This window comes from Chrysemys picta, chromosome 9 (genome assembly GCF_011386835.1).
Source record: "Chrysemys picta bellii isolate R12L10 chromosome 9, ASM1138683v2, whole genome shotgun sequence".
Taxonomy (NCBI): domain Eukaryota; kingdom Metazoa; phylum Chordata; order Testudines; family Emydidae; genus Chrysemys; species Chrysemys picta.
The window spans coordinates 8,615,944-8,674,420 of NC_088799.1; the positions used below are offsets into that span (position 1 = coordinate 8,615,944).

General features: G+C 45.4%; 1 long non-coding RNA gene across 8 annotated transcripts; it reads right to left on the reverse strand.

The window, feature by feature from the left end:
• Nucleotides 1–3,616: 3,616 nt before the first annotated feature.
• LOC135973633 (uncharacterized) lies at nt 3,617–50,247 on the reverse strand. 8 transcript variants are annotated; one of them, XR_010590565.1, is made up of 7 exons: nt 49,242–50,245; nt 26,725–27,332; nt 25,348–25,477; nt 25,153–25,227; nt 16,433–20,114; nt 14,402–14,462; nt 3,617–8,470 (listed from the first exon to the last, which is right to left on the reverse strand). It is a non-coding gene; the product is annotated as an uncharacterized LOC135973633 (long non-coding RNA). The 8 variants fall into 8 exon arrangements; XR_010590566.1 differs by lacking the exon at nt 3,617–8,470 and adding an exon at nt 11,578–12,872; XR_010590562.1 differs by having other exon boundaries at nt 14,402–20,114; nt 49,242–50,247.
• Nucleotides 50,248–58,477: the final 8,230 nt, after the last annotated feature.

Consider the following 58,477-nt stretch of genomic DNA (forward strand, 5'->3'; position numbering starts at 1 on the left):
GGACATTCATTGCAACCCCCCCAGCAGCAGCTTTCTGCCCCCTTCTCTGCCCCCACCATCCATCCTGCTCGGGGTGCTTTTATTGCCCCTCCAGTAGATTTGGTACGGGGTGGCTATTTTAGAGGCGAGAGTCTGCAAGCGTTTCTAATAAGCTCGGAGCCGATCCCCGGCCACTCCAAACTTCACAAGGACAGAGCCAGCACCTCTCCCTAAATCATGGGTCTCAGCTAAAGGAGAATCCCCCCAAGGCACTAGTGCCAACGCCAAGTGTTCAGGAACCAGCACTTAGAACCCAAAGCATCACTGGCTTAAAAATCATGCAATTCAAACAAAAACTTCTGGTCTGTCTTCTGACTGTTGAGGGGTGTGCGGGCAAAATGTACTCTTACCTGCACATACAAAAATGCATAGCTTCTCACTTAGCTGTCCAGAGGGAACTTATGTGCACCTCACTTTTAGGTTGGTGGCTGGGGGAATTATCATTCCATCCTTCTCCATCTCCCTCCCCACTAACCTGCTCGACTCCCTTCCCCATCTCTCTCCCTGCTCCTCTTAGTGTCCTGCTCCACCCCCATTCTCCCTCCATGCCCCCCCCACCATTTTCTTGCATTTAATTCCCCCATAGTTCCTTCTGTTTCACTTTACTGTATCCTACCTCTTACTATCTACCACCTCCAATTCCCCTGCACCCATCTCCTTCCTATCCCTCACATTCCCCTATACTCCCTCACTCTCCCTCCTGCACCTTTTCAGTCTCTTCTGCTCCACATATTGCCCAGGCTCCTCCTGCATCCCCCATTCTCCTGAACCCCCATTTCTCCTTCCTGCCAACTTTACTCCATCTTCTCTTCTGCCCCGCATCCCCCTGCCCCTTCTCATCATCTTTCCTGCCCCCTCTCCTTTCCCCAGTCCCCCTGCTGTCTTGGTTTCACTTTCCTGACCCTAGGAGGTACCCATCTTTCCTGAAGGCAGCCAGGGTTCTGTCTCATTGGAAACAATGGGAGATGGCAGCCATTTCTACTGAAGGCACAAGTAGGGTTAGCATATTTCAGGTTCCCAACAAGAGGACACTGCAGCAGGAGAGAAGTTGGGCGGGGAGCTGGAGAGGGTATCTGTGTCAGGAGTACTCACTGGAAGTGGGGGGACAGTGTCGCTCCCTGTCACAGTGGTAGAGCAACTGGCGCAAGCCCAGGATGCAGCAACAGCCGTCAGTCAGGGCCCCCCTGCAGGACTCCCTCCCCAGGGCCTACAACTGTGGCTGCAGGAGAATGGACCAATCAGCTGCGGATGCAGGTGGAAGCGGACCAATCATGGCTCTTTCTGACCTATAGCACCTGCTCTGCAAAAATCCAGGACATATCCTGTTATTTGAAAAATCCACCAGGACAAGAGGACAGAGGCTCAAAAAAGAGGCAATGTCCTGGAAAGCCCAGACATACGTGTAACCCACACACCATCTGGGTGTGGTGCATCTAGTGGCATCAAGACCTCTTAGAGAGAGAGATAAAATGAGTCTGCTAACAGCCAGTTGGCTTTTGGTTCATACATTTAGCTCCAAAGGTCCAAGGTTCAATCCTGCCCACCAACGACTAGGGTCTGTCAGTGTTAATATGCACAACCCCCTGAAAAAAGGCTGATGGGAAATGCCAGCAATCTTGACAGAGGACACCCTCTGGCTTTAGGTAATAGCTCATTGCAGACATTTTAAATGGGAAAAAGTGAGTGAGTTTGATGCTGGGAATTGGGAGATCAAGAGCAACTAAAAGCGAAACATAGTAGGAGAGTCATCATAAAATCATGATAGTTGACAACTCTGCAATTAGTTGTTAACACTATGGGGCCTATGACACACAGAGAAGCAGTGCTAATCCCATCAAGTAGCAGACAGTGGTACATACATGTTAGTTTATTACAACACTTCCCCTTCTACAGACCCTATTACCCAATGATATCAAACCATTTAACAACCATTCATTCACTTTGAGAAATTATTGTCATTGTTTATTTAGGGGAGCACCCAAAGGCTACAATCGTGAGCCTTTAGAGGCTCGTCTTTTGACCTACTGTGCCCCAAGGCGCGTTCCAAATCCTCTCCTCCGGTGGTGCAGCTACAGCCAGGAATTTCCTTGGCTGCAGCAGATAGGGAGGGATAAACCCTGCCCTATGTGATCTTGAACTTAACTTCGTTGTGTCTCAGTTTCCCTACCCGTAAAATGGAGATAATACTGACCGGCTTCACAGCTGTGCTGTGAGAATAGCTGCACAGCATTTTGGAAATAGGAAGTTCTATATACGTAGGGAGGGGGAAGGGTGCATTTTCTCTGGCTTGGTAACCTTTGTGAGAAGAAGCTACAATAGCTCCTCCAAGCAGAAGAGGGTCAATGAAGCAGGGAATGTTGGGAGGCAGCCAGCCCACATGGACTTTGCTTCAGCTTTGTGTGGTTGGGGCGTGAGGCAAATATTTTGAGATTATGCAGCATCTACCAGTGTACGTTTTCCTCTGGGTATTGAAACTGGATCGTGAAATATTGTAACAAAGGAGTGTTGTACCGTGATGGGGTAATGCTGCAACCGAAACAATGGGGTCAGTGCCAGACTGAGGGCTTGTTGCTTTTTTGCTGTTCTACTAGGCAAACTGGAAATTGTCCAGCTCAGCTCTCTCTCACTGTGCTGCCCTAGGCAACCATTTGCTCTTCTGTATGCTAAGTCCAGCCCTGGAATGGTTAAGTGATCAGCATTCCGGTTTACACAATCCTCTGGCTTTCATTAATCCATTAAACAGCAACCTCAGAAAGGAAGATGGGCTGTGCAGAGTTCAGGGAACACAATAGGACTGTAACTTATAGTGAATGGAAAGAGGAATCTTTATCTAGCTCCTTGACACAGACAGACCCTGCAATTCTCCCTGGCTCTCTACCTCACTGTAACATGAACTCGGCCTCTAAATCTGGCCTGATCGAAGCACTCATTAGTATTATCAGTTCCAAGCATTTAACAGTCATGAGTCAGACCCCAAAACCATGAGATTTAAAAAATAATAAGAATCCATTGGGGTTAGTTTTATTTGCCTTCTGGGCCTTTAGGGAGCGCTCAGGTCACATTCTCAAGCTTTTTCTGCATCCACAATGGCTAGTAACACTTTTTTTTTTTTTTAAGCCAGATTCTCACATAATCATATGCCGCCAGGCAATGGGGCTTTAAGAAACTCACCCAATACTACAGACTTGGTGACACCGAATCATGGAAAGGAACGCTGACAGCCTGACAGCCTTTGGGTATTCAAACTTGAAGCCTTAATGTGATCATGAGTATAGGCTTCATTGCATTGAACATAGGCTGGCTTCAGTTCCTTCAGGAATAAAAGGGCTTTGAACTCCATGTAGATGAAATCCCCTACCCACCTGGGTCATCAGTGAGGGCTGAACCATGCGAGCTTCAGCATAAAAAGCTGCAGCCTCTACCACTTAAGCTAAAGGAGTAGCTCCATTATGTTGTAGCAGTGGCGGGTTCTTATGTAGAGCGGCTAGCTACTAGAAGGGGATCCATAATACCCAGTGAACCAACTGGTTGCTGAGCCTCTTAAGTACAGACAGCCAAGCAACAGTACGGTCTGTTAGGTAAAGGTCAAGTTTCACATAATCGTGTTTTATTTGGAGGTTGCTAACGATCAGCCTGCATTCGCTAAACAATGGAAGAACAGTCAAACAGGGAAACTCAACCACAAATAAACATTATTACAACAGAAATAATTTCAAGAGGCAAATGTACTTTACTCCATTTCATTTCGGAGTCAAAGTAAAGCTGAAGATATCGTCAAAGGGCTAGCATTCCATCGTTCCTGGATTTTAGTATATGGAACATACAGGTACATATGAATATCTGTGCATCTCACTTCAAACTTAGAAATAAATACATTCACAGAACATAACAATAGCCATACTGGGTCAGACCAAAGGTCCATCTAGCCCAGTATCCTGTCTTCCAACATTGGCCAATGCCAGATGCCCCAGAGGAAATGAACAGAACAGGAATCATCAAGTGATCTATCCCGTCGCCCATTCCCAGCTTCTGGCAAACAGAGGCTGGGGACATCCCTGCCCATCCTAGCTAACAGCCATTGATGGACATATCCTCCATGAATTTATCTAGTTCTTTTTTTTGAACACTCTTATAGTCTTGGCCTTCACAACATCCTCTGGCAAGGAGCTCCACAGGTTGACTGTGCGTTGTTTGAAAAAAATACTTCCCTTTGTTTGGTTTAAACCTGCTGCCTATTAATTTCATTTGGTGGCCCCTAGTTCTTGCGTTATGAGAAGGAATAAATAACACTTCCTTATTTACTTTCTCCACACCAGTCATGATTTTATAAACCTCTATCATATCCCCCCTTAGTCGTCTCTTTTCCAAGCTGAAAAGTCCCAGTCTTATTCATCTCATACGCCAGGTGTTCCATACCCCTAATCGTTTTTGTTGCCCTTTTCTGAACCATTTCCAATATATCTTTTTTCAGATGGGGCAACCACATCTGCATGCAGTATTCAAGATGTGGGTGTACCATAGAGGCAATATGATATTTTCTGTCTTATTATCTATCCCTCTCTTAATGATTACCAACATTGTTTGCTTTTTTGACTGCTGCTGCATATTGAGTGGATGGTTTCAGAGAACTATCCATGACTCCAAGATCTCTTTCTTGAGTGGTAACAGCTAATTTAGACCCCATTGTTTTATATGGATAGTTGGGATTATGTTTTCCAATGTGCATTACTTTGAATTTATCAACATTGAATTTCATATGCCATTTTTTTGCCTAGGCACCCAGTTTTGAGAGATCCTTGTGTAGCTCTTCGCAGTCTGCCTAAGGCTTAACTACCTTGAGTAGTTTTGTAACATCTGCAAATTTTGCCACCTCACTATTTACCCCATTTTCCAGATCGTTTATAAATATGTTGAATAGGACTGGTCCCAGTACAGACCCCTGGCGGACACCGCTATTTACCTCTCTCCATTCTGAAAACTGACCATTTATTCCTACCCTTTGTTTCCTATCTTTTAACCAGTTACCAATCCATGAGAGAACCTTCCCTCTCATCCCATGACAGCTTACTTTGCTGAAAGGCCTTTGGTGAGGGACCTTGTCAAAGGCTTTCTGAAAATCTAAATACACTATCTCCACTGGATCTCCTTTGTCCACATGCTTGTTGACCCCATCAAAGAATTCTAGTAGATTGGTGAGGCATGATTTCTCTTTACATAAACCATGTTGACTATTCCCCAACAAATCATGTTCATCTATGTGTCTGACAATTTTGTTCTTTACTATACTTTCAACCAGTTTGCCCGGTACTGAAGTCAGGCTTACCGGCCTGTAATTGCCAGGGTCACCTCTGGAGCCCTTTTTAAAAATTGGTGTCACATTAGCTATCCTCCAGTCATTTGGTACAGAAACTGATTTAAATGATTGGTTACAGACTACAGTTAGTAGTCCTGCAATTTCACAATTGAGTTCCTCCAGAACTCTTGAGTGAATACCATCTGGTCCTGGTGACTTATTACTGTTTAGTTTATCAGTTTGTTCCAAAACCACCTCTAATGACACCTCAGTCTAGGACAGTTCCTCAGATTTGTCACCTAAAAAGAAAGGCTCATGATCATCATTGAACTGTAATGAGTAAAAAAGTTAAAGTACATTAAAAAATGAACTAAACAAGACTACAGCAAATGTAGGGGTGGTTCTCTTTGGTACGTATTTTAGGAAACAAAGCTTACAAATATTTTGATCTGTTCATGTATTCTAGTATGACACTCTTCCTGAAGAAATATACTTTCTAAACAGAAAGTTGTCCACAAGCTTTTTTTTTCCTTTTCTTTTTAATTAATGGCCTAGATTCTGCAAAATGACTTGTGACTTTGGGTGCCACCATTTTTGGTTCCCAGTTTGAGCTCACATAAAGGAGCCTTGTTTTCAGAGGTCAGATGTTCAGCAGTTTCTGAAAATCTAGTCTCTTTAAAGTGGCACAAGTTGGGTCCCCCAAAATCAAAATCTTGACCTCTATCTTGTACCTAATAATACAGTATTAAAACTTAGTACCCAAGTTCAAAGTACTCAAAAAGCTTTATTAACCCTCGTGACCAGTGATGTATTGAGGTCGGAATGCCATTCGGCACTTAAAGAAACAAAATGGCATCCTCCACGCAGCCATGTGGAGGGTGCCATTTTGTAGACCAAAATGGCATCCCTTGCATAGCATGAGCTCGCATGCACTATATGTATGAGGTCATAACGGGGTACCAGTATTTAAAAAAAAAAAATCAGGACTGCACCACTGCTCACAACACCTCTGCCAAGTATTATATTGGCTAACATTTTCAAAAGCACCTAAGCAATTTAGGTGCTTTGGAAAATTTCACCAGTTGTCTTCACAATCGGACTGATGCTTTAAGAGCCTTAATAGCTCTTAGACAAACACTGGTATTCTAGCTTTCATTCTGCTAAATGCAAACATTTACAGTTTTCTTAATTACAGTGTTTACAAATATTTCTGATGGAAGGCGAATCTCGTCAGAGAGGACGGATGGTCCAGTGGTTAGGTTATTAGCCTAAGGCTTGGGAGTCCAGGGAATGATAGCAAAGGGCTGTTGTGAGGATAAACGCATTGTAGATTGTGAGATGCTCAGATACTACTGGAATGGGGGTCATATAAGATAAGTAATAGAAAGATCTAGAAAGTTTTCAAGGCAAGACACTTTACTGTACATTACTGCATCTTTGAGTCACAGAAATTACATTGGGTCAAGTATAAGTTATACCCAGGATTATTCTGATCCACTGTCTTCCAATTTACTGGAATAGTTTTCATTACAACAGTATAGCTATATTCTCTCAACCCGCGTCCTATCAGGGAGAAGGTTAGGAGGAACGCTCCTCCTGGTTACAAATGGAGCTCTAATGGAACCAGTATATTATGTCTCTCACTTGATGGCAAAATGTTAAACTATTTACTGACACCATGCTGCTTTTAATTGTTATCAGAGTATGACGTTTATAATGAAAACTGAATAAGAAACAAATTGGAACCGGACACCACTGTTACTACTCTTCATTTTTAACACTGGCTTTGTTAGAACTTGAAACACTAGGCAAAAGCCTGTTCTAGCAGAAGGTTAGAATCTAATCCAAAAAGGTTATACCACTACTGTAGTTGCTTCTGGAATGCTGTGACAATCCCAATAACACAAAGAAGTGTATTACAGTGAAATGTTTATATTATTAACTAACTGGGGATTAAGGCGGTCATAAAAATCAAACTATTCATAAAATTGAACATCTCAAAATTACTGTAGGTACACCAAATGTCATGAAGTCATGGGAATGTGAAGGAATATCAACTTCATCAACATCCCTTTCATTATGTGATTTCCTCCCAGATTTATGAAAGAGTTTGATAGTACTTTTGTGTATAGGGCTCAAAAATCTAAGTGTTAGGAGAGTAGGAAGAAATAGGGAACTCAGGATGAACCGTTCAATGATCCTGGTCTTTATCAAAGACCCAGCAAGGCGTACACATAAGAAGAGTGCCAGGCTTTTGGCCTACAACCAACAGCTGGTATGTAATAGATTTAAACCTCAAATTTACATATGTACAAAGTCTGATACACATGTATTTTACTGCATCAGGTCAGTATGATGAATGAAGAAGGGCATTTCTGAGGGGGATAATTCAGTTCTTCAGTGAAAAAACTGGGACAGTTTAGCTGACAACTGGTATATCTATAAAGGTCCCCATTCTGTGTTCCTTGCTCTCTGCAATCTCCCGTTTCCTTCAGTGAGGCTACAGATTAACACAGAACACGCTAATAAGGAGCTAGAGGCTGTGTAAACCTGGGACCTGTTGTTTTTGTAGATGCGGTACTAAGTGATTATCCGCCACAACATTCATGTATTTCAAGAGATACGGCAGAAGATCAGTTTTCATTGTCAACCGATGTGCCAGTTCATTTGACATCCATGGGCTTTTTAAATGCAGGTCAGATTAGCACTTTGTCCAGACCAGAGGGAAGCAACATGTTAAATGTACAGGAACCTTTTTTCCACCCATGCTGTCCAAATGATGAACAGCAGCAGAAGCAGCAACAGCATTTCATTGTCGGAGCACCAAACCCTCTCAAAATAAGAACATTTGTATGATTAATACCCTTAGAATGAAGGCATGTCTATGAGGCCCTGTCTTGCAAACATTGAACTCATGCAAGTAACTCCACTGATATGAGTAATCCCATTGGATTACTCATGTGCATCAGAGTTTGCAGAGTTAGGCCCCAGGTGAATAACCTTATTATCTTGCAGCTTCAGCCTCTGGTGTTTGAAAGGTTCCCAGTGTGGCTGCCCATGACCAGTGACTGAGAGCACTTGAACAGTTTGGTAAGTGGTTGAGGGTTTAAGCTCATGGATTATCACAAATGCTTGCTCCTAAAAAGGGAAGAACAGGTGAGTTAACAGAATACACTCAGATGATTTTTCTTATTTAAAAAAAAACAAACCTCACTGAAGTGAAACGTCTACCATAGTATTTGCATTGCCGTAGTGCTTTGAAGCATTGGCTGTGGCCAGGCCCCCATTGTGCCAGATGCTGCACACAGGCAGGGACAGACACTATATCCTGCCCTAAATAACTTAAAATCTACATGGACAAAGGATGGGAGAGGAAACAGAAGTGACATGGCTTGCCCAGAGTCACATAACAGCTCTGTGGCAGGGCAAGGGATTGAACTCCCATCTTCTAGCTGAGTCCCCTGTCTGCTAGGCCACACTGCCGCTCTAGAATAGCACCTAGATTCACCACTGTTCAAGAAGTATTTTACTGCACTTTAAAACAGTATCTGCTCAGTGTCTCTCACCAACCCTTCCATGTTTTTATTATTTGGTTTAGCTAGATTTATATTCTGGCACTTGTGCATTGTAACAAACCGTCAGCGTATGCCTGAATCATCCCGCCCTATTTGCAGGGTCTGGGCCTTCCTAGGGAATGCTAAGTGAGGAGATCAGTAGAGAGTGGAGCAAATTCAGCTCTCGTTAGCCTTGTCTAGACTACGGGAAAAGGTCTTCTTTTAAAACACATTTTACATAACACTTTTAAAACATCACTTATGACCTAGCAGAAACAGGATTCAGCACCTTTAAAACCATGTTAGCTGGTCATGGCTGACTAAGGCAGAGCCTAGTCGATCATGACCACTTAACATGTTTTTAAAAGGTATTAAACCCTGTCTACATGAGTGTTAGTTAAAATCTGGTAGCTAACATGTTTAAAAAATACCCTTCTTTTCTCCCAGTTCACCAGTCCATTTAGAGCCTGATCCAACGCCCACTGAAGTCAGTGTGAAACTTTCGATCCACTTCAATGGATTTACACTGGTGTAAATCCAGATTAGCTACTGTGAAGGCAAGATTTACACCAGTCTAGCCAAGAGCAAAATTTTTGCCCAATAAACATTTTAAAGGTGATTGCAGTATCACCCATTTAGCAAATATCCCTTCCCTATTCTGTAGGAGGTTCTGCACGTTCCCCTAGCCAAAGACAAATGACCACAGGTAAAGGAAGGAAATTAAAGATCTGAGCTGAATGTCTGAGCAGAGTGTATTGACGATGATTTGTCTGCAGAGACACTGCACCAATGAGCCTGGTCTTATAGCTCCCAGCAATAAATACCATATTACAGAAAATTCCTAATGCGCCCTAATAGAATGTGCCATATGACATCCTTTAGTGGACTGAAACTGATTACCGTTACAGGAGGAAGTATTAGTCTCTGGGAGGCACGACAATCAGGGACAGCAGCTTTTTGACTGATGCTAGAGATTTCTGTCCAGCTAAACTGATGCCGTGCTCGGTGTCTCTGCAAAGCCTGCTGGCAAAATTCTCCTTCATGGAGCCATTTACACTCCTGAAAGCCATTAGCTTCTCGGGTTTCAACGTCATTTGCCTAGCCAGCTGGTGGGGCCCTGGTTTAAAAGAACAGGACAAATAGGGAAGCAGATATTGTCGTAAAACTGTCCATGTTGCACAGGACAGTCAGAAAAAACAATGTTATATAAATATACTTCTTGTAGCTAGAAATTACAAATCCAGACCTCTGTAATTCAGGATGAATTTAACTACTGATTACTATAGAACACACGTGATATGAATGAAAGGAAGCTTTTTTTTTTTTTTTTGGCTAAAATAATGATTATGTTTTATTTTTGGGAAAAGGAAGTCTCTTATGGACAGGGCACAGGACTAACTCAGGCGGCCCAGTTCAGTTCCTGGTTTAGCCAGAGACTTCCTGTGTGACCTTGTGCAAGTCACTTAAGCGATGCTGTGCTCAGTGAGATGGAGATATTCCTTCCCTACCTTACAGGGGTGTGGCGAGGATAAAATGCATTAATCCAGGGTGCTCAGACAGTACAGTGCTAAGGGCCAGATAAATACATGGATATATCAATCTACAGATGAGCTTTAGGTAATTTATAAATAAGAAAAGTGAACCCAATTGTTCCCTAAATAAAACTTGGGCCACCTCACTGAAACCCTTTGAAGTGCTGAGTGCCCCCAACTTCCATTGAACTCAATAGGCACTGAGGGCACTCAGCACCTTGCAGGATCAGGCCTCTAACTTTCCAGCTTGCAATGGGATTTGTTGAACCATTTGCAACACATTCACCCTCATCCCAATGTGAAAAAACTCCTAAAATGTCAAATCATGGATAGAATGTATATTAAAATCTAGGGCTATCAAGCGATTAAAAAAATGCATCACAATTAATCGCGCTGTTAAACAATAATAGAATACCATTTATTTAAATATTTTTGGATGTTTTCTACATATTCAAATATATTGATTTCAATTACAACACAGAATACAAAGTGTACAGTGCTCGCTTTATTTTTTATTACAAATATTTGCACTGTAAAAAACAAAAGGAATTTTAATTCATCTAATACAAGTACTGGAGTGCAATCTCTTTATCATCCGAGCCTGCTATAACATGAAATATATGGCAGAATGCAGGTAAAACAGAGCAGGAGACATACAATTCTCCCCCAAGGAGTTCAGTCACAAATTTAATAAACTCATTTTTTTAAACAAGTGTCATCAGCATGGAAGCATGTCCTCTGGAATGAGGGCTGAAGCATGAAGAGGCATATGAATCTTTAGCACATCTGGCACGTAAATATCTTGTGACACCAACTACAACAGTGCCATGCAAACACTTGTTCTCAACTTTCAGGTGACATTGTAATTAAGAAGTGGGCAGCATTATCTCCCGTAAATGAAAACAAACTTGTTTCTCTTAGCGATTGGCTGAATAAGAAGTAGGACTGAGTAGACTTGCAAGCTCTAAAGTTTTTACATAGTTTTGTTTTTGAGTGCAATTATGTAACAAAAAAAACTACATTTGTAAGTTGCACTTTAATGATGAAGAGATTGCACTACAGTACCTGTATTCGACTAATTGAAATTTATTTTGTTTTTTGCAGTGCAAATATTTGTAATAAAAAATATAAAGTGAGTACTGTACACTTTGTATTCTGTGTTGTAATTGAAATCGATATATTTGAAAATATAGAAAAACATCCAAAAATATTTAATACATTTCAATTGGCATTCCATTGTTTAACAGTACGATTAATCGCAATTAATTTTTTTGAATTAATCGCATGAATTAACTGCAACCAATCGACAGCCCTATTAAAAACAAAAGATAACAGCATCTAGCCCTCAGCACTGGGACAGAATACTGAACTTCCAACCACAGCTGGTTCCTTGCCTGCCCATTTTGATGCTATAACATTTTATAGAGATATTTTAAAATTGCTCTTATAATTTCCACTTTCCAGTGTTCTCTGATGTGACTGAGCCTGACTGCGGACAGGCACAGCTGCTGCCAAGAACTGTAGGGTCAAGTCCTGCCTGCTTCTAGTTTCTTCTTCCCATAGCTGTTCAAGATGAAATTGACACACAGGCATTCTGCCCACATGTAACAAATTCAATGTGTGTCTGGAATAGCTGGACACGGCTTATAGCCGGTAGGATGGAAACCTATGGGCGACATTTCATAGATCTCTTCATTCTAATTCACAGACAATTGAAGAAAATATGCATGAATCATCACAGCTTTTTTCATAGGGGCAATAGACTTTGTCAAACTAAAAGCTGTTTCAAAACCAGCCACATCGCCATTGCCCAGGGAAGCCATAAGCCCTGTGCATTAAATTCAGAAGTTAATGTCCTGATGGCCTAAGAAATATTCCAGCAATTCTTTTTGCTCCATCCAAAGGGAATAACTGATCACAATCTCTGCCTTGCTGCCAGGCTAGAAGGAAAAAGTTGCATGCATTAATTTGTAGAAGGCTGGAGTGCAGTGGGGAGCAGCCAGCACCATGTTGAAGAATGTGGCAAGAAAGCTTGTTAGAATTACTTTTCAGCTTCTATAATGTATTATTGTACCTTTTTAACAAGCTTGCTATCAATTGCTTTTATTATCTCTCCCAGCAGACAGACAGGGTTGCTGGAAAGCAGCCAAGCCCCATCTACACTAGCTTCACTGCTGTGTTTAAAAAAAAACACATTAAAAACAGGATTCCTAATCAGCCAGTTTAGAACAGTCTGGCCAGCTAGCATATGGATGGAGCAGAGCATGTTAAAACCCTTTCTCTAAAGCAGTGTTTTAGCCTGGCCCAGCACAGAGTTTTTCAAAGTATTGCTTGGCCCTCCCCATTCTAAATTAGAACACAAGGTAGTTGCAAACGATGCTCAAACACAACTCTGAAGTCAGCACAGATAGTACCTAGGAGAATGCAGTCCAAGGAACCTGCACTGGCAGCATTCTGTGGAGAGAAGAATAATGTTGCTGTTTGGAGATTATTCCTGTAGCAACAACACATTAAGATTTGCAAATGTAAACAAACTTGTTTGTCTGAGCGATTGGCTGAACAAGAAGTAGGACTGAGTGGACTGAGGTGAATTGAAAAATACTATTTCTTTGTTTATCATTTTTACAGTGCAAATATTTGTAATAAAAATATAAAGTGAGCACTGTGCACTTTGTATTCTGTGTGGTAACTGAAATTTATATAGATTTGAAGATGTAGAAAACATCCAAAAATATTTAAATAAATGGTATTCTATTATTGTTTAACAGTGTGATTAATCACAATTAGTTTTTTTAATATCTTGACAGCCCTAGTTTAGATCCAGGGTTCTGGTCCAGACCCATCTGTATTTTTATTTAATTTTGTTAATAAAAGAAATCTGAACTAACATTGGCCAAACCGGACAGTCTCTACGCAAAAGAATTAATGGACACAAATCTGACATCAGGACTCCTAATACTCAAAAACCAGTGGGAGAACACTTTAACCTGTCTGGTCATTCAATGACAGACCTGCGGGTGGCTATATTACAACAGAAAAACTTCAAAAACAGACTCCAACGAGAGACTGCTGAGCTGGAATTCATATGCAAACTAGACACAATAAACTCAGGATTGAATAAGGACTGGGAATGGCTGAGCCATTACAAACATTGAATCTATCTCCCCTTGTAAGTATTCTCACACTTCTTATCAAACTGTCTGTACTGGGCTATCTTGATTATCACTTCAAAAGTTTTTTTTCCCCTCTTACTTAATTGGCCTCTCAGAGTTGGTAAGACAACTCCCACCTGTTTATGCTCTCTGTATGTGTGTGTGTATATATATATATATATATATATATATATATATATATATCCCCTCAATATTTATTCCACTCTATATGCACCCGAAGAAGTGGGCTGTAGTCCACGAAAGCTTATGCTCTAATAAATTTGTTAGTCTAAGGTGCCACAAGTACTCCTGTTCTTTGAACTAACTTAGCAACACGTCTTCCGAAGCTCCATCCATCTTAGGAAGAGGTCTTAGGGGAAAAAAAACTTCCACTGAAAAGAAATGTTATTTCCCTCTACCCCTACTCTTGTTATTTGTCTTCTCTCTCTGGCTATTATCACATCACTTTGCCCCACGATAAAATTGTTAGCTCAGGGTCATTCCCTGACCTAGCAATACAAGGAATTGCTCCCTGCTCATAGGAGATTGTTAATAATCTGCCCGCAGCCTGGGACTGACTGTCTGCTCCCAAATTGGACTCTCTGGCGGTTAATAAAATCTGCTGCTTCTGTACTGACAGGAAGCCTCTCCAGTAGTTGAATCATGCAGTGCACTGAGACCAAATGAACAGAGACGCTCTGATATACAGCACAGCTCCTAAAATAGAAGTTAGGACTGCACCTGGCACCTACAGCATTCAGTGCTGACTCCTTCACATAAACAGTTCACAGTGATGCTTTTAAACACAGCATAGTGGAGTCCAGGACTTACCTGAACGGCTGCCTTTTCTTCTGCTGCATTTGAACAAGTAAGTGCTAGACTTTGTGGCTCTCTGGAATAAAAACCAAAAGCATGCTACTCTTGGTGGAACCACACCGCCGGTGAAGCAATGGGACATACAACTGCCCCTTTTTTAAATAGGCCATTGGCTTTAAGAATGCGCTGGTACCTTCAGATATAGGCCCACAAAATTCCCTCCTGCTGCAAAAGAAAAAACTCCATGGATGAAATTCTGGTCCGACTGAAATCAACAACACTCCCCTTGACTTCAATGCAACCAGGATTTTACCTCTTGGGGCAAACCTCATTCTCTAAAGCTGGTTGGGAATTTTCTACCAAAAGGTTTTTTAGACGGAAAATGCAGTTTTGACAACTGAAATTTTCCAGTGAAAAATTTAGGTATTGTCCACGTTTTTTGTTTTTTCCATTGGGAAAATTGCAACAAAATATTTAATTCTGGGTCAGGTAAAGCCAAACTGAAAGATTTTGGTTCATCAAATTGAAACATTTCATTTCTGGCCAGTTCAACATTAATCTGCATCTACCCGAGTCACCTCATGGGAGAGGTAATTCAGTTGTCTCATGCCTTCCTTCTCCTCTCCCATGATGCACCAGTCTCTTCTCTAGCTGAGCTACCACAATGCATTATGGGAGTTCCATCACCAATAGGAGCACTATTAGAGATCTAGTCCAGCCTCAGAGTCCAGTTCATGGAGAACTGTGGCTTGAAACACCAGAATTACAACTCCCATGAGGCATCGTGGCAGCTCAGGCAGTCACAGTTCAATGCTACGCTGAGCTGAAATGTAGCCTTTCGACATTTCCAAATCAAATTCTTTTGGAATTTTCTGTCCTTCAAAAAAAAAAATCCAGTATGTCAAATTTTTGTCACAGCTTGGGACGACAACAAATTTTGAAATAGCAGAATTTCCTACGAGATGGAAATTCCAATTTTCTTCCAGCTTTACTGTTCTCATTTACAATGAGTTAAACCCTACACAGCTCTATTGAAATTAATGGAGTTACTCTGGATTTATATGGTGTAACAAGGAGCAGAATTTGGCCCTCTGAATTTGATTTCTCAAAGAACTCAAATAAACTGATTTCTCAATGTATTTGATTTCTCAAATAAACGTTCCTCCTCCCCCTCCTCCCTCCCCCGCCTCCACGCCAGCCCCTCTGGTGAAGAGGCCAGCCGGAGGGCAGGAAGTAGATTAACCAAATAGCAAGTGTGAAAAATCAGGATGGGAACGGGGGGGTAATAGGTGCCTATATAAGACAAAACCCCAAATATTGGGACTGTCCCTATAAAATTGGGAAATTGAGACATCTAGTCACCCTAATGGGAAGACAGAGGATGTAAGCGGCCAGTAATGCAGAGCCTAAGGACCTATAAGGAGTCATGGCCCAGATTCTGTGGATCTTGGGTCCACAATGGGGGACTCAGCTGGAAGTGCTCTTCCGCTGGGCCCTACCAGCCCCCCCTCTGCACTAGCATGGCAAGGAGCCCTTAACCATTAGCTGGTCAAACAAAAATATTATTCCATAGCACAACACAGGAAACTTTCATTATAGACCCAAATGATTTCAAAAGCAACAAATATATTTTAAGCTGATGTTTACGGCCTCGACTTAACGATGCACATAAGCAAGCACTGAAGTCCCACTGAAGTTAAAGGGACTTCAGCATGGGCTTAAAGTTAAGTCTATGCTGAACTACTTTGCTGAATAGCGATGGACTTAAGCATGTGTTAAGTGCTTTGATGAATCAGGGCCCACTTACTGATCAGACTTATTTCACGGGATAAGATCGCAGTGGTACAACTTATTACTTGCTTAGCCAAGAATGCAGTTCTTACGTCAACGTTACAGGCTCTGTCCCTGCTGCCAGAAGCCGAATGACCTCTTTTAACCATCAAAGTATCCTCATTTTCAAACTTAAGATGAGACCACTTACTCCTCACGGAGTTACAATTTCATAATACACTGATTGTACACTATTTCATTCCTGTGGTACATTACCTTTTCCTTTCTTCCACTGCACTTCCACCTGCAACTGACAATCATAATAATAAGGGGATGCTGCTTCTAGTCTTAAGTGGCATACTTTATGGGATGTTGGCTATTCATTAGATACCTCCGCAGTGTGACTGAGTGGGTCAGACCTCAAATCTGAATGCAAAAACATGGAGATATCACATATTTATAGTAACAGTCTACTATAAAATTGCAACAGGAGATGTAAGAGCCTGATCCTGGAAGGTGCTGAGCGCCTCCTAGAAATACGGATTGATGTTAATGCCCATCAACTTCAGTGGGAGCTGAAAATGTTCAGCACCTCCCAGCAGGCAAATCAGCACTTTGTAGGACTGACCCCATAGTCATGGAACGTGGTGGTGCAAATTTTTATTCACATGGCTAGACTTCACTCATGCCAATAGTCCCATTGAATTCAGTGGGGCTATGCACATGGTTTGGGTTTACAGGGTCAGGCACTATAGCTATATTAACAGTCAAAGAGGTCTGAGTAAAACACAACATCAGACTTCTAACCTGACATAAATATCAGTAAATATAAACAATAATCTCCAGGAACATCATCCTGGAAAGGTTTCTTTTAAAATCTATTGATTCTGAACATATTATGTATGTATGTATAGTGACAAAGCTCCTCCTCTATCTTGGAGAGTCCTGCACTTATTGGCAGATCTTCTTGCCTCAGAGATTCACCATGTGGGTTGGGGAACAGCCCAGAGACCTTCCGCTCTGGAAGAACCCACAGTCCAGATCAATTGGGAGGTTTGGGGGGAACCCAGGCCCACCCTCTACTCCAGGTTCCAGCCCAGGGCCCTGTGGACTGCAGCTGTCTATTGTGCCTCCTGTAACAGCTGCATGACAGCTACAACTCCCTGGGCTACTTCCCCATGGCCTCCTCCAAACACCTTCCTTATTCTCACCACAGGACCTTCCTCCTGGTGTCTGATAATGCTTGTGCTCCTCAGTCCTCCAGCAGCACACCCTCTCAGCTCCTTGCACCTCTTGCTCCCAGCTCCTCACACTCACACCACAAACTGAAGTGAGCTCCTTTTAAAACCCAGATGCCCTGATTAGCCTGCCTTAATTGAATCTAGCAGCTTCTTCTTAGTTGACTCCAGGTGTCCTAATTAGCCTGCCTGCCTTAACTGGTTCTAGCAGGTTCCTGATTACTCTAGTGCAGCCCCTGCTCTGGTCACTCAGGGAACAGAAAACTACTCATCCAGTGACCAGTATATTTGCCCTCTACCAGACTCCTGTACCCCACTGGTCTGGGTCTGTCACATTATATATATATATACACACACACACACACACACACACACACACATATACTCGGCCCAATGTGTAGAGTCTAAATAAACCCATGATTTGGTTGTCATAAACTACAGTATGTAGAATAAGGTAAAAAGAAAATTTAAACTTGCCCTCAAAGATACCACAGAATCTGAACAGTCGCAGCTCAATGGCTGGATAAAGACCAACATTAGAACTAACTGAAAAACATCCTAGTGTAGATTGTATGATTGGGGGCTGGCAGGTAATGAGACACGGAGCCTTTTACTCAGGTCACTGGGTTCAGTTTGGCCCAGGTTGGCAGTGACTGAAGGCTGTTGCTTTCTGATGGCTATGTGAAATGAGTTGGGGGAGGGGGTGTCAGCCTAATTCCTACTGGACAGGTGGACGCATCACATGCATTTTCTGGTAGCCATAGTAGCAAAGCTAAAGACTAAGGGCCCAACCCTGTTCCCACTGAAGCCAATAATAGCTTTGCTGTTGCCTTCAATAGGAACAGGATTGGGCTATGGATGAACGGGCACGTGGAGACTGAGTTACCTTTTCATCCCTACAGGTCGTCACCCTCTGTCCCAGTGTCAGCCTGGAAAAACAGGGTGAGGAAATGTGCACTGCTACAGCCCATGCCTCTATCTGTCCTGTGAAATGACAGAGGACGCCAGTTTGTTGGTGGTGTGATTTCCTCCGAGATCTTTTCCACTTGGCTTATCCAGAACACCTCATTCTGCAAGGCCTGCAATGGGCAAGATGCTCAGGGTACGTAAAGCCGAGTGTGTGTCTGAGGTATTAAATATCAGCATGAATGAACAGCAACATGTTGATGACATCAGCATCCCATTCATTTAAACCCTGAAAAGAGGTGGAAAATACACAGAGAACAAGGAGATTGTGGAGATGCAGTTTTGCCTTTTATAATGCAGGGCACAGGAGTGATATTTGTGCTAAGCCAGCAGTGGTAACCTTCAAAGGGCACGATCAGCGGAGCTGCAGGAATAGCTGTGCAAATTCTGCTTTCCCAGTAATCTCTCATGAAGAAAGACGGTGCAGCAAAGGGCACATCTGCAATACACAGCCAGCATCCACACAGCATACGAGATCTGCACTCTGACAGATGGTCAGCCAGAGGATTTCTTCTTTTACGGCACACACAGGAACAGGCCAATCCGTCCTGCCAACTCTGTGGTGAATGCACAACCTCCAGCAGCAAAGGGCGGGGGCCTTGATCAGCGTGTGGTGAACAGAAACCAGTTACTTTGCAGGGCATAATGAGGTAGAAATTCTTTGACATGGTCCACTGATGCTCCTCAGACTGCCTTGTGTAAGTCCTAACAGCTGCTCCTTTCACATAGTCTGCTCTGGGTATCACCTACCCCCAGGGTGAACGTACCAACACTGTACTTCCTGCAGCTTCGAGCTCTGCACGCCACTTCAAAAAGTCTTTGGACTTCTAACATATAAAGGTCAGGGCTGTCATCCTTCACACTTAGTAACCCAGCTTTACCACTTGCACGAGAGCCCTCTAGTTTGTGCCTAGGTGAGATGAAGTGTAACTGTTTTGCTTAGATGTTTATGTTCTATTACTTTAATAATAACAATCTTTTTAGCATAACTATAATTTGTTCTGGACTGTTGATACTTAGGCAGGAACAAGTGGTGACTGGCCACCCTGGGAGACGAGAAAGGATGAAGTCAATGGCAAAACTCCCAACCAAGATTTTCACCCAAAGACTCTGCTCCTTTGGAGAGGAAGAGAAAACAAGGAGGGTTAACTGATCCCCAGGCACTTCAAATCACAAGGCTGTGGCTTGGGAAGGGCTGTAGTCAATCCACAGAGGGGCTACTGAGGATGGACAGTGCTCTGTGTTGGCACTGAAAGAGCCCTCAAATCTGATGGGTGCTGGAGCATAGCGATCCATTGTTACTGGTTTCAGCCAGGGATAATTGTGGTGGTGGCTGTGTGACATGCACCTTCATCTAACTGGAACTGGACAGAGAAGCACCGAATTCATTCCACACAGGCATGGAACGTTAGAATGTGGCAGCAGAGGAGTTGGGGCAGATAAGAGGACAGCAGTAAAGGAAGCAGAGAGAGCAAAACACGGAATTTCCCTACTAATTCAGGGTAGTCTGCAGGTCAGAGTCTTCATGGGAATCTTCACTCCGAGAGGGAGAAAATTCACAGACAATAAAATGACTGACAGAGCTGGAATCAAAATTCACTAAGGGCTGATGATGCACCGAGTGGGGGTGAATTTAACAGCAGCTGAGACTTTGCACTCTTCAGACATTTCTGTGCCCAGAAAGCTACAGCCTGTACCTCCACCAGGTACTCTGTGTTAGCCGAGAATCCCCTCAGTTCTATTTCAGACTTCACCTGGAACAAAGGATACCAAGTATTTAGGATCTTAAAATATCTATCTATATATAGTTGTCATTAAAAATGTGAAACATCTTCTAGGCTGCATGATTGGTTAGCACCTACCTTCCTGGTCATGCTCATGTGCGTAATTTTCTTATAGATCCACCTCTGAAAAACTGCTTTTTATTTCTATGGTGCCATAAGACACATGGCACTTTATATACCTGTACGAAGACAAGGAGTTTGCACTCTTACTAGGGTGTAATGACACCAGAGCACGAATAGGGATCGGGTAAGGAAGGGGAAAGCAAAGGGGTTTGATGGAGCAGTTTTGATGGCACATGTAGGTTTAGTTTTAAGTGTCTATTTCCCAGTAGAGTATCTGTGACTGTTTTTGCTCCCTGCACTAACAAACGTATATTAAAACTAGAGGCAAGCCAGATACAACCAAACTGGGGGAAAAGAACAAATAGTCAGAAGGAGATGGCACAAACAGGCATAGATGTACCCAAACGCAGAGCTAGAATGACTGCCACCAGTGGACTCTGGGAGACATCACCGGGGAAGGAATTCTTGGTTCAAGCAACCCAATCGACAGGAGGACTGACTGGGTCATCGGCCAGGAAATGATGCAAATACAAGCCACAGCAGATGTGATTCTTCACGAGTGCAGGCATGCACCTCACTTTACTGCGGCCGGAGGTGATGGTGCTGCTGGGACCCAATGGAGTCAAGGCAGGAAATCAAGCAGATGTGAATTTAAGTTCTGATAGGCTGTGAATCATCAGGGCAGGATGCCACAGAAAACCTGGGCTTCCCATCCATGGTAGCTCTGTAGCGGATTCCTTAGACCAGCTAAAAATATAATCCGTTTACCTGACAGATCAGGATGCTTTCAGCATCCAGAGAACCTGGACCAGTCCTTTTACTCCCTGAAATGAGAAGGCCCTGCCTCTCTCCCATTCAGATACAATCTCAGCATAAAGACAATCCAATGGATCTCAATTGAGCAGAAGGGATGTAAGGAACCAGTTTTACATTAATATTAAATGCATTTGCTTTCTCTTCTCCCACTGGAGATGGTTTCCTTTCTTGAACCCTAACTCTGTGCTACCCCTACTGATGCCTGTTTAGCATTCCTGAGACAAAACAAAGAAGGCAATACATGCAACAATATCACATATACTCTTTTGTCATTTTCCAGTTATCCTTCCTTGCTGCCATCATGGGTTTCCTTGGTACCCACAGGCTCCAGTAAATTTTGTAATGGTGGATTTCCAAGTTTCCTTCGGGAGGGGCATCCCAGTTAATGATGATACTGAGAGAACCATCGGGACAAGCAGTAAAGTTGCCCTGTCTGAGGTTCTTAGGGGCATCTGGAGGCAAAGGATCTGCAGGAAAATAGAACATGGGACATTCTGGGTTATTTTAAACACGTCATCCAAATATGAGAATAACCGCTGGAAAAGAAAGGAGGTCAACTGAAAAAAGCAACAGAGGGTCCTGTGGCACCTTTGAGACTAACTTCTGTTAGTCTCAAAGGTGCCACAGGACCCTCTGTTGCTTTTTACAGATTCAGACTAACACGGCTACCCCTCTGATACTTGAGGTCAACTGAGATATTTCACATGACAAAGAAAGAAGACCGGCATAGAGGTTAAGCCTGTGTTTAAGTCTTTACAGAATCATGGCCTAACTACCAGCATAAAACACATCAGTATTGTAAATCCTAACCATATTTTAGTAGTATTTGGATCTGCAACTTTGATCCACTGTCATAACTATAGATGGGCTTGGATCCAAATTGCAGCTCCAAATACTACAGAAATTTTGGAGCATTTAGACCCACATGTGAACTTTGCAGATGGGGACCACCTGTACTTAGAATTCCTCTCACACCTAGACTTTGTATGAGAAGAACAGCTGTTAGCTGTAACAAAAGAAACAAGGCAACAGATGCATAAGGCAGGGGCAAGGCATCTTAAGAAAAGATGGATGCAAACGACTTGTGATGATTGCTAGGAATGAGCGAAATGGGACAAAGATGAAAGAGTGATCTTGCATGAGGTGAAACGTATTAAACTGGGGTAACAGTGCTAATATGTTACCCAGTGAAAAAACCTGTATAATTAACAGCAGACAAAGTACGGAAAGGTGGTTTTCCATTGGAACGCCAGCTTGACTCATTAAGCAGCTGCTTTACTACCCTTTTTTTTCTCCTGTTCGCCTCTTCACCTCTAATTCTCCACAACCTGTCCAGGCTGCACGAACAGCACTGCATAGCTGAAAGGCACACTACAGACTCCAGTCATCTGTTTACAATGACAGAGCAATGGGGTGAACGGTTTGAAATTTTTTATTGTAAAATGATGGATGATCCACGGTGGATGGACTAAAGACTGTCTCTGGCCTTCTTTGCTTTAAAAGAGTTGTCGGAATCTCAGAAGGAAAAGTAGCAGATGAGCTTCCGCAAAGGAATGAAGAAATTGCCAAGGAATATCAGGCCAACAGTATCCTGCCTCTGAAAGCAACCAGGAATGGATGCTTCAGAGAAAGGTTCAAACCCCCAGTCATCAACAATTATGCGGTAACGTACTGGGACATGTGGGGGAAGCTTTTGCCTAATTCCAGGCAATTCATGGTTAATCTATGGCCTGATGCAGGAGGGAGTGGGCGGAAAAGAAAATAGACACCAGGAAGAGGACATTTGTATATTTCATCTTATGATGAACCAAAGCTTTTATCTCGTCACCTACTCCACAGGTGATGGGTTAGAGGTCCTGGAACAGATGAAAAAGATGAAAAAGAGGAAGTTTTAAGATTTTCTAACTGGAAGAGGAGAGTTACTTGTGGCACCAGACTGGGATCAAGGAGATCTGGGATCTATTCCAATGTCTGCCAGACTTCTTGGGTGACCTTACACAAGTCACATAAAGCCTGATCCAAACCCACTGGAGTCAATGCAAAGATTCCATCAGGCTTTGGAGCAGGTTCTTAATCTCTCTCTGCCTCATTTTCCCCACTTGTGAAATGGGGATAACAACAACGCCTGTTCATAGATGATGTCTTCAAGTAACTTTCTGAAATAATCATGTCTCTTTAAAGAGCCATTTGCAGGCTGTGCCAAGTCTGATTCCAAAGGTTGTGTTACTTGGTATAACATATCCCTTTTAGCCAAGGACCTATTTCTGGCTTCCCTAATAAGACGAGTATAGCAGGAGTCCAGCTATTGGGGGAATGCTTATGGGAAATGTCTTATGTTTAGTCTGCCTGTCCCTTTATCTGCTAATGATCGACATACTCCATCCCTACCTAAATGCCACTTTTAAAACAATGGCCCAATTTTACATTGAAACCATGGCCCCTTTGTCTTTATGCTCACTGATTAAGCAGCTGTCATGTAGGCTTCCATTCTCCAGCCTGCTATCAGCGCTGAAATTCCTTTCATCTGGGACTGAGCTATGCAATGGCAGCTCAGAGCAGTGACCTATGACTTGCTACAATTCTTATCTAAGGGCATTTGGATTAATTTATAAGCACAGGTAATCAGTGTAAGATGTTCCCTGCAAATTAGACTAATGGATTCATAATGGTTAAATTAACATCTACAATTGAGTTTTAAGGTCCCCTGCTATAATGACTGTGCAGAAAAGTATCTTAGGGTTTTGTTGTTGGTTTTAACTAAGATGCTTCTTTTGCATGTTAAAGGGCAGGGAGCTACCTACTGAAATAGACCTGATCCTGTGGATATCTTCTGGGCAAGCCATTCACCTTCTCACCAACTTTTAAGCTGCAAAGACTGGCTACATGAGGAGGTAGGCCAGCCTACCTAGGGGAATGATCAAAGCCAATAGTAATGCATAAGAACATGCAAAGACAATAATACTAATATTTTGCTCTTCTGTAGCACCTTGTGACAGAAGATCTCAAAGCACTTTCTCCAACGAGGAGTTTGTTTCTCAGAAACAGTCCAATATAAATGAAATAGATAATCCAGATACTGGCACCTAGCCTCTTTGCAGCTCTTGTAGGTACCTACGTCTTCCCTGAAGGTCTCTCTACCAACCAAGCTGGTTGTTGGCCTTGTATCCAAGAATGAAGTAATCTAAAGGCTCTCACCTGATTCCTGGCCTCGGCCCCATCAGGTGGGAGGCAGTTAATTAGTCATGGCTGGAGCTAAGCCCACCTTCCTTAAAAAGTGTTTGCACCCTGTGACAGGCATCTAAATAAGTGGCCTTTTTTCCATAAATGCTGAGCCCCCATTGAAGTCAATGGGACTGGGTGCATCAGTAAAAAAAAAAAAAAACATGTGTAATTAAGGTTGTGTCTGATCAGACTTACAATTAAGGACCATCACAAACCACACTACCTTCTGCTTCAAGTGCAAGGTACACTTCTTCAAACTTTCTTTCTCTAACACACACAAAGCAGCAGATATATATCTTAAAAATCCCGACCAAAACACTCCGCTGCAGACATTTCTCGCCCAGGCAGAGGATGACAGAACACATGCACAACAGATGCACGTTAACTAACACGCAACTTGAAGGTGCTGAGATACTGCAGTGATTAGTGTGGTATGAGAAACCAATAGAGAACAGAACACAACAGGCTCCCTACTCAGTTATCAGGCTCAAGAAGTACTGAACAAAGCCAATGCTGCCTATTCAGGGCCACCTCCAGGCACCAGCTTAACAAGCAGGTGCTTGGGGCGGCCAAAGGAAAGGGGCGGCACCTGCGGCAATTCGGGGGCGGCAGGTCCCTCACTCCCTCTAGGAGTGAAGGACCTGCCACTGAACTGCCGCCGCTGATCGCGGGTTTTTTTTTTTTTTTTTGCTTGGGGAGGCAGAAATGCTGGAGCCGGCCCGGTGTCTATTCTGAATGGAAATACTGCTTAGTTAAATTATCTCCAGGTGCTTCATAGCGTATGTTTCTGCAGCTACTCAGTTACTAATGGTGTAACGTTTGTCATTAGAATTTGCAAATATTACGCCTTGCAAAGCTTCACCACCTTTAGGGCTATGGGACTTCAGGCCCCAACTGTCACACTTACAGGGCTTGCTGCACCTCTGATCCCTCTCGGGTCTCTCTGAATGTCCCCCTCAGGCATCAAGCCTTGTGCCTTTACCTAAAACAAATAATGCTGGTTTGACAGAGAAAGAGTCCATCGGAGGAAGAAGGTCCAAACCTTCACATAAAACAGGTTCCTATGCTACAGACAGGGAGCGCTCAGTCTTTGGTTTCTCACCTCTAGAGGAGTGGAAATGTTTGCTTGGAGCAGCGAAACCACGTGTGCCGTGGACACTGATTGCGGCTACTCTGAACTGGTCTCATCTGTTTGGTCTTAGGCCTTCTAGCTGCACATTGTCCTCCATCGTCTAGAATTTCCAGAATAGAAGATAAAGGGTTAGTGCAGCAACTTCCACAATCCAGTCAGGTTTACAAACCCTACAATGGTGACTGTGTGAGCTTGTCTCCTTGTTCGAGTAAAGGAATGAAAGTGTCCTCTCCCAGGTGACCTGGGACTGTTCCAGGCGACCTGGGACTGTTCCAGGCCTAGGTTCAGCCACTTGTAAAGCGGTACATGTGTTGCACAGCTCACACAGTGGGAACTCCATTAGCATAATCCCACCCGCCTCCTTGGACCATCTAGGTGCACAGCAGAACACGTCCCCCACACTGCTCCTTAGGATGGTGCCCTGTGCACACCTCCCTGCACCTAACCACCTCTACTGGCTGGGGAGGAAGGGGTAGGTCATGGCTCTGTAATCCACTGGTGAGTGTGTGTTTCAGGGCCGCTCACTGTGCCAGATATGAGTCTGCTAGACCCCCAGCTAGGGAGCCTTGTCTCTTTAGCTCACGCAATAGCAGCTCATGCTTTCGGCTCTGGAGATCCTCGATGTATAGGCCAAGAGGGCGGCCGTCACAGCTCCATTTCTCTCCTGCCTCCTCTGGGTGGCCACTAGGAGGCACTGTGAATGTGCCTGGCCACTCCACAGGGGGAGCACCATGGAGAGGTTTCTGACACTCTCCCCCATATATGTACCCACGTCGCTGCCAGATACCAGCCAGGCCTTCATGCTTGAAAAACACAGAGGAAAGAGGTGGCATCAGAGCAAAATAACCATGATTACACTTCTTCTGTAGAACAAGCAGCAGGAATATGAGTTTGAGAGTTTGATTGACACAGATATTGCAGTTAGTAAAAAGGCAGGTTAATAGGCTCTGACAAGTAAATATCTGCTCAGCATCTTGGATTTCTGGGTCTTCCACAGTCCCAATTTTTTAGCATTCTTTGTCATTTCTCCTCTTACACAAATGTAGCAGGACAAAATGATGCCACCAGCAGCAGTTTACATCCACAGACAAAGCCAGAGGACTTAAAAAGGCCAATGGAAGAGTCACCCAAAATGAGTCAATTACATGGTCTACCCCATGATGTGTGTGTGTGTGTGTGTGTGTGTGTGTGTGTGTGTATTTTATATATATATAACCTCTTTCCCTGCAATATCTGAATGCCTTACAAACATCACTGAGCATACCCTCGCCACTCCCCTGTGCTGGGGAAGTGTTATTAGCTCCACTTTACAGAAGGGGAAACCGAGGCACAGAGACTGGGACTTACCCAAGGTCACACAGGAGGTCCACAGCAGAGCCAGGAAGTCACTCCAGATTTCCCAAGTCCGAGTCTAGTGCTTTAACCACAAGGCCAGCCAGTCTCTCTCTAGCCAGCCTTCCTTCTCCATTAGCTACTGTATGGATAAGGTTCGAATAGGCAGAAGTAACCATCTTGCTGCAGTGTCAGTGACTGGAGTAACCAGCTCAGTGACCCAGAGTTCTACAGTTGCTGGTGAAATGACCCTCCCTGAAGTTGTTAAAATAATGTGGGTATCACCTCGAGAACACTCTCATAAACAAGATGTTTCATAAATCCTTTTCCTCTATAAAAGAGTGGAGATAAATAGATACAGCAGGCACATGCCCTTTGGACTTCCATATGTTCTACTGCCTATGAAGATGCACTCTGCATAAATAACCATAAATATGGAACTAAGCAATCTCTCCATCTGCCATTCTGTAGCTTCGTCTTCCCTGGGCTGAATCCCGTAGCTCCACCTTTTCTGCAGGATATAAAATACAGGCTCCACAGACATGTTGCATTTGGATTCCATGATACTTCAAGGGTCCACTGGAGTCCTCGAGAAAGGCGAGGTCTAGGCTTTAATGGGACACCTGAAAATGACAAACAGGCAGAGAGAGTGCAGCTGCAGCAGCGTGTGTGGAGGTGGGGTAGTAATCAGGTGGGCTCCGAGGTGGATTATGGTGTTTTGGGGCCCTGGGCCAGAGCAAGTGGGGGCCCCTCCCTGCCTCTTTTGCCTGCAGTCCCCCCCCCCCAGTCCCTCCCCTGGTGCTCCTGCTGGGAAAATGGGGTCGGGGCGCAGGGGCTTGCTCTGCCCCCTCCCCCCAGCCCGGTGCTCCTGCCAGGAAGTGGAAGCAGGGAATGGGGGCTTCCCCCTGCTCTCCAGCAGGATCGCCAGGCAGGTGGGTGGAGTGGGGTCAGGGTGCGGGGCACCCATTTTTCCGGGGCCCCCCCAATTGGACGGGGCCCCTGGGCACAGGTCCTGGTGGCCCAGTGGCTAATCCGCTACTGGGTGGTTGTGTGAATTTTAGCTGAAATGCGCCTGATTGAGAGCCCAGGAGCCTGAATTCCTTTGTGTATGCACAAAACGGCGAAAGTTCCCACTGACAGTGTCTCAACCCTCACCGAAGGACCACCCAGGAGGCAAGAGGATAGTTGGGTCCCTGAGGTCAGTTCCTCCCTTGGCCTCTACGCAGAGGTGACACTTAGGGCTGGTCTACACTGTGGGGTCTACATGAATAGCGTAGCTGAAGTCGAAGTATCTTAGATCGATTTACCTGGGGTCCTCACGGCGCGGGATCGACGGCTGCGGCTCCCCCGTCGACTCCGCTACCGCCACTCACTCTGGTGGAGTTCCGGAGTCGACGGGGAGCACCTTCGGGGATCGATTTATCGCATCTAGACGAGACGCGATAAATCGATCCCCGATGGATCGGCGGGCAGTAATCAATCTGGCAGGTAGTGAAGATGTACCCTTAGCGTTAACTCTGGGAGTGTGTTTTGTGACACAGACACGAGAATGAAACAAGACAGGCCACTTCACACAGGCCACCTCAGAGCCAGGAGCGGGGCAGGCACTGCTGACCTGGGGTGCACTTGGACTGAGGATGTGTGGCAGGGTGCCACCCTGGAGCGTGCCAGGTCCTGCCCCAGCGTGGCCTGACAGGCCCACCACCCTCAATTCCCTCTTGCTTCTCCCAAATCACTTGTTCCCAGCCCAAAGTACTAAGTCAGTTTACCCTCCACAGGTCCAATTTATTATGTCTTTATAAACATACAGTTTCTTTTGGCTCATCAGGCCCACACCTTCCCTCTGGCTAAGAAATTCCACAGCCTCTGACCAAGGGTTGTGCCCTGCTGCCCCCCCAGCTAAGAGATTCCACCATCCTCCACCCTGGGGCTGTGCAATGGTTCAAACCAGCTTCCCCATCTCACCAGTAACCAGGCTGCACTCCAGCCCTCTTTCACAGATCCTCTCTTGCTTCTCAGAGGCTTGTGTTTTTACCTCACCCACCCCAGGAGGCCTGTCAGTCGCGTGACCACCTGGAGGTGAGCTGAGTGTCGCAGGTGGGGCTGGACCCATCTCCCCTTTAAGGGCCAGTCGCCTTGTGACAGGCGGATTGGTGAAGGGCTCAGTACTCCGTTCCCAGTAACTAAGCACACACCCAGCCACCCCGTTAGCAGATCACACAGCACCCATTCCCCGGCGTCGGTGTGAACATTTCCCAAGAAAACACAGGAAAATGTTATTCAACACAAGAAGATTAAGCCGTCTACATTTTTCACAGGCCGCCACGTTCTTTAGCTGTCAGAGCTGCCACGGAATAACAGCTATTGTTTCTGTAACAATAATGACCTCTGATTACTGCAGAGCACACTAATTCATCATGATGCAGAACGACAGGTTAGCCCAGAGCTGCAGAGAACTCGGCTGCTTTACCTTTGAACACATTTGCTGAGGCTGACAGGTGTATCCACACCAGTTTGAACAGCGCTTCTTTGTCCCCAGGCATTCTACATCAAGACCGCAGCTCTGCACTCAGGCAGCCACAAAGCCCCAAGCCCGGTGTGGTGCGGGGCATTTCTCCTGCTTCCCTGTCCGAAGAGACCTCAGGAACTCGCAGCTTGGTCCTGCTAGTGAAGTCAGGGGGCTGGACTCTATGACCTTTCGGGGTCCCTTCCAGTTCTATGAGATAGGTATATCTCCATATATTATATTTATATTACCTGGCCAGGCACTCGGGATGGTTCTGGGCACATGAGAACAAACGTTACTGAAAAACACGGAAGATGGGAACAGGAGTTTTCATAAGGGGTCAGCTAAGCTGTGTGGGCAGATGAGCTCTAAAGTGACCACTTACCCTATTCTGTCCTCCTCTGGTTCTGATACAGCCCCCATCACACTGCTAGCGGAGTGCCTGTCCAGTGCACCGGCACTCACATGAGGTGTGTGGACAATCGCGCCAAAGAAGGGAGCAGTCATAAGTCAAATATTTGGCCTCAGACGTATTTGCACTGATTCGGGGGCGTCAGGAGCCCACCTACACTAACATGTGGTGCTCTCTGTATTAAGTTCTGAAAACGAGCATTTGCAAAGGGAATTGTCGCGTGTGCTTTGCGCAGCTGCACATCATGCAGCTTATGGCCCAACGTCTGGCGGCCATCAGAAATCCTGCACGCAGCATGGGGGCACAGGATGGACCACTGTGCCCTAGTTTGGGTACTCTCTAGAATCCACAGAAGCTACCTTTACAGGCCTCACGAATAGCAGCCTTCATTTTCTGAGGGGGCAGAGAGGAATGATCCACCCCCCTCCCATCCTGACCCACCAATGACAGAACAGCAACTCCCCTCCTCACCCCTCCTCCCCCACAGGTTATTCTTGCTCCCAGCTGTAGCTGGTGCTTCCAGAGACTAAAGGTAGAAGATATTTGAATTGGGGAGTTTGAATGGGGTCTCCCCATGTCTACAAACTAGTGTGTTTTTGAAATAGCCCTGGATTCTGAAATCCCTGCCACGCAGAAGAAATCCTGCCTGAATTTTGAAACCTATCACAGATCTACAGCAACCTGAAAAGAAACCATACTTCGTGCTTCCTGTGACACTGGGCCTTCTGTGCATCCCCTGGCTCGGTACATGGCTGCGGGGACTGCACAAGGAGATACAGGTTGTGAAAAAATGTGCAGCCAGCTTTATATTTCTCTCTAGGCGTCCGTATACCAGCCATCATAGCATCTGAGCGCTGAGTAACTGGACTTCAACCTGCCGAACTGTCAGCTCAGGACCTGTCATTAGCACTCAATTCATTCAAACCAATTAAAAACAACCAAACAGAAAAACAGCCTGCTGAGAATTTACATGGCTGGCTGATTACAGGAGAAAATGGATGCCACAATTGATCATCTATAGGGTCCAGATCTTTGTTCATTTCTCATACACCCAGAACTCTCACTGACTTCAATGCAATTTGTAAATTGAAAACCTACTCCAACTGAAGTCAATGGAAGCTTTGCCACTGACTTTAACTGGCGCTGATAATATTATGTAATGCCAACAGACCCCAGTCGTCAAGGGGCAGGATCGAACCAGGGACCTCTAGAGCTTAGTGCATGAACCTCTACCGCATGAGCTAAAAGCCAATGACCTGTTAGCTAAGGCTGTAGAATTGCTCTCTAAATGGTCTTGGTGCCACTAGATGGGACAGAACATCCCACCCAAGAGGTGTGAGGGTTACAATTACATAGGCTCAATTCTCCATTGTCCAACAGCATGTGAAAGTCACACCAGTGCAAAACGCTAGTAGATCAGAACGGGAGCATTTTTCCACTCACTTGGCACTAGTGTAACTGACGACAAAGTTCAGGGCAATGAAAAAAAATCGGACCCTTTAACTTTTGGCCAGGTGAGATTTTCCCAGAACTAACTTGTTTGCACATGGAAGCAGGAATGCCATCAAACCAAATAATTCTAATTACAATACAAACACCAGCCCAGTGTGTGACATACATTTAAACGGAGTGAAAGCCAAAGCAAATATTTTAGAGTAACTTAAATTATTTACAATGAAAACATTGCTAGGATACTGCTCGGCACAGAGAAGAGCCTACTGCATAGTTTCAAGTCCGCATTTATTGACCTAATTCTGTTTATCACCAATGCATGACGTTTTCACTTAATCTTCCAATTTTCCATGAATTCAGAAAGTTTCTTGAATTTAAAAACAAAAAGAAGAAAAGCCCAAATGGGACCATTTCTTAAAATAATCCATTCAAGAATAAAATGTAGAGAAATGAATTTAAAATAAATGTGTGTTTCCGCAGGAAAAACTTTCCCAGACTTGAATTGTGCACTGAAAAAATAAAAGAACACCATAAATAAATGTCTTTCTCTTGTTTGTGTTGGCTTCATGACATAAAGACTGATAAATAGGTCGAGATAAAAGAGCAGCGGGAAGACGAGTCTTTTTTTTTTTTTGCTCTTTTAAGTATGAATAAAACTAGTGTATCAGGATTAACATCACTACATCCAGTTCTCCTCCTCCAATGGTTCTGAATTGCTTAGTGAAAGTGATAAAGGGTGTAACATTACAGATGGCATTCTCCTTTTTAAATCAACCCTGAGGTTATTCTGTTGATTTCAATTGAGTTACCCAAGGATAAATTCAACCCACGTCTATTTAAAAAAACCCAACAGATAGCACCTTTCAATCAACTTCGTGATACCGCTGCTGTTATTTACCAGCTCTAAGTGCAACCAGCCCAGAAAAGTTATTTAGCGGCTTCTGACACTGCACTTTGCCACTCCAGTTGTTACTCCCTACACAAGTCGTTCTAAATCATCCAGCTGACAGCTCAAGAGACCCAGTACCTTGACTACTGGTGCTGCTGATGCAATCAAGGCCCAAGCCAGCCTCCTACAAAGCTTTCCTTTAATCAGTGCTGACACGCACCTTAGATTTCACTTCAAAAAGAGCTACTTGGAGTCTGTGGCTTATCATCAAGAGGACAGAACATTATTTTGTCAGTGGGTCAGAGCTATGACCTCAGCAGTTTACATGATTCTCAGAACTTGACAGAAGTAACAAAGGGACCCGCTGTCACTATCAAATCCACATTTACTCCTTGAATTCTGAACCAAGGCCTTGGCTACACTTACCCGCTAGTTTGGCGGCTGGCAATCGAACTTCTGGGTTCGACTTATCGCGTCTAGTCTGGACACGATAAGTCGAACCCGGAAGTGCTCGCCGTCGACTGCGGTACTCCAGCTCGGCGAGAGGAGTACCGCGGAGTCGACGGGGGAGCCTGCCTGCCGAGTGTGGACCAAGGTAAGTTCGAACTAAGGTACTTCGACTTCAGCTACGTTATTCACGTAGCTGAAGTTGCGTACCTTAGTTCGAATTAGGGGGGTAGTGTAGACCAAGCCCAAGTGTCTGTGTGTAGAGGAATTGCATCTGTTCTGCTACAAGTGAGTAACAAGGGCAAAAATTCTACAGCGCTGGCCAGAGGGCATTCAACTTTCCATATACACCACTGTAACTGAGGCCCTGATTCAGCAAGGCTCTTAGGCTACGTCTTCACTACAGGGGAGGGGGGATCGATTTAAGATACGCAAATTCAGCTACGCTATTCGCGTAGCTGAATTCGACATATCCGAGCCAACTTACTCCGCTGTGATGATGGTGGCAAATCGACCGCCGCGGCTCCCCCGTCGACGGCGCTTACTCCTACCTGTGCTGGTGGAGTACAAGCGTCGATTCGGAGATCAATTGTCGCGTCCCGACGAGACGCGATAATTCGATCCCCGAGAGATTCAGGCGGGTAGTGAAGACGTAGCCTTACATAAGAATTTAAGAACGGCCATTCTGGGTCAGACCAAAGGTCCATCCAGCCCAGTTTCCTGTCTACCAACAGTGGCCAATGCCAGGTGCCCCAGAGGGAGTGAACCTAACAGGTAATGATCAAGTGATCTCTCTCCTGCCATCCATCTCCACCCTCTGACAAACAGAGGCTAGGGACCCCATTCCTAATAGCCATTAATGGACTTAACCTCCATGAATTTATCTAGTTCTCTTTTAAACCCTGTTATAGTCCTAACCTTTACAACCGCCTCAGGCAAGGAGTTCCACAGGTTGACTGTGTGCTGTACGAAGAAGAACTTCCTTTTATTTGTTTTAAACCTGCTGCCCATTAATTTCATTTGGTGGCCCCTAGTTCTTATATTATGGGAACAAGTAAATAACTTTTCCTTATTCACTTTCTTCATACCACTCATGATTTTATATACCTCTATCATATCCCCTCCAGTCTCCTCTTTTCCAAGCTGAAAAGTCCTAACCCCTTTAATCTCTCCTCATATGAGACCCGTTCCAAACTCCTAATCATTTTAGTTGCCCTTCTCTGAACCTTTTCTAATGCCAGGATAGCTTTTCTGATATGAGGAGACCACATCTGTACGCAGTATTCAAGATGTGGGCATACCATCGATTTATATAAAGGCAATAAGATATTCTCCATCTTATTCTCTATCCCTTTTTTAATGATTCCTAACATCCTGTTTGCCTTTTTGACTGCCGCTGCACATTGCGTGGACATCTTCAGAGAACTATCCATGATGACTCCAAGATCTCTTTCCTGATTAGTTATTTAAATCAGCCCCCATCATATTATATGTATAGTTGGGGTTATTTTTTCCAATGTGCATTACTTTACATTTATCCACATTAAATTTCATTTGCCATTTTGTTGCCCAATGACTTAGTTTTGTGAGATCTTTTTGAAGTTCTGCACAGTCGGCTTTGGTCTTAACTATCTTGAACAGTTTAGTATCATCTGCAAACTTTGCCACCTCACTGTTTACCCCTTTCTCCAGATCATTTATGAATAAGTTGAATAGGATTGGTCCTAGGACGGACCCTTGAGGAACACCATTAGTTACCCCTCTCCATTTATTCCTACCCTTTGTTCCCTGTCTTTTAACCAGTTCTCCATCCATGAAAGGATCTTCCCTCTTATCCCATGACAACTTAATTTACATAAGAGCCTTTGGTGAGGGACTTTGTCAAAGGCTTTCTGGAAATCTAAGTACACTATGTCCACTGGATCCCCCTTGTCCACATGTTTGTTGACCCCTTCAAAGAACTCTAATAGATTAGTAAGACATGATTTCCCTTTACAGAAACCATGTTGACTTTTGCCCAACAATTTATGTTCTTCTATGTGTCTGACAATTTTATTCTTTACTATTGTTTCAACTAATTTGCCTGGTACTGACGTTAGACTTACAGGTCTGTAATTGCCAGGGTTCACCTCTAGAGCCCTTTTTAAATATTGGCGTTACATTAGCTATCTTCCAGTCATTGGGTACAGAAGCTGATTTAAAGGATAGGTTACAAACCATAGTTAATAGTTCCGCAATTTCACATTTGAGTTCTTTCACAATGCTTGGTTGAATGCCATCTGATCCCGGTGACTTGTTACTGTTAAGTTTATCAATTAATTCCAAAACCTCCTCTAATGACACTTCAATCTGGGACAATTCCTCAGATTTGTCACCTACAAAGGATGGCTCAAGTTTGGGAATCTCCCTAACATCCTCAGCCGTGAAGACTGAAGCAAATAATTCATTTAGTTTCTCTGCAATGACTTTATCGTCTTTAAGTGCTCCTTTTGGACCTCGATCGCCAGGGGCCCCACTGGTTGTTTAGCTGGCTTCCTGCTTCTGATGTACTTCAAAAACATTTTGTTATTACCTTCTGAGTTTTTGGCTAGCTGTTCTTCAAACTCCTTTTTGGCTTTTCTTATCACATTTTTACACTTATTTTGGCAGTGATTATGTTCCTTTCTATTTACCTCACTAGGATTTGACTTCCACTTTTTAAAAGATGCCTTTTTATCTCTCACTGCTTCTTTTACATGGTTGTTAAGCTACAGTGGCTCTTTTTTAGTTCTTTTACCGTGTTTTTTAATTTGGGGTATACATTTAAATTGGGCCTCTATTATGGTGTCATTGAAAAGTGTCCATGCAGCTTGCAGGGATTTCACTCTAGTCACTGTACCTTTTAATTTCTGTTTAACTAACCTCCTCATTTTTGCATAGTTCCCCTTTCTGAAATTAAATGCCACAGTGCTGGGCTGCTGAGGTGTTCTTCCCCCCACAGGAATGTTAAATGTTATTATATTATCGTCACTATTTCCAAATGGTCCTGTTATAGTTACCTCTTAAGATAGGGTTACCATACGTCCGGATTTTCCCAGACATGTCCAGCTTTTTGGGCCTCAAATTCCCGTCCAGGGGAAAATCCCAAAAAGCCGGACATGTCCGGGAAAATAGGGAGGGAGGGCCCGGCGGTGCTCGGCCGGGGCCGCTGGGGCTGGGGCCGGTGGTGTGGGGCTGGGGCCGGCCCGGGGCCGGCAGTGCTAGGCAGGGGCCGTGGGGCCAGGGGTGCGGGGCCGGGGCCGGCGTGGTGCTGGGCCGGGGGCCGCTGGGGCCGGGGCCGGGGCCGCGAGGCCATGGGTGCGGGGCCGGGGGCTGGCGCAGTGCTCGGCCGGGGGCTGGGCCGGGGCCGGGGGCGTGGTGCTGGGCGAGGGGCCAGGCCAGGGGCACAGTGCTGGGCCGGGGGCCGGGTGCTCGGCCGGAGCCGGGGCCGGGGGTACGGGCACTTGGCCGGGGGCCGGCGCCCCAGGGCCCGAGCCGAGCTGGACGGGAGACGCCGGGGCTGGAGCCTCTTGGCCTGGGCCAGCAGGCCGCCGGAGGGAGCCGCTCGGCCAGGGGGGCCGGACTGGGCCACGCCGCACCCAGCCCCAGCCCCAGCTTACCTGCTGCCTCCCTGTTTCAGGCTTCCCGCGAACATTTGATTCGCGGGAAGCAGGGGAGGGGGAGGAGCAGGGGGCGGAGCGTTCAGGGGAGGGGGCAGAGTTGGGGCAGGGCCGGGGGAGGGGAAAGGGCAGAGTTGGGGTAGGGCTGGGGGGGAAGGGGCGGAGTTGGGGCAGGGCTGTGGCCCCATGGAGTGTCCTCCTTTTTAAAAATTAAAATATGGTAACCCTATCTTAAGAACCACTGAAGTCAATTATGTGCTTAAAATTAAGGGTTTGCTGGTACAGATCTAACAACAAACCAGCAAACTCTAGACAAGAACTAAGGCCTGATTCAGCAAAGTTTAATTTTAATCACATATTTGACTTTAATGGGGCTTAAGTGTTTTGCTGAATCAGCACCTTCGTTACGCTGGGGTGTATATGCAAAGTAGCGCCTTTGATTTCAGTGACATTGGCATGGATTTATCCTGGTAAAAGTGAAAAGCAGAATTTGGGCCCCTATTCTTTGTCTGGCACGTTTTCCTTATCATGAAAGACCACATGCCCATAAAGTGCTACACTGATAATGATTAGAGAGAGTCTGAAAATGGGCTGTTTCCTATGGAGAAATTTGTTAGAAAAGCAAAAACTGAAAGTTTGTCCAAAAAAACCTTAATTTTCCCACTGAAAGCAGAACAGCCAACCAAAAATAAAATGGTTTTGTCAAAACCACAGGTTTCCCCAGCCCTAATAATACTATACTATGGATTTCCCAGTGTGCAGTGAAACAAGGGCCTCAGATCCACTGCGGGATCATGAAAACTGACCTCGCTGTAAGCCGTACTTCCACTGAGCTGCCTGCAGTTGCAAGAGCTTCGGCCCTGCCCTGCCTATGTTTGACAGTCGATCCAGCACTCCCCCAGTGTCAATGCGAATATCAGCTGTTAATCTGCCTACAGCGGTGTTTCCCTCTAGAGTGCTACAGCTGAACCACAGCACAGCAGGGTGCTTTTCAACACCTTCACACTTGCTGCTGGTGCTCAGGAAACTGCCGAGAAGGAAACCAACACACTGCAGGAGGCTGAACGTTTAATTTCAGGTTTTGACTGTCTATCAGAGAACTGCCAAGGACTGATACAGAAGCTGATTTCTCTGTTTTGGGAAACACCTTACAATCGCTATGTTCTCTGGTCCTTACTCAGGCAAATTCCTGCTGATGCCATCAAGAGGTTTGCCCAAGACTGAAAGATGGGAGCCTTTGACTACTTTAACTGCCTGAACATTTAAGTACACTTGAGATAGAAAATCATTAATGACTGTGTACTGAAAAGGCTGTTTATACAATTACTGCATGGGTGAAAATGCTAGCAACAACTGTGATTAATTATGGCTATTGGCTTCAACCATCATAGGTTTAGATTTAAACGGTCCTGTAACTTGTTCCAGCTGATGACCATGTCAATACACTGACAGTCACTGTCCATTCTTCTTACCAGCCTGTGGCCCTAACCAGTTCTCACTGAAGTCAGCAGATGTTTTTCCATTGGTTTCAGTGGGAGTTGGATTGGGCTGCTGGGCAGAGCAGGTGGAAAGGAAAAGGCAGATCACCCGGTTTGCAGGATACAGACCTGGTTTCCAAAAATGCCTCCACTCTTGTGTCCTAGGGCAGGAGCAGAATCTCATTATCTCCACTTTACAGCTGGGGAAACTGAGGCACAGATATTAAGTGTTACCCACACAAAATTCTCTGTTACACACCCTCTAGGGTACCCACCTTTACCCAATTCCTAGGGCTCAGGGCATAATTTTCTGCAGGTTTGCAGGACTTTTACCTTACACAATAATATCCTTATCCTCTCTGTATTGACAATTACCAAGCAGAATACACATGCTAAGCGTACATTGCTAAGTTCACCAATCCTTATCAGGCAGGCGAACTTTCCCCGTTGGCCAGGCAAGGTCAGTCTCGTCTGGATTCTGGTTGCTGCACGTCTCAGTCGTGCAGAGGATTCTTAGCAGCTCTGATTTTAGGCTGTGTCTTGGATGTGAGTTCTTCTTCTTCCAGGTCTTTCCTTTTCCTTCTTCTTTTTCTGTTCCTTCTCTGCTGGTCTCCTTCTTGGACCCCAGTTTATATAGTGAAACCTGAGTCCTGCTTACCTATACCTTAGCCAATTATTTTACTAACCAATCCTAACAAAATTCTCAAACCAATCATACCCTACCACCTTAATTCATTTCCTAGCAATATTAATTATGTAACAGATAGAAACAATCAAAGAACCAGACAGAGATCATATAGACAAACAATAGAGAGGTGGGGACCATCATGACAAAACAATAAAGAAATGAGGATTTCACAACCACAACTATTGAGAAGTGGTTTCTTGCCAGACAGGATGCTGTCAAACTACGTTTTCTTTAACCAGCTTAAGAGCTGTTTCTTTGGGCTGGTCCACACTAACCCCCCACTTCGAACTAAGATACGCAACTTCAGCTACGTGAATAACGTAGCTGAAGTCGAAGTACCTTAGTTCGAACTTACCGGGGGTCCAGACGTGGCAGGCAGGCTCCCCCGTCGACTCCGCGTACTCCTCTCGCCGAGCAGGAGTACCGGCGTCGATGGCGAGCGCTTCCGGGATCGATTTATCGTGTCTAGACAAGACGCGATAAATCGATCCCAGAAGATCGATGGCTTACCGCCGGACCCGGAGGTAAGTATAGACCTACCCCTTATCTGGTGATAGTGGATGCCATTAGGACGGGGTCTCCTTCTTACCAGCCTGATATGACATTATTTTAATGTAATTTAGATGGAACGGGAGGATGTGACTTCCCGCTTCTCAGCTCATGGCTGCTGGTTTTTTAATCTGGCTGCGGACGAAGGCCTTAGGCTTTAGGCCTTACAATCTGGCTACGGACAACGGCCTTATCCTTAGATAAGGACCAAGCTTTCCAACTTTGGTGTCTAAAGTCAGGCATCAATAGTAAACTTCTTGTGAGGCACCTAAAGTGTAGGCCAGATTTTCCAAGGTGCTGACCTCCCACAGTTCCTACGGAAATCAATGTACTTGGGCAACTGGGCATGATAGCCGAATCCGGCCTATGGTCTTCTTCCCAAAGCCAGCATGAACCATGGGCCAGAGCTGCAATTAGTACCCACGTGGTATGATGTTCAGTGCAGTGCTCATTCCACTAGATGCAGAGAAATACGGTTGTTGGTACTTCTCAAAGTGGCATTGAAACACACACATTCACTGCAGTTTTGGTATGTGGAGAGACTCAGACAATTGCCACCTGCAGCTCAATACGAAATCCTGACCAGGAGGAAAATGACTCATGGGAAATCTGGAGTGAGACATCATGTAATGCTCTCCTGTGGCCACAGACACATTTATATTTCTCCCCATTAGTTGTCCCAGCTGACGTCAGCTTTTCCATCAGTTTATCCTAATAATTAGGAGAGTTTTTAGAACCTAAGTAGAATATAATTCCAAAAGAAAACACCCCACTACTCCTATTTTATTGCTGATCTGGCTTCGCTGAGCTCCAACTCAGAGCTGGGTTTTTAATGTACTTTGTTTTACTGTGCTGGCTTCACCTGGGTACCTCCTGCAGCTTTCAAAATCAGCCTGAGAAAACAGACCTTCACAGTGAGTGAGAAGAAAACATACCAGCAAACCATCCTCCAAGGGCAAGCAGGTGGGTTCATACCCCACAGCATAAATGGCAGGGGAGGGACCCGCCACACAGATCTCCCTGCTTCCTGTGAGGGCGCATGCCTCTGTGGATATGTCCTCACTGCAATCTAAGGTGTGATTGCAGCTAGGGAAGACACACCTGCACTATCATAGCTAAAAGTAGCAGTGTAGATGTGGCGACATGGACTTCAGTGTGGGTTAACAACATGAATTAGTACCCAGAGTTGTGGGTGGGATTGTACAGCTTGTGCTGAAGCCCATCATGCCATGTCTTCCCTGCCATTTGTAGCCACGCTAGCACAGGTGTGTCTACCCTGGCTGCAGTCACATCTCGGATTGCAGTGTAGGCATACCATGAGTAGCACTTGTTCGCCCCCACCCTGCCCGCTGGACTGTAAAGAGTGCCCTATGCTGGGGAGAGGGCAAGCCACTGATGGTGACATGACAAACCAGGAGGGGGAAAGTTGGCAGATATGAAGATGCCAGTGGGTAAAAAGAAGAGCGATACGTTAATGCCATCAGAGGTTGCATGAACTGTTCTGATGGCCCTTGTGCATGGAGTGCGGGGAAGGGGTCTCAGCAGCTTGGCTGGAACCGTGCTGACATGGAGCCAAGGAAGGGGACAGTGTCCCCGGGCCAGCACATGGACAGCCCTAGCTTTCTGTGGCTATCAGGGAATGGCAGTGCCGCCCATTCTGCAGGTGCAATCACAACCCGTCCCTGGTGGAAGGATTTGGGGCAAACTTCCCAAGGGAAAACGCACAGAGATTTCCACCTCCACCCCCTCCCCTGAAGCCTCCTCCTGTGGATTCTTTCCATTGGATGGCGGGACTGTGTCCACATATGAAAACCAATAAAATCTGACCTCATTGGCACCATTTAGGCAGGCACTAAAAATCATTCACACCAGAGTAAATCCAGAGCAGCTCCACCGAAGTCAGTGCAGTTACTCCACACTTACACCTACGTGAGAAGAGAATTCAGCTCAGTGTTTCTGCAAGATTCTGCCCCTCCACACCAAGAGGTCCCTACCAGTCCTGTGTTTTTATGCTCTTCGATCCCAAGATCAAAGCCAATTTTATTTTTTACCTGGACTTTCTGGCAGTACTTGGCCCATAGCCTCACATTACTTTAAATGGGAGTTAGGCACCTAAATACTTTTGAGCATCTGGGAGAGCCACAGTGATTACAAATATATTTCTTTTTTAAATAACAGCACAGGGGTGTAATGATCCCACTTATCCTTTACACTTTAAACTAATAGTCAGCACAACACGCGGCTAGACACGGACTCCACGGCTCCCAGTAGTCACATGACTAAGACCACCAAAGTCACAGCAGGGTGACAAGGGGTTCACAATCTGGCCCTTGCTAGGATAGAGAGATGTACAGCTGAATTGTGCATTGAGGCTCTGTGGCTCGAAAGTTCGTCTCTCTCACCGACAGAAGTTGGTCCAATAAAAGATATTACCTCACCCACCTTGGCTCTCTAATATCCTGGGACCAACACGGCTACAACAACACTGCACACAGTTCATTCCTCACTTTTGAGAGACCGCTGTATGATGAGCTCTAAAATCTTTGTTCTATAGAGAGACAAAGGCCATGTCTACACAGCACTTTCCTTGTTAAAACTTTTATCGCTCAGGGGTGTGAAAAAAAACACCCCCCCAACCTACAGAAGTTTTAACAATGAAAAGCGCCGGTGTGGACAGCGCTTCGGCTGCAGGAGACACTCTCCCGGCAATGAAGCTACCGCCCCTCATTGGAGGTCGTTTTATTTTGTCGCCAGGAGAGCTCTCTCCTGGCGACAAAGAGCGGCTACACTGCGCATCTTACAACCGCACGTCTGCAGCGGCACAGCTGCCCCGTTGTAAGGTACGCAGTGTAGACAGAGCCTAAGACAGATGCTTTGCCAGTGCAGCTGTAGTGACAGACAGGGCCGGCTCCAGGTTTTCTGCCGCCCCAAGCGGCAGAAAAAAAAAAAAAAGCCAATCGGCAGCACTTCGGCGGCAGCTCAATCGCGCCGCTCCATTCTTCGGCGGCACTTCGGCGGCAGATCAAAGAGGAAGAGAGGGACTGAGGGACCTGCCGCCCGGACGTGCCGCCCCAACAGCGGACAAAGTGCCGCCCCTTTGTATTGGCCGCCCCAAGCACCTGCTTCCTTAGCTGGGGCCTGGAGTCGGCCTTGGTGACAGAGGCCCCTAGTGTAGACCCAGGTTATACACAGAAGGAGTTTTGCCCTTATGGCTTGTCTACACTTCTTGTGGATTGACGCTGCGGCGATCAATCCGCCAGGGGTCTATTTAGCGCAGGGGGTCTCAAACTGGGGGTCAGGACCCCTCAGGGGGTTGCGAGGGTATTACATGGGGGGTTGCGAGCTGTCAGCTTCCACCCCAAACCCCGCTTTGCCTCCAGCATTTATAATGGTGTTAAATATATTTAAAAGTGTTTTTAATTTATAAGGGGGGTCGCACTCAGAGGCTCGCTATGTGAAAGGGATCACCAGTACAAAAGTTTGAGAACCACTGATTTAGCGGGTGTAGTGAAGACCCGCTAAATCAACTGCTGATAGCTCACCCATTGACTCCGGTACTCCGCCAGAACGAGAAGCAGAAGGTAAGTCAACGGGAGAGTTTCTCCCGTCTACCCAGGGCGGTGTAGACACCGCAATAAGTAGACCTAAGGTACGTTGACTCCAGCTATGTTATTCAGTAAATGTGTATTAGTATTAATAAACAATAATATTTTGTGCTGCTATAGCACCTTGCATCCCAGGATCTCAGAGCACCAACATCCATGAATTAAGCCTCCCAGTAGTCATGTGAGGGGGTATTGTCTCCATTTTTCCAATGGAGAAACTGAGGTACAGACAGCATAAGGGACTTGCCCAAAGTCATCAAGGAAGTCTGAGATAACTAGGAATAAGATCTTCTGGCAGCCAAATTTTCAAATATTGCCACTGGTTTGGGTTGCTCAACTTGAGACAGCTAAGGTTTGAGCCCTGGGTATCTTAGAGACGCCTTTCCCTACGTCCTCTGAACTACCAGTGAAGATGGCTGGGATTGTTTGAGGGTTCAGTCTAGATCAGGAAGCAGAGCATTCTAAACAGAGGGGCTTTGAGATCGATAGGCCCCTGTTCAGCACAGTGCTTAAACACGTATCTAAAATCCCAGTTCAGCAATTAGTTTTATATCAATTCTCTTTCAGGCCCTGGTTCAGCAAAGCACGTGCTTAACTTTAAGCACCTGGACAAGCCCAACCCAAAGCGAGGTCCACATCGAAAAGGCATCATCCTTTTTAATCTAAAAACTGCTAGGGAAATCACTGGTTTCTAATATTACTCCATAGGCCAGGAGTCTGAGGGGGTTTATGCTTTGGGCTGGTGAACCTTCCAACTACCTTAACTTTATCATCTGTGAACAAAAGAGGAATCGTAGGAGCAGCTTGTTCTATTTGTATTACTGTGGATCATCTCTGGGAAAAAAAATCAGCGCACGCTAACGTGTAATCAAACACTAGAAGAGCCAGTGTATACAATCTATTTCTGTACAATGACATCCAAGGAGGGACAGCAGAAAGGGCTACATTTTCCAACGAGCTCAGCTTCCTATTGGGCACCAAAATAAGTGCCCAGATTTTCAAACGAGCCCAGCACATTGGGTTTGGGGAATATCTGCCCGTGAGTGTCACAACAGGAACTGCTGGATGCGGAGTGCTTCTGCAAATCTGGCCCTGCCTGTAAGCTGCACAATGTGTTAACCGTAGTCTTATGTTCCACCCTCTTGCTTTACCCTGCCCATATTTCGCTACATCACTGAACCTGCAACACATGGGTAAAACATTTTTCCATTGTCATCTGAATTCACACCTGTGAACATCTTGACCAGAAAATGATTTTCTGCCTTTGAAAGCTGTGCCCACTATCTCAGTGGGTCACTCGTTCCAATCTAGTGAGTACATTTACAACTGTAAATCCTGATCCGGCACCACTGGAATAAGGAGGAGTTTAGTCATTGAGTTCAGTGGGACAGGGAAGAGGCCCAGAATTAGTTTCAGGCCTGCAGGAAAATGAAAATAGCATAAATATTACCAGCTGAGCATGCCGTGCTCTGGAATTTGTGACCTTTTAACTGATGTCAAACACACGACACTGGAGACTCTGTAATAGAATCATAGAATATCAAGGTTGGAAGGGACCTCATCTAGTCCAACCCCCTGCTCAAAGCAGGACCAATCCCCAATTTTTGCCCCAGATGCCTAAACGGTCCCCTCAAGGATTGAACTCACAACCTCAGGTTTAGTAGGCTAATGCTCAAACCACTGAGCTACCTTGCTTTTCAGAGTAAAGGGGATGTGGATGCCCCCTTCCTGCATTTCTATAGACAAAATCCTAGGCCAAGTTTTTGGTTCCAATCACTGAAGCAAGGATTTTCTTTCTACAGCTGGCTTTACTAATAAGCATGAAATAGAGACATCCATTTCATCCCACGCTGGGTTGCTCTCCATCCTGTCATAAGGGCAGTAACTAATTGAAGATGACAGTACCTTGTCGCTTGCATTTATTTACCATCCTACTCATGCCCTCCAAATCATGGCTGTGGGACTGAGTTAGTTGTCCCTCCTGGACCCCCCCACCTCCACCCCTGCATTTTTATTGTGTTTGTTCCTGTGCAGCACAAAAGTTAATTGCAGCCCATTGAATCTGTATTTGGCACTGAGCTGAAACAAAGCAGGGCTCTGTCATGTTTCTTAGTAGACACAATAGCAAACCTACACTCACACACACACAGCCCAAATATTCAGCTTTCATTGTCTTACTGGGGAGGTGTGGTCGTGTCCACGGAGGGGTGAACAATCACACGTTTGGTGGTCTCCTTACAGATTTTTGATTCCCTGGTTCTCCCCCTGTCAGGCACAGAGTGATGGCCGGCTCCTGGCACTGTATTCTCCAGATCCTTTGGCACTCCTCTTGCTGCCCTGCCCCAGAACTTCGCCCTCACGTCTTTACATAGCCAGAAAGCTTGAGGCCTTTGACCAGCCACCTTTCCCAATGGGCAACAGGCAATTCCGGGGCCTTGTGATGGATCTTGTAAACTTCTCTTGTCTTCCGTTAGAATTTAGTGAATCTCTCTCCCTCCCCACTCCCCCAGCTCCTGACACCCTCAGGAATGGCACAGAGATGGGGAGCCCCAGCCCCCGGCAAGGAGCCAAGCCCAGCCGGAACCGAAGCAGAACCTCTGCCAGCGCATGGAGGCGCCTCTCCGGGGCAGGCTGGGGGCACCGGGGGGAGAGCGGGGGGTGATCATACAAGTGGGCTGCTTTACAGCTGGGTCCTCCTTGCTCCGGGACGCAGCCTGCTGCTGGGGAAGTGCTGGGCGCTGCTGGAGAAGAGGGCACAGGAGAGGAGGGGATAGGTGGGGGGGGAGGAGCTGCAGGTGGATGGGCATGGCGGGAACAGGGCGCCCCTCACCTGCAGGCTCCGGAAGGCAGCTCTCAGCTGGGTGATGTGCAGCGCCAGGCACCGGGAAGCACAGTGAGCAGTGCTCACCTTCGGGCTCAGCCGCAGCAGCTGTTCTGCCGGGGCCTGACTCTTCCCGCCAGGCGCACTGGATGCTGGCAGCTGCCTCCCCCCGCCCGTATCTAAAGCCGCGAGCTCCAAGACGGTCTGTCCCCTTGCACTTGGCGAGCTCCTGCGAGCTCCGCTGTCCCTGCATGGCAAGCTCTCCCCGGGGCTGCAGGCAGGGCTGTGCTGGGAGGAGCAGGGGGCAGCAACCCGTAGCTCACCACCCAGGTCACCCAGGTGCTAGGCGGGGAGGGGGCGCGCTGAGAGCAGGGACCCTCTCCAACGCAGCAAGCCCCTGCAGCAGGACAGAGCCCTGTCCCCCTCCCAGTGCCCCGGTGCCCCCCAGTGTCTGCCCAGAGAGCAGCCCCTACATACAGTAACGGGGAGGCTGTGGCATTTTCACCCAGGGCTGTGACGTTTGTCCCAGTGCTCCGAGCGACTGGGTGCAGGCCCGCTCCAGACAAGCTCTGAGCAGCACCCCAGGGAGCTCGGCCCATTGAGAGCCCCACCCCCAGGGCAGAGGTGGGCTGAGCTCCAGTCATCCCTCTGGTAAGCAAAGACTGCGCTTTGGTGTCTGCATCCGGAGCAGGGGGCCACGGGGTGCAAGGCTGGATTCCTTGCCACTGCCACTGCCAGGGTTTGGTTACTGGGACATTCGGCTTCAGTTTCATGCTCCCACCAGCCCTTAAGAGACTGGCAACAGGTTACCCTTTCTCCAGACATAGCCATTGTTACGCAGAAGGGGTTGGGCACGTTGGAGATGGTTAGACTGTTATGCATAAAGGGTCTGAAGTGGGCAATTAACGGTAGCAGGCGATGTATGGTGTGTTACAAATTGTGCCAACACTTTTCACAAATGATCCCATCTCTGATCTTTCAAATGCCTTTCCTCAAACGAAACCTGCACAACTCTCAAAAGCCAAGCCTGGGAGCTTAAATTCAGAAGTCTGCTGGACACCAACAACCTTGGACTTAACAGAGATGCTGGTTTTATGGCTCATTACAATAATGTATAACAGACCACACTGCCTGCCACCCTTAATTGTCCACTTCAAACCCTGTCTGCATAACAATCAACCCCCCAATTGTCCATTTCAACTGAGCGTCTCCAACATACCTCACCCCTTCTGCTTACCAATCTATCCCAACCCACTCTGATTCCTTCTCCAGACCTGAAGAAGAACTCTGTGTAGCTGGAAAGCTTGTACTTTCTGTGCCAACAAGGTCCCCAGGCCTCTCTTGAATACTGACAAACACATAGCTGGAATCAGTCTGCTTCACCTGCATGCTAGTATTGTTAAAATAGGTATTCGAATTATACAAATGTGCTTAGTGTTTAGACTTTATCAAATTTTTGTCAGTGCCCCTTGCATTAACCTCACTTCTAATATCTGTATCCCATGTTACAAGTTAGTACTTGAGTGTTTGCATTATAAGCCTCTGTAACTGTAAATCACCAGACAGGAGAGAAGCACTACGTAGCGTGAAATACTAATCTCCAGCCGGAGGTGTTATCGCCGTCCTGTCCAACAGAGAAGGTCCATGGACACCAGATGAACTATTGTGGAACATCAGAGGACAAAAGACTTCACTGATTGTTCGGGTCCATCCTTCCCCCTCCCCCGATGAAGAGGAGACTTGCAAGTGAATTCCTCCCATCAGCTGAATTGGCAGCTTAGGGCTTGTCTTCACGTACAATGGTGCAGCAGCACAGTTGAACCAGTGCTTCTGCACAGTGGCGTAGCCAGCTTTTAAGAGGAGGGGAAGCAAACCTAAAAAAGGTGCCCCCCTTGGCTCCTCCTTCGGCCACGCCCCCCCTTGGCTCCTCCTCCAGCTGCACTGCTGACTGCCGCCCCCCCCACACTCCTCCGGCCACCATGCTGCGCCCCCCTCGCTACTCCAGTCGCGTGCCCGCCGCCCCCCCCATGGCTGCCGGCTGCGCTGCGGGCAGCCAGCCTGCGCCCCTCACCGCTCCTCCAGCCGCGGCTGCGGGGCCCGGCCGCATGCTGCGCCCCCCTGCTCCTTCGGCCGCGCGCCCGCCGCCCCCCCATGGCTGCCGGCCGTGCTGTGGGTGGCCAGCCTGCGCTCCCCCCTCGTTCCTCCGGCCTTGCTGCGGGCGGCCATCCTTGCTCCTCCGGCCGGCGGCTGCCTTTGGAAAGGCGCCGCTTTTGGGAAAAGGGGTGAGGGGAAGCAGCTGCTTCCCCTGCACCCCGCTAGCTACACTACTGTTTCTGCACCACGATAGCGCTTTAGTAAAGACACTACTACACCGACAGGTTGGCCTAGTTAATCCACCTCCTCGAGAGGCAGCAGCTGTGTTGACGGGAGCAACTCTCCTGTTGACATAGCTCTGTCTACAGCCAGGGATTAGGTCGGTATAACTACGTTGCTCAGGGGGTTGATTTTTCATACCCCTGAGCAAGGTAGTTATACCGATATACTTTTGTAGTAAGACCTATCCTCAGAGAAAGGGGAAGGGAATAAAAATCCTTGACAAGGAGAAACTGTATCTCTATGCTGCTTAGGTTTTCTAGGCATAAGCAAGAGATCCCCAGTGGTTAGCCTGGGTTAGTCTTGAGGGACATATGGAGCTTTCTTATTAAGGAATCTTCTATTACCTTTTGAAACTTAAGACTAACTCATTTGTATGTGTGTGTGTGTGTTTACCTGCTTGTAAATAACTCTTATTTTCTTTTCCTAGTTAATAAGTCTTTAGACAGTTTAGTATAGGATTGGCTACAAGTGTTCTCTTTGGTGTGAGATCTAAGTTGCAACTGACTTGGGATGAGCAACAGCCTGCATCGCTCCCAATTTCTGCAAACACTTTTGGACATCATGGAGTGGAAGGTTTGTGCAGTTTGCCGGGCAGAATTCTGTTGAATCCCAAGGGAAGTGAGGAAGTGGGTTTTAATTCTGTTTTTAATACTGACAAAAACCAACACACAGGCAGTGCATATCTAATAGCAAAGTTTGGCTCTTAAAGAAAGGGCTGCATCTAAATGTCACTAACTTCCCTATTAAAAGTCACCTGGAAAGGAAACATCAACTATGGTCATTTTTTTGCTTTGCACCTGCGGTGCCACAAAAATTCAGCCCACTCTGGGGTGGGAGGAGGCAGAGCACAGAACTATGCACTATAGTGAGGGGAGGGGAAATATTGCTCAGGGACACTGGAAGCAACCCCACTCACACATAAGTCCAGTGACATTCCTAATGTCCATGCAGAGCAGTTAAGACCTCCATTTTGAAGGTCACATTTGAAAGAGCAAATTGCATGTTGCTCAGTTATTAACTACATAGAAGTTTTTTTTAAAACCATAGACCATATGTGCAGTGAAATAATATTTAACTGCACTGATGTTCTACGCAATAAAAGTGAATTTCTTGTTTTTAAATACAGCGTCAAATGCTTTAACAACTGTGTCAAGGCTGCTTCCCCACTCTGAACTTTAGGGTACAAATGTGGGGGCCTGCATGAAACTTCTAAGCTTAACTACCAGCTTAGATCTGGTCCGCTGCCACCACTCCCAATGTGCTAATTCCCTTCCCTGGGTAGCCTTGAGAGACTCTTCACCAATTCCCTGGTGAATACAGATCCAAACCCCTTGGATCTTAAAACAAGGAGAAATTAACCATCCTCCCTCCTTCCTCCCACCAACTCCTGGTGGATCAAGATCCAACCCCTTTGGATCTAAAAACAAGGAAAAATCCATCAGGTTCTTAAAAAGAAGGCTTTTAATTAAAGAAAAAGGTAAAAATCATCTCTGTAAAATCAGGATGGAAAAATAACTTTACAGGGTAATCAAACTTAAAGAGCTCAGAGGACCCCCCTCTAGCCTTAGGTTCAAAGTACAGCAAACAAAGATAAACACTCTAGCAAAAGGTACATTTACAAGTTGAGAAAACAAAGATAAACTAACACGCCTTGCCTGGCTGTTTACTTACAAGTTTGAAATATGAGAGACTTGTTCAGAAAGATTTGGAGAACCTGGATTGATGTCTGGTCCCTCTCAGTCCCAAGAATGAACAACTTCCCAAACAAAGAGCAGAAACAAAAGCCTTCCCCCCCCCAAGATTTGAAAGTATCTTGTCCCCTTATTGGTCCTTTGGGTCAGGTGTCAGCCAGGTTACCTGAGCTTCTTAACCCTTTACAGGTAAAAGGATTTTGGAGTCTCTGGCCAGGAGGGATTTTATAGTACTGTACACAGGAGAGCTGTTACCCTTCCCTTTATAGTTATGACACAATGTCCATGCAGAGCAGTTAAGACCTCCGTTTTGAAGGTCACATTTGAAAGAGCAAATTGCATGTTGCTCAGTTATTAACTGCACGGAAGTTTTTTTTAAAACCATAGACCATATGGGCAGTGAAATAATATTTAACTGCACTGATGTTCTACGCAATAAAAGTGAATTTCTTGTTTTTAAATACAGCGTCAAATGCTTTAACAACGGTAACTACAGGTCATGTAACTGAAACCTTTCCTAAAACAAGCTTGAGAATTTTTACTGCTTCTAAAAATCAGCTGGTCATGAATATACTAGTCAGAAAAGAATGCAAACCAAACCTAGTAAAACAATATAATTGATTGGCTGCATTTTCAAGGCTAGATTTAACCATTTCGTACATATATTTCGTTTGTCTGGAAAGAAGAGGATATTTGCACTATTTAATTTCATACAGATCTGGGAAAAGGCTAAGCTTGCTAACCAGATGCATTAGCTGCTGGCTGCTGCTAAATTGAGGACACTAAATTGAAACCTGGACAGCAGACACCTTTAGCTAAACACGGCATAGATGGAAAAATAGGTTAATTTCAAGTGTACCAAAAAAAACCAAAACTTTTTGAGGACAAATTTAATGGTAAGTTCAAAAGAATCACTCATGGAAACATACCGAAGATCTGCCTTCTTTGACATTGTAGTGTTGCGTGTGCACACACATACAGGCGGACTATGGGCCCAATCCAGCACCCATTGAAGTCAATAAGGGTCTTTCCATTGATTTCAGTGGGTTTTAGATCAGGTCATCTGGGCCGGATCCAATTTCTAATGTAGCCAATGGGAGTCTTTACACTGACTTCAGTGGAAGTTGGATCAAGCTCTGGTGGCTTTATTAATTAATTAAATTAATTATTATGAATATTATTTATTTATTCTGATTTTCAGCCCCGGGTAAGTGTGCTTGTTCATGCCCAAGAGACCAATCCAGCATTGACTTCACTGGGAATGAAGGGTGCTCCACATTTCATAGGGAGTGCCTGCGCATTGCAAGACCCTTCTGCACACCTAACTTAGGCCTTGGCTACACTTACCCGCTAGTTCGACGGCTGGAAATCGAACTTCTGGGTTCGACTTATCGCGTCTAGTCTGGACGCGATAAGTCGAACCCGGAAGTGCTCGCCGTCGACTGCGGTACTCCAGCTCGGCGAGAGGAGTACCGCGGAGTCGACGGGGGAGCCTGCCTGCCGAGTGTGGACCAAGGTAAGTTCGAACTAAGGTACTTCGACTTCAGCTACGTTATTCACGTAGCTGAAGTTGCGTACCTTAGTTTGAATTAGGGGGGTAGTGTAGACCAAGCCTTAGTCATGTGCGCTCACAAGCCGGAGATGGGAACGTTCACATTCACCAGCTGTGCACAATTGTACTGGGCTGGGCAACATTTTTTTTTTTTGACAGACAAGTAAAATATTATTTATTTTTTCAGTTACTATCATATGATATAGATGAGCCAAGTGGATTTTGTGCCTGGGCTGGCAAATTTTCATGATAATTTATGTGACATTTTTGCAGTGTATCTTACTAGCTGCGTGCAGTGCAGCCTTTAAACGGAAGTGGCAATTACATTGGTGCATGTAGCTCACCTGCTCACCTAGAGAGGAAGAATGGTTCAGTGGCAAGGATGCCTCCAACTGTTGGACCTTTTGGTGACCCATGATAAAAATGGTCACACTGTAAATGTGGCTGGCTCTCCACCTGTACTCAGCAGCCCATAATGCTTGAATTTACCAAATTTCAAAGAGCGTCGCTCACAAGGGTACCTCTCTGGTTGAAATCCAATAAGACTCTGGTGACCTCTGATGAAAAGGTCAAAGGCCAAATCCTTCCCGTCATCTCCGACTCAGAAATTCATAATGAATGAGTGTAGCGGATTCCAGGAGTCTAGCATAATGGCAACGTAGTCTTAGTTATGCCCCTTTGCCTGTTGCCTCTTTGACAACATCTGTATATTAGTCACATGCCCAGGGTGTATGGAATAGCTCTCTGGGCCAGCCCTGTGCAGTGGAATGATGCCGTTTCTGCTGGTGGAAGGACCTTGAATGCCCAGAGAGGAAGGGGTAACATTTGCTCCAAAGTAAATAAAAAAAAAAAAAAAAAAGAAAGGCTGGGGTAGAGGATCAAAAATGGTAAAATAGCAAATAATCCCTGTGCTTCTTCTATAGCTCAGACATTTCCAGCCTGGTCTTTCAAATCATGGCAATCATTTTTCAGAGTGCTTCCGTGATGCAGCACAGACCAGAAAGAATTTTTTATAAACTCAGGAAAATAGATTTAAAATTCACAAAGTCTCTTACAACCTGCTGCTTCCTGCTGCTCTTCTGCATGGCCCTTTTTCAGCAGCTGAAGAGAGAGCACGACGCCGCCCAGTGGACAGGGGCCGGGCCGTGACCGGGCTGCTAAGAACCTGCTGATGTTGAGGAGATGCTATTCTACTGCTCGGGGCTTGCTCAAGATTTTAGATCTTCAAATCAAGCCAAGCCTTCATTTGCACTTGTAACTTCTCTCTCTGCAGTTCAAAAACCCAGCAAAGCAAAACTACTAGAGTTGCATTGGCGCCATCTACTGTTAAGGAATCAAATTAAAAAAATGTGTTAAGATGATGTTTAAAAAAAGTGAACCGTACAGAGTTTAAGCATCGAAGTTTCTGGTTATCGGGGAATAATGTACAGATTATCGAGGGGTGTGAAGTTCGGTTTAAGGTCAGGTGGCATAAAGAATACATAATCTGCAATATCCCCGATTGGGGGTAAAAGGTTGATTGGTTAAAGTACAGACATTGAGATAGGAGGATATGAAGTTCATATAATGGCAGTGTTCGGGTGTGGAGTATAATGAGTGGATATGATGATGAGGATGGATTGACCCTCCTTTGGTGAGATTTAATGTTCAGGGAGTTTATGGCTCCAGTTCATATGATCCAACGGAGAAAGTCTCTTGGTCCCTTTCTCGTAGTCGAAGAATGATGTCACTCCAGCTCACCCCTCCTGGTACTGTCGCTGGCCAGTGATGTGTTCGCTGTAGATGTCCCTGGACCATCGGATGGTGTCTGAGACCATGAGGCGCCGCATGAGCCATGCGTAGCGTCGACTGATCCTGCAGGTCTGCAGCACACACTCGTTGCAGGGGTCCCAGGCGCCCAGGGCTCCGATGATCAGGGCGTCCATCTGCACCCCGTAGCCCTTTGCTGTCAGGGTGTCGGGCCAGGGAGGCGTACTTGCATCTGAGCTAACTTTCACATTTCTGGTTACCTTTCTAGTTATCTTGTTAAATGTAGTGCAATCCAGTTAAACCAACAAGGCAGAGGGTGTCCATGTGTGACTTCTATACTATCGATCCCACTTGAACAACTAGTGCAGCAGTTCAAATGAAGTCCTACCAAGGAAACCATGAAAAAAAAGCAGGGTCTCTTGCCCATAAGGGGGTGTGATTGTACTTGGATGTACACTTTTCTCTTGCCGACAGTGTTGCTCTCCTTGGTAGGGTTCCACCAATTGTAATGCAACAGGGAGAGATAGCCACTAAATTGCTAGTGCAGAGAAGGCATCTGGGTTTCACCATGCTTGCACTCCCTTTTATTCACTATTCATAAACACACACACGATGGGTGATGGTTGGGGAATGGCTGTTTCAGAGAAATACCCACTGCACAAGGGGACTTGTTTGTGTGCAAATGAGAGAATTCATTATTCAGTCATCCGGTCAGGGAGCAGAAACCACATCACGGGATTTTGTGGCAACTCATATGCAAATAGCAACGCATCAACGTGAATGTCTTGGGATCAACCCGTAGCCTGAAAATTGCTCACCCTAACTATTCAGCAAACACTCACAAATAACTAAGACCATCCCAGAGTTTGGGATTGATTCATGAACAGAACAAAAAAGGGCTAAATATTGTTGATAATGTATGCCCAGTGAAGAATTTGACCAACTCTGTTACATAAACACATTCCTCTTAATGTTAAATGGAAATTAAATATCTGACTGGGATGGGATGGGGGGGGGGAGAAAAAAAGATCCCTGCTGAAATTTCTGTAGATTTGGAAAGTTCTGGTAGGTTTGTTACTTCATGTCAGAGTGGAGAAAGTCAGATGGAATCATTCCACTAGGTCAGAACCTCAGCTAGTATAAATCAATATAAATAGCTCCATTCACCTCAGCTCTGGCCCAATTAACTTTGCCTTGTGTACAGAAGTATGTTAAGTATGTCTGTACTGTCGGTTAAGTCATCATAGGGGTCAAAGATTACGACAAAACTTTTTATCTGCTCTGATTTGCTTCTAAAAGTCCAAAGATAAATGACCAAACAAGCCCTTAGATAAGAAATGTATTAATCTGAACTATTGCAGAACAGGGACCAGATTCTGATTTCCTTTGCACTGGTGTAAATCCAAAGTAACCCCAATGACTTCAATGGAGTTGTTCCAGACTTAGTCTGGTATAACTGAGGCTGGAATCTGGCCTCATGTCTACATTTCAGAGTCTATGGATATAGAAAAATACTATTCTTAAGGATAGTGTAATGGAAAATTGCCTAGCCATTGTATCCACATACAATGTAAGAGAAATGGTCAACCAGGGTTTAAGCCTAACTTTTACATTCATCTGAACACATGTTCATTTGTATTTCCTATCAGAAGAGTCCTTGGCTACAGCCCTTAACTTTAAACTAACCCACTCTTCTCCTTCAAATCTCTCCTTAAACTCTCCTTTGCCATGATGCCTACAAAAACTTGACAGGAGTCAGGCAGTTGGTGTGGCCAGACCACTATCAATCCTGCTGACCAGTTCATTGTCTCCTTCAGTTTTCGTCTGCATTCCCACTTGTTGTTTCTTGTCTGACCTTTAGATTTCAAGCTCTTAGGGGCAGAGACTGTCTTTTTTGTTCTGTATCCTGGTCCATGACTCTCGGAGATGCTATGGTAATACAAATAACAATCAATAGTAAATCTAGAGGTGGTAGTGAAACCTAGAGCAACCTACCCAATAGTCTTATTGTGGCTGGTATTGTTTGACTAACATTCTTTTCTGAACAAAAATATCATTCAACTGGCAAACATCTTTGTCTACCTTGGGCAGGAACAGAGAACTCTTAACTCATCACCTCCTCCACCTCAAAAGCCTCCATTGACTCAGACCTGAACACAAAACACATGCATTTCTCCTCCCAGCAACTTACCAGCATGGAAATAATACAGTGGGCTAAAATCCAGCCTGGTGTCAACAAGTGCAACTCTAATGATGTCAATGGAAATGCATGCACCTACTCCAGGTGAAGGTGGCCCATTACTTAGGATTTACTGCATGTGCGCGGCTTCCGAAATGGCTGCAGTAGATTCTGCTAACCAATCCAAATGTCATTTGCAACAAGACTGTCAAATCTCACACCATGTTTATTGTAGACCCAAGACTGGAAATGCTGTAATAAAATAGCAAGCTCAAATTTAATCAAAAGCCTGTTATGTTTTTCATGCTCCTAAATCTTCATTTTCAACACTGACTCTCTCTCTGGATAGATATACATACATTTGGAGCCACATTCTCAGCTACAGTAAACTGACATAGCTCTATTGAAGCCAATGGAGCTGCACCAACTGACACCATCGGAGGCCCCAGCCCATAGAGTTTATGAATTTGTTTAATCAATTCAGAGCATGCCAATTGCAGTAGCAGGTCCTTGTTTAATTTTAAGCAAAGGAGCCATAAGTTATGTAAAACTATCCCTTAGCATGAATCATTGCTGCTTCCTACAGAGATGCTGGTAGCCATCATATCATTTCACCATGGATAAATAAGATAAACTCTAAAAAAACACCACCCAGAGAATACCAGAGCTAACCAAGTAAATAAGTGTTGTGCAGCAGCATTCTGACCCTCCCTAGACTTGGCCCCTGGCAAACCTCAAGGATCTGCAAGGTACCTTGAGTGAGAACAGCCTGCCAATGGGAGTAGATGGTTCTCACTCACGCACACACTTGCATGGACACACACACGTAGACCCCAGAGCAGGAGTCTGTCGGCAGACTTCAACTTCTATAGTAGGCTATAGAGTGACTGGCAGTTTCAGATCATTCAGGGCCAACAGTCATTGCCCACACTTTGAAGAATACATGGAAGCAAAGAAGAAGCCAGGTGTTAGGTGTTCCCAGTGGCACACCCTGCTGTGGAGCTCGGCAGATGCACAGCTAGACTTCAAGACTAGCACTACGCAGAGCCCAGGATAGTGGTCTAGCCTGGGGAGGACAAAGGCATGGATGAGCATTGTGAGATCTGCATTAGAGAGTACTAGTCACAATCTCCAGAATAGCCATAGATGTAGGGTGACCATATTTCCCAAAGGCTGGGGCTGGCATTGCTGCTCATCCCCCTCCCCCACATGTTCCTCTGCACCCCACTTTTTTGACAAAAGTGGGCCTTTGTCCCGTTTGCTCTTGCCAACTCATCAAGTTGGCAAGAGCAAACGGGACAAAGGCCCACTTTTGCCAGAAATGTTGGTATGGCCGGGACAGGGCTAAAAAAAAGGACTGCCCCGGTCAAAACGGGACGTATGGTCACCCTACAGAAATGGTGAAAGGTAGCAGAGGCTACCCAAGAATCCAGGTGTGGCCTTGGTTCAAAGGGGATCAGCAGCTGCAACCTACGCCAGTCGGAAGCAGGCATGCACCTTCAATAGACGGTACAGACACTAACTCTACAACTGCTCCCAGTGTTTTCCCCTGCCAATAAGAAGTACTTCTGTCTTCTCTGGGTGGTTTTGCAGTTAGTTTGCTGCCGCTCCCTGCATCAGACAGAGCAGCGAGGCTGTAGAATCTGGGTTTAAGGAAAAGGAGACATACCCAGAAATATTGTTCAGATTTTCAGTGGAATAAACTGACCATGAACTTTTAATTATTACATCAGAAAGCGTTGGTTTTACAAACACAAAGAAAGAAATCGCTCTGTGGATTTAAACTTTGTCCATTAACCCATTTTCTCTTGCAGTATTTTAAATTAAGCTCTTATAAACCTTAGCTGGAACACGGCCCATGTTCCTTTCAAAAACATTCTTTTGTAAAATATTGACAGTAAGTACATATTTGTTTTTAAACATACTGTTTGCTTCTGATGCAGGCTGAAACAGCTTTTGTATAGGGATGGAGGTATGTTTTCCTTTTCTTAGATACCGCATGACTGCGTAGGCAAATACAACAGCCATTATGGCTACAATAATAGCTCCCAGGTAACCGTGGGATTAGAAAGGGACGGTTGGCTAGGAGAGTGAGTTTATCCATCTGTAGAGGCTCTAGGGCAGACGTTTTGGTAGGGGAATATGATCCGTCTTAGCCGTGTGAACACTTGAACACAGCTGACCCTGCACCTAAATGCTACATTACAAACCCCACGCAGTGGATGGCAAAAAATCCTACACCAGGAACGCAGCAGTTGGGCTCGGTGAAAACACTTTGCACTTTCCATTTAAGAATCTCATACCCCTTTACAAATTTCCCAACACCCCTGTGCAGAAGGTACCAGCAGGCCCTCTCAGAGATCCAGAGAGGCCTGGGCCACTTTCGGCTTTTGAGGTCCCTAGCCACAATAAAAATAAAAAATGACGACACATGAAAACAAAATATGGCACCAAAAAAAAAAAAGAGTGAGACATAATTTGAATATTTTTTTATTTAACAAATGCTTTTCTAGCCTTTTTCTGTGCAAATGCACTAATTATTGAGGAAAAATCTATATCAAGTGTCTAAATTTGAGGCCTCCTTTGAGCTTGAGGCCCAGGCCAAATGGCCCTCCTGCCCCCCCCCCCCCCTGATTGGCCCTGGGTACCAGTATCCCCATTTTATAGATAGGGAAAGGAAGGTTTAGTGACTTGACTAGAAAGCCAGATAGTGACCGAGCTGAGACCAAAACCCAGGAGCACTGACTCCCAGTTCTATACTGGAACCAATAAGTCACAGTGCCTCATTCCCATCTCAGTTGGCCACACCATGTCGTCACTGAGAACTTTGATGTAGAAATCAGTGGTATAACATGGCCTAGTAGCTAAACAAAAATGTAGGCATGACAAATGACCCTGTTTGGGAGAGGCAGCAATTAATTCTTTTATTCTGAAGCAAAATATCTGTAACTCTTCCATTCTGTCCTTCCTGTATGTTCTCCTAGCCCAGAGTATTTCAATGGAGTTAAAAAGCGCCTTCCTGTTTCTTCTCCCCAGTTACTCTTATTCACAGCTTCAGCTTCTGAGAAGTGTGAAGTGGGCAGTGCTCACCATGATAAAAATGAGCCGAACATTATCAAACCCTGTCTCTGCTCTGCCAACGATGCCAGCCTCTGTAGCCCAGTAATTAAATAGTTTCCCACAAGCATCTTCGTGCTTTCTCCAGTGCCAATGGTAATAACCAGCAAACTCACAATACTGTCCCCCTTCCCATTCCTCCTTAAAGCTCACTTCTGCTGCGATACCTCCAGATCACTCACCAGTGGCTAGACAGCTGGTGTGCGTGACCACTACTTAGTGCACTAGTCATGATCAGCTTCTGCTCCTGCAGTGTGTCTGACATATCTATTCCCATCATACACCGAGGGCTTGTTTGACTTGAAAGTTAATTCAGATTAAGATAGGGGGTGAATTTAAACTGCAATAGCTATTTCTGAATAACTCTGTATTTGGACACTTTTATACATAGGGCCCTGCCAAATTCACGGCCATGAAAAACGCAGCATGGACCCTGAAATCTGGTCTTTTATGTGCTTTTACCCTGTACTATAATGATTTCAGAGGGGAGATTAGAGTTTCTCAAACTGAGGGTCCTGACCCATAAGGGAATTGAAGAGGGGGGTCACAAGCTTATTTTAGGGGGGGGGGCAGTTGTTGCCACCCTACCATACCATGCCACCCTTACTTCTGCGCTGCT